Source organism: Chenopodium album, chromosome 8, assembly GCF_948465745.1.
Source record: "Chenopodium album chromosome 8, dcCheAlbu1.1, whole genome shotgun sequence".
NCBI lineage: Eukaryota > Viridiplantae > Streptophyta > Magnoliopsida > Caryophyllales > Amaranthaceae > Chenopodium > Chenopodium album.
In genome coordinates, this window is record NC_137841.1 from 25,410,396 (window position 1) to 25,482,484 (window position 72,089).

The 72,089-nt window shown below is 35.3% G+C and overlaps 3 protein-coding genes and 1 long non-coding RNA gene across 4 annotated transcripts; 2 read left to right on the top strand and 2 right to left on the bottom strand.

Annotated features, from left to right (window-relative positions):
- Positions 1-3,069: 3,069 nt before the first annotated feature.
- Positions 3,070-3,495, top strand: LOC145642853 (uncharacterized). Its single transcript, XM_081694016.1, has one exon. It carries the CDS (start codon positions 3,070-3,072, stop codon positions 3,493-3,495), a length of 426 nt encoding a protein of 141 aa, XP_081550142.1.
- Positions 3,496-14,528: 11,033 nt separating this feature from the next.
- On the bottom strand, positions 14,529-21,731 carry LOC145641786 (proteasome subunit alpha type-3). The gene is made up of 9 exons (XM_081692745.1): positions 21,388-21,731; positions 21,180-21,263; positions 19,264-19,337; positions 18,564-18,650; positions 18,382-18,466; positions 18,214-18,260; positions 17,820-17,885; positions 15,999-16,089; positions 14,529-14,848 (listed from the first exon to the last, which is right to left on the bottom strand). Exons 1-9 carry the CDS (start codon positions 21,529-21,531, stop codon positions 14,777-14,779), a joined length of 750 nt encoding a protein of 249 aa, XP_081548871.1. The 5' UTR covers positions 21,532-21,731; the 3' UTR covers positions 14,529-14,776.
- A 1,142-nt stretch (positions 21,732-22,873) lies between these two features.
- LOC145555954 (SPX domain-containing protein 4-like) lies at positions 22,874-32,570 on the bottom strand. The gene is made up of 3 exons (XM_081617663.1): positions 31,958-32,570; positions 23,875-24,037; positions 22,874-23,661 (listed from the first exon to the last, which is right to left on the bottom strand). The coding sequence occupies exons 1-3, from the start codon at positions 32,312-32,314 to the stop codon at positions 23,168-23,170; spliced, it is 1,014 nt and encodes a 337-aa protein (XP_081473789.1). The 5' UTR covers positions 32,315-32,570; the 3' UTR covers positions 22,874-23,167.
- Positions 32,571-41,508: 8,938 nt separating this feature from the next.
- LOC145555955 (uncharacterized) lies at positions 41,509-42,708 on the top strand. The gene is made up of 2 exons (XR_014091637.1): positions 41,509-41,756; positions 42,478-42,708. It is a non-coding gene; the product is annotated as an uncharacterized LOC145555955 (long non-coding RNA).
- The last annotated feature ends 29,381 nt before the right edge of the window (positions 42,709-72,089 follow it).

A 72,089-nucleotide genomic window follows, 5' to 3' on the forward strand; every position in this document is an offset into this window, starting at 1 on the left:
TCGGCTTTCCACTAATTTTTTATAGGTTGTATAACTTTATCTGTTTTTATAGGTTGACTAGATTAGAACCCGTGTGTTGCACGGTGATGATAAATATTTAACCTAATTTATATAATATGAGATTAATTATTATCATATATGATTATAAAAGTTTAATTGCTCTTTTCTTCTTCTAATGTATTTATTTCATAATCAAATGAATATGTTAAAGTAATCATAAAACAGACGTTTAGAAAAAAAAACAGAATTAATATAGTTTTAATTTGTATGTGACTAAAGAATTTATTATGAATATATTATTAATACATTTTCTTCAAGAAATACTATCTCAATGCTATTATAGTCATTTGGATTATCAAAGTTTAGTGGTTTCCATAAGCGTATTATTCGTATCTTAATTAATTATCACATTTTTCTTCATTGGAGTTATGTCTTCAATGAACTTATAATGTTGCACAGTCATTCTCATATATCCTGCATGATTAGAAAAGTGTCTATCGAATTGAATAATCATAATAATTGACATCAATATGAGTAAAACTAAATTAATAAAAAGTTGTATCCTACGTATCGAATATGATTCTTAAGCCAAAATATTAATTTATAATTATAAGAGTACATTACATGTTTATTTGATGAACTATGACTAACATATTTCTAAATCTCAACACGTATCTTTAATCTATATGAAATTTATCTATAACAATATCAAAATATTTATGGATTATATTTAGTAAGATGTTATCAGCTCATTTAGTTGTATGACTATTGTAGTATTGTGTAATAGTTCATACACAATGCTTAAGAAAAAATATACCTATAGGTGGTGGGTAGAATAAAAAAAAATGTTATTTTGGCTCGATAAATTGATGAGTGCGAGAATTTATATGATATTCGCTAGACCGCAACTACGAATAAATTAATCTATTTCTCTAATACAAAGTGTTAGATTTCGGGAAAACTCCTTTTGGTTGGAGTGTGTACCATTGAATAATATATATAAGGGTTTACAAGGGTCGTAATCCTATTATGATAAGGATACGAAGTATATCACAAATATATACAATATTATCCTAATCTGTGACAAATATTATCGTAAATATAATATCTATCACACCCCCGCAGTCGTAGCGGGAGGAGGTCGTACGCTAAGACAGGACCTGAATTCCAAAAATAATTCCCGAGGTAGGCCTTTGGTGAAAATGTCTGCAAACTGATACCGAGTAGGGACATGTAGGACCCGAACCTGCCCCAACGCAACCTTTTCGCGAACAAAATGAATATCCATCTCCACATGCTTGGTGCGTTGGTGTTGTACCGGGTTGCCAGAAAGGTAGATAGCGCTGACATTATCACAATAAACAATAGTAGCCTGCCGTAGAGGACAATGTAATTCAAGTAATAGATTCCGAAGCCAACATGCCTTAGAAACAACGTTTGCGACGCCTCGATATTCTGCTTCTGCATTCGACTTAGACAATGTATGCTGACGCTTAGATGACCAAGAAACGAGGTTGTCCCCAAGAAAACAACAGTAGCCCGAAGTGGAACGTCGGGTATCTGGACAACCTCCCCAGTCAGCGTCAGTGTAAGTAATCAAGCGATGAGAAACAGTAGGATATAAATGTAAACCGTGATCAATGGTACCCTGAACATAACGCAGAATGCGTTTCAGTGCCTCATAATGAGTTTCCCGAGGATCATGCATAAATAGACACACATGTTGTACCGCATAAGAAATATCTGGTCTGGTGAAAGTGAGATATTGTAGAGCACCTGCTAAACTGCGATACAAAGTAGGATCCCGAAAAGGTGGTCCTGCATCTGCACTAAGTTTCTTATTTTTAAAAACTATTATTACCATAAGTTTATTTGTATTCCGACGTTTTTTTTTTTTTTTTTTTTTTTTTTTTTTTTTTTTTTTTTTTTTTGGAAAACTCGCATAGATAGATCATTAGTCAATTTAAAAGAGTCTATTACCCTATGATACGCATTGAATTCTGTTCATACTCCATGTGTTATTATTCGACTAGATTAACATAATAATTTGTAATATGTGCATCACACGGGCACTATAATAGTAAATAAATATTTGAGAGTAAAGATACATGCATATCATATATTTTAAGAATTAAATATTTTTTTTTTAAATGAAATAAATATTATATCTATTGGCATCAACACACTAAACTATGGATTGGTTACACTCAACACCCTATACTTTTGCTTAGTGGCCAAAACGCCACAAACTAATGACTTGGGTGCAAATCCCACCTTTAGTGAGTTTTCCGGCCACCATTCTCACCGGAGCAGGTGAATTAAATTTTTATATTTAGATTTGCGTGCCGAAAAATGTCATGCATGAAAAGGTTTCGGGGGTCATTTTGATCTTTGAATGACCTAAATTGAGCTCAAAACAAGCAAAAAAAATAGCGTACATGATTCATTTAGCGTGTTATAAAATACCTCGATTTGCGTGCCTTTATCTTTTAAGCTGAATTAAGTCATTTACGTTATTTTTTTGCTTGTTTCAAGCTCAATTTAGATCCTTAAGAATAAAAATAACCCCCAAAACCTTTACGAGACATTTTTCGGAATGCAAATCGAAAAATAAAAATTTAATTCACCGGCTATGAAGTATTTCATTTAGTGCCAAATCTCGATTCCCAAATTGTTTTCTCTTTACATAACACATATGAACAAGTGAGTGCATTTTTTTTTTTTTTTTTTTTTTTTTTTGGTGGTAAGGAAAAGGGCTCTATTGGGCTAGGACCTCTTAAGCTCTCACAAGTCCTCCTGGCCCGAGTTAGTGGTTTAGGCATTTTGAGAGAGATGGGGAGGGGGGGAGGGGGTGTAAGGGAATCGCCACCCAAAATTGCTTCTAGTGGGGTTGGATCCCATAACTCATGATGAACAGGTGGCTACATACACACAAAAAAAAAACACATACCTGCAACAGCGTATATACTCGTATACCTTTGAACCTATAAATAGAGTAGCATGAAATGCATTCTCCAGCACCACAACATTGATCCAATACAGCATAAACATAGTCATCCAATAGTGAAAATGTCGCCAAAAACAGCCACTCTCTCCTTGGCCCTCCTCGCACTCACTCTTACTCAAACACTATCCTTCGTGCATGCCCTCTGCCCGGGCTTTGCTTCAATCCCTGAGATCTTGAACCAGTATGAATTACCACCCTCGCTTTTCCCAGATGATGTGCAGAGATACAACTGCCATAGTTTACCCAATGACTCCCTCAGTTCAACGATTAACTTGAAGGGTGCTTGTACCGTGACTAAGGCTTTAGGCCCTGTAAAAAATATACTCGAGTGCCAACCAACGATTTCGGCCACCATATCTACTGGAAAACTCAGCGACGTTAAGGGAGTCACTGTCCAACTCTATGTTGAAGTTCTCCCTGGGATTGTTGTCCCATTTGGTCCGCTCATGAGTCATGACCATAACCGGTGCCATACGTGTTTTCGATGAACAATACAACTTAACTTGTTTAAAGTTTACTTCAAACGAAGGGGATAGTCCATGCTTTCCTTACTCTTTGTTCCCTAAGGAGTAAGGATCCCACCAAATGTGATATCTCTGCTGCCAACACCAACCAAGATATTCCTCTTCTTCTCGCTTAATATGGTATTTATCGTTTCTATTTTATATCCTTTATCTATGGTTTGGTTTGAATAATTCTGCTTACATGTAAGCAGCCCATCCAACATTGTAACATACGTTGTACTTGTTGATGTATCATCTTGTGATTGTTGATCAACTACTTTAATGAGTGCTATCTATATATGTTTATCAAAAATGTTTTTACATCAAATTGTCTTAGCTTGCCAAACTAACTAACTTCATTCATTAACTCATAAACGATAATGAGTACATACTCTATTATGATGTCAATTACCAAATAAACATGATAAGGTAGTGCTACTAAATTTTTTTATGTTTTTGTTATGGTTTTTAAAGAAAAAAAAGTTTTAAATGGTAGTTGTTCTCAAAATTCATCATTTATAGGATAGCTCATTGCATGAAATTTTCTTTGTGGAGGCGGATACACAATGCTCGGTGCATCCGGTTTTCTTTAAAAAAAAAAAGGCGGAATGAACATTTAGTTGTTCAGTAAAGAACATATAGTTTTTTTTGTACAGAACATATAGCTATTTTATTTAGAGCATCCAGTTTTATATGTTTTTTTTGTAAATCTGAAAAATATTTGTAATATTAGTAAAGAACATGATAATATTAAAGAACATTATTCATATAGTAAATGTACATTTGGTATAAATGATCATTTATGTATATGAAAAAGTAAATTTTACTGTATTATAATGTACATTGTATTATATTCTAATGAATTTATATGTTATAATGTTGGTTACATGTTTAATGTACATTGTATTATTTGGATCATGTAAGTGTATGAAAAAAAAAAAACATTTTACTGTATTTTAGTGTACATTGTATTGTTTGGATCTACAACTTTTTCTAAATTTGTCTAGTTGCTTGCTTTCTTCTTCCAAAATGTATTAATCGGTCAATCTTCTTCAATAACTTCGTTTTATTTCTCATTGCAACAACAAAATTACTTCAAAATCGCAATTAATTCCCAATAAAATCAAATATAACAATTTTCAATCAAATTTATAGAAAACAAACACTCAAACTCAAAATAAACAAGTATAAATGTTAAATAAACAAGTATGAATGTCGAATTTGGTCTTACCTTTCATTTTTATTTGTCATCTTAAACAGTTTTGGACTCAAAATTTCGAATTTCTTGAAATTTTGCTTGAGGTTTGAGGAATTTAAATGGATTTGAAGTTTTAAAGTGAACTTTTGGTAAAAAATAAAAAAAAAAAAAATAATAATCACTAGTAGAAAAAACGCATTTGGCACCGGTTCAAACCCGGCCTAAGGCACCGGTTTGAACCCGTGCCTATGTGGGGGGTGCCAAATACCCCCCCTATTTGGCACCGGTTCAAAACCGGTGCCATAAACAGGTTTTGGCACCGGTTAACCGGTGCCAAAAATGTCCATTTTTTTTTTTTTTTTTTTTTTGGTTTTTTTTCACTTACCAATAAAATCAACTGAAAAAAAAAAATAACAATTCACAACAAAAATTGAATTGGTTTCAATATATATAATCCAAAATTTACAATACATAATGAAATCCAAAATTACAATATAGATCAATTACAACTAACATTATAAATAAATAAAAAAAAAATTACATTATAAATCATAAAAAAAATTACAACATGAACATATCAATATTCTTGCATAATCTGTACACACTAATTAAAACAGAAAAAAAAAATCAATTGGTAAAAATAAGCTTAAGAATATATAAAAATTATCAAAAAATTGAAAAATTATCAAAAATGAAAAAAAAACCAAAATTATCAAAATATAAAACATAAAACAGAAATTGAAATCGAAATATAAAAAATTATAAAAAACGAAAAAAAAAAAAAAAAAACCAAAATTATCAAAATATAAAATATAAAACAGAAATTGAAATTGAAATATAAAAAATTATCAAAAACGAAAAAAAAAAACCAAAATTAAAATCGAAAAAAGAAACCAAAAATTCGAAAAAAAAAAAAACAAAATCGGAAAAAAAAAAAAAAAAAACAAATACGAAAAAAAAATAGGAAAAAAACCAAAATCCAAAGTAAAAGGAAAATTAAAATCGAAACCCTAAAAACGAAATCCAAAATAAAAACCAAAATCGAAAACCAAAATCAAAATCAAAAACCAAAAAAAAACCAAAATTGAAATCGAAAAAAAGAAACCAAAAATTCGAAAAAAACAAAATCAAAATCGGAAAAAAAAAACAAATACGAAAAACAAATAGGAAAAAAAACCAAAATCCAAAATAAAAGGCAAATTAAAATCGAAACCCTAAAAACGAAATCCAAAATAAAAACCAAAATCGAAAATCAAAATCAAAAACCAAAACCAAAATCAAAAACCAAAATTTGTGAATCGAAAACAAAACCAAAATTGGTGAATCGAAAACAAAAACAATTAAAATCGAAAAAAAAAGCCAGAACTTGAAAAAAAATCCCAGAAATTGTTGTTGATGTTGATGCTGGTGGTGGTGCTCGAACATTGTGGTGGTGGCGGCGGCTGTTGTTGCGCTAATGAGAGGAGATCGGCTGTCCTCGAGCTTTGGTTGCTGCATATATATGAGAGGAGATCGAAGGGAGTTGAAAGACTAATTAAAGAAGAACGAATAGAGAGAGGAGATCGAAGGAGATGAAAGAAGAACGAAGAGAGAGAGAGGAGAGAGAAGGAGGAGAGAGAAGTAGAGGAGATGAAATGGGGGAATGGAGGCGGAGAGAAGGAGGAGAGTTAAGGAGATCGAAGCTTATAAGGGTTTTAGGGTTTAAATTTTCCGGTTTTTCCTAAAAACCTTGGACCGGTTCAGTGGCACCGGTTCAAACCGGTGCCCTTTGTATTTTTGGCACCGGTTTGGTCTGAACCGGTGCCTTTTCCCTTTGTTTAAAATCCCGCCCAATTTTGGGCCGGTTTTTGGCACCGGTTTGGGCTGAACCGGTGCCATATGGGGGGTGCCAAATGCAATTTTTCTACTAATAATAATTAAAAAAAATTGAAATGATTTGTAATTATGTATGGTAAAAAAATAATTTTAGTACTATTTATCTATTTCATTAAACAAAATTTCTTTCAAAAAAAATATATATAAAAAATTATTGCATAAAAATCTGATGTACATTATAAATGAACACTATGTGCTTTTATGTATATGTCCATGTAAATTATAAATGAGCACTATGTTCTTTTATATGCCCGTATACATTAGTATATACCTGCATCACTACTGCATGTTCATTCCGCCTTTTTGTATTTTGGAGCAAATGCGTGCATCTGCCTCCACGAACCAAGCTTTACTCTTTGCAAAGTTTCCTATAAAACTAAAAATTATCTTTAGATATTACTCCATAGGATTTAAATTTTTTTTAAAATAAAAATTATGTTTTAATATTAATAATTTTATCTATATATACACGATGAATGAGATGATAATTTCATACAAAATATTAAAACTTATAATGCAAGAAAAAACTTTACCCTTTATTTTTCATATATATATGTGAAATTATGTCAATAAATTTTTTTTAAAAAAAATTGTTAGAAATTAAGGAATCACAAGAAATATACAAAATAAAATATAAAATACATTATTTTGACAAATAATATTAATATTTACATTTTATTTTATTATTAACAAAATAAATCATAATATTACCAAAATTAATGAATGAAATTTGATGTTGTAATTTCAAGTGCGAAAAAAATATATATAGTGTATAATTTAAATTATTTAAAAAAACAAAAAAAAAAACTTTTAAAATAAATTATTCGCAGTGTTTTATGTATGGTTGTTCACACCATGTGGCTATAGCACTAACCAACGATTAATATCAAAGTTTAATATTATGAGCGGTAAAAAAATACGAAAAGTGATTTAGGATTATTTAAAAGGAAAAATTAATAGAAATTATCCCAACTTCACGATTCACCCAAAATTATCCTAACTTTGGATTATTTTTTTAATAATCCGAATTTTAATATGAATTTTGTTCTAAGGGTCCCAACCGGTTTTTTAACTTGTAATAATAAGTTAATTAACACGTGTTAGAGTGTGATTGGCCAAAAAATAAATTAATTAAATTACAAAAAAAAAAAATAATAACTAAAAAACCCACCACCATCACTAGCCCAACCACCGTCCTTGCCCCCACCCTCGGTTCCCCACAAACTCTCCCGCTCCAGTAGCCACTCTCTCATCGTTGCTTCCAAATCCACGATTCTCCTCGTTGGCGCTTCCTCTTCCTTTACCCCGAAATCACCATAGCACAAACCCCAACTTAAATAGCCATTGATTTTGGTGAAGTTCTAGAAGATATTTTTCAGGGTTTGGTTCTTATTTAGAGGAGGAAGATTGTGTTGACACCGAAATTTTGTTAATTATTATGTGTTAGATATATGTTAATAAGGAGATAAATATCAAAAAAATATAAGATGTTTATCTTCAGGATCTCGTAGAATATATGATTATTATCTTGTAAACTACTCTACGACTCTCTATATAAAGAGGATCGAATCTAGGGTTTAATTAGGTTCAGATGGAACAAGTCACAAAGACCCCATCTTCTCCCTACTACCAAATATTGTAGGTACATAGTATGGATTAAGCCGACAAGGCCCCGTACTATAAACAAATATCAAAACCCTAACCCTTTGGAGAGAGGAATCAAGAGATTTACGAGAGTTGTAACCCACAAATTATTAATGAAATAATTATTCCCGTATATTTTTCTACCTATTTAATTATTTATTACTGGTTTGAATTTTTATGGTTTACAAATTTGCCTTAATGGGCTTCTTAATGTTGATGGCTAATGGGCTTCTTAATGTTGATAATTATAGTGATGATATTGAGTATGATTTCGAGTTCGTTGATGATGATTTAGTGGATTTCGTGGGAGGAAAAGTGGATTTTGTGGTGGGGTTGTGGCGACGTAGGCGGTAAGGGAAGGGAAGCACCGATGAGGGGAATCGGTGGGTCTAGGCAGGATGGGGATGGAGGTGGGGGCGGAGAACTGGGTGGGGTGTGGACTGGGGCAGGGAGGTTTGCTGCTGCTGGTGGTTGTTTTTTTTTTAATTATTATTAAATAATTCGTTATATTTACTTAGTTTAATATTATTTAGTAACTAATATTTTTTTAAGTGTTAATTAGTATTTTTGACTAATCACGTGGTGACACGTATAAGTTAATTTTATTTTTTTTAAAAAAAAAAATACCTATTCAACCGGTTATAAGTCACCTGAGACCATTAGAAGAAATTTCACATTTAAATTCGGATTAGAAGAGCTATCCTTTACAATTAGCCCCCCGATAGTTTAGATGAACTGCTACGAGCTGAGGGGGAAGGTGAATTGTAGTAGGTTCCAGTTAGGTCAACTTTTTCGGAATATAAAACAAAACTTAAAAGGAACTTAAAGCACACAACAAGTGTTACGAGGAGAAACCTTCAAGGGCCCAATTAGAAGAAAAACCTCAACCCTACTCGAGATTTGCAAACCAAACTTTCACTAGGGCAACACTCCTAGTGGACCTTTATCACAATTCAAGTTCCTGCCCGGAAACATGCTACACTCACAAGCCACTACCCGTAAGCTTGCTACCTCACATGTTTCTACTCGAAATTCTGCTACACTCACAAGTTCCTACCTGGACACTTGCTACCTGATAGGACCCTATCCTACCCAACCTAAGTACCACACTTAGATTCACTCGACACTCCCAGAGTGCCTACACTCAGCTTCACACTAGAAGCTTACACACTGTGCTCTCACAACTACAATCTTTAATACAATCTAAGTTATGAATTTTATCTTTCAGTTGATATCTCGAGCTCTACATTGGTTCTTGATTGTTGAGGTCACGTTCCAATTGGAATCGCAGTCCGGGTTAGGGATGTCAGTGGGGCGGGTCAAGTAGGAGACCCGCTCCATCCCTGCCCCAGTGGGGCGGGGATGGGTCTCGGTTTGGCGGGTGGTGGAGCGGGGATGGGGATAAAAACCATACCCGCCATGGGTGATGGGGCGGGGATGGATTTTAAGTTGTACCCGCCCCATCCCCGCCCCGCCCCACTTCGTACCCGCCCCATCCCCACCTCATACCCATGTCTATACATTTTTAAAAGAAAAATTAAATACTTTTATACTATTTTATAAAATAATTACGTGAAATAAAATATTGATTATAATACTTTGTACTACACTTATATTGTAAACAAAAATGTGTATAATATTATGAATGTTTTATTATTATGATTCGTACGGAGTATTAATCATATAGGATTGTGTATTTGAGAGACGAAGATTAGGTGGGTCTTGGGTGGGGATTAGTCGGGTCTTTGATGGGGATTAGGTGGGGATGGATATCCTAGTGGGGGGTGGGGCGGGGATGGTTTTAGAGTTGTGCCCATCGGGGCAGGGATAGGATGAATATTATATTGGACCCGCTGCGGGGATGGGATGAAAATATTAGATGGGGATGGGGATGGGATGGCCAATATCCGCCCCCACCCGCCCCATTGACATCTCTAGTCCAGGTCATGACAACTTGCTATCATTCTTCTCCAGCATTACACCAGAACTTGCAGACCAAGTCTTGTCGGAACTTGTTGTCGTACTTCTGTTAGGAAGCTCTTGATATGCTTTTGTTAGGGAACACCTTGTAGTTCCATACAGCTTAGTCAGAGAACTTCTTTCTGAAACTCTTCTTCTGTCTTTACTTATGATCCTTAGTCTTCTTAAGTTCCACTGTCCCATACCTCACTTTAACTCCCAGAGTTTACTCATTCTGCAAACATCAAAACACTAGAAAACTCTTATTAGACAAAAGTTTTTTCAATCATTAACATCATCATCAAAACCTCTTAAGGGTCAATAATTTTCCCCTTTTTGATGATGATAAACTAAGAAAACTTCTGAGGATAACAAAGTAAAATAGAAGGTTCATATTTGTTTTTTTTTTTAATTTTTTTCAAAAGAAAACAAAACATAGCATATCTAAGAAACATACAAACACTCAAACTGAAATACGAAAAGAAAGTGAACAAAACAAAAAGCACATAAAGAATTTAGATAAGAGAAACTTTTGTTACTTACTTAATTGGAACTAGAACAATTTCACCTCCAAGTTTGCTCCTACTTTTCCCCCTTTTGGCATTATCAAAAAGCTGACTTTTCAAAGTTTTATTCATATAATCACAACCCCACAAGCAGTTCATTGAGTGTTGGAAACTGGAAGCAGCGCTGGCTAGTTCTCTTAAGCTAGCACTTTCACACAAATTAACCTGTATTTTCTTAACCATTTTTGCATTCATATATACACAGTTTCAGAAAATATAAACATAGCAAAAACCAACTATTTAGAGTTATTAAAATATCAAGTTCGAAAATGTTAAAAACAAAAATAAGTTCCAAAGTACCAAAACAAACATAACATTGTTCCATAAAAATAAGACAGGGGATTAATTTAGGCAAGAGGATAGGTTGTAGGGCTTGGAAGCTGATCATTATTCTTTAAGAATCTTGAGAATCTTCTTAAGATCCGCCATATATATCCAACCTATATATTCAAACACCAAAGCAAGAATAGCACCATATCCAACCTTTATCTCCTTTTCTACACAATGATCTAGGTGTTGCATCATCAAAGCAGGAAAATTGATTTTAATTATTTTTTATAGGCAGAAAATTAAGGCCATATCCAGAAAGCACTATTCATTCTTCTTTTGAGTTCTAGAACTGAAGATTTTTTCACAAGATTAAACAACAATTTGTGCAGTGGAGACAAGTCATTGTGATTCATAATGCTCTACACCCCTCTTTCCTCTGAAATAAGAGATTACTTCGCCCCTTCATGTAGGTATCAAACCCCTTACAAGGACTTGTAACAAAGTTCCAAGTCTCCCAGCATTAAATTCCAAATCCACTCCATTTACTTTACTAGTGCACACACTATAATCAAACACACACTCTTTACAGAATTCATCCATGACCAACTAATATAACTAATTTTTCATTTTAACATATATATATATATATTCCCACCCCTAAAACTTAATCAGATCTAGAAATTCTAAAAACTTAGCATTTCTACACCATGCAAAATCAATTCTATAACCTATGACATACCTTCTAGCATGTTTTTCCATAACCTTTTGATCTTCTTCCCCCCTCAGAATCTTCACTCTCTCCTTCGACTTCCCCCCTTAGGAAATACTCCGATCTCTGCATTCTCCTCTTCTAGTGACTTCGCCGCTTTTTTTGCCTTCCTTTTCCTCCATTCTGAGAGACAACTGAGGACATTTGGTAGATCTGTGGTTGAGGAAGTTGCAGTTTCTTCTAGAGCTTTTGGCTTGGTATTTTTGGCTTATGAGGTTATTGAGGTTGGAATTTAATGCGTAATATCGACTGGATGAATATTTAATTTAAAACACACAATGAAAGCTCATTTTCATTTGAATATGATACACACTTCGGTGGATTTCACCATCTCCAATCACCAAATTATAATGTTGTTGAAAATGATTTATATCATGTCCTGTTAACCTTATATGGTTTTGATGATGATAAGCAAACTTTATATAATATTTCGTTGAAACTCGTGTTTTCAGGGCAGTAAACTCTAGGATTGTTATATGTATTATATAATAAACTTGGAACAAAGAAAATAAAAAGCTATGGCAAGCAAGTAAAGTATAAGTGAGGCATTGCTCGATATACGCCTACGTAGATGTAGACACCAAAAAATGTCTTCACGATCGAAACTCGATGATGAGTTTAATCTTTCCCACCATTATTTGGTCTAAGTATTGAAAGAGATGAGCACTTAAATCTTGCTTAGATTTCTAAGCCATTTCCATTTTCTATAATTTCATAAAGCCATTTTACCCATTTCATTAGCCCAACACTTTTCCTATCCAGAAATTTATAAACCTTATCCTAATGTTCTCTTTTCATAACTGCATCTCGAAGCATACCAAATCTGACTTTTATGCTTCATAATTATAATGCGAATCTTACATGTATGAATAACCCTTGAAATAAGTGGCAGAGCCACATTAGAACAAGGTTTTTTTTTTTTTAAAAAAAAAAAGGATGTAGTAAAAAGGTGTAAATAAAAAACATTTACGGTAGATATTTCAAGGATGAATATGGTTGATACTTGGTCTTAGTTTTGAATCCTAAGTCTACTTTTTACAACTTTTTTCCCCATATTTCTTATTTCACTCTTCTTTTGTCATATAGAAATAGTTGGCATATATGACTTCAAATAAAAATTAAACAATTTGTGTAATCAATTTTTTTCTTGAGATTTTTGTCGAATATTAACCTCCCAAATTTGTCTCCCCGAAATAGAAATTCAGGCTCCACCACTGATTGAAATACTCTTTCCAACAAGAAAATATAGAAAAAGAAAAACCCCTTAAATCTATCTAAATTATTGCAGCAGCATTTATATTGGTAAACTAGAAATTTCCGCATCTTTCAATCTTTTTAGGTATTGTTTGGTTGCACTAGTTTTCCATAGGCAATCAAATCTTCAATGAATTTTGTTTTGACCATATTGTTTGGTGACATTATAGAGTAAAAATGGAGAAATTACAATTCTTGAGAGTTTTCATTTCCTACAAAATATAGGAATATATTCACCCACCCCATCCTTAATCATTCACAATTCCTATGATTTTTAAATTCTCACATGACATTCTAACACATTCATCTATTATCCTAGGAATTACATATGAGAAATATTCCCCATATAAGAAATTTCCAGGGAACTTATGTTCTACATAAGGGTGCTTATCGAGCAAGTCGATCACGAGCTGAGGGGTGCTCGACTCAACTCGTGCTCGCTAAAGTTTCGAGCAAATAAAACGTGCTCGTTAAAGTTTCGAGTCGAGTCGAGTAGCTCACAATCTGCTCGTTAAAATTTAGGTCCTTGTATTATTATATGCCTTTATTTATTTTTGTTCAATTTATATTGTTTTCCTTATTATATATAGATATTATTAAAAATTTACTTTTTCTTTTTTTAGGATATAAATTAAGGCTTAATAAGTGTCAAATTTGTTTAAAGATAGTAACTTTGTTTTCAAATTCTATATTAATAATATATTATCGAGTTGAGTTAGAGGTTGCTCAACTCAATTCGAGTCGAGCTAACTCGAGTCGAGTTTTGACCAAGCGTTGATAGAGTTGAGTACGAGTTGCTCGCGAGCTGCTCAACTCATTTAGCACCCCTAGTTCTACACCAATCAAACGAAGCCTTAATCAAACCAGCTCCATATCAAATATTATGATAAAATACGAGGACTTTGCCAAAGAGATCTCTTCGGCTCTTCGCATACTAGTAGAAAGAATTATTGCATGAAATAAATTCCCTCCGTTTTTAAATACTTGTTCTACCTTTCATTTCTGGCAGTTTTTAATTACATGCTTTATTTTCTTATTTGGAAAGACTTTACAATATGTAAATTATTTCTCTCAAGTCTCTAACTAGTGGACTCAACACAATAATATTTTATTAATTTCATATTTTCTCTTTTATAATTCTCTCAACTACTTTTGCTTTTAGTTGTTAATAAATCATGACTTCTTCCAAGTTCCAACTCACACATTTATGAAATTTCACTTTTATGGGCAACCCGAACAAGTAGTAGAGTTTGATTGATCCATAAACAAGACCAAAGAAATTCCACACTAAAACCAATTGACAATAGTAGGAGTAACTACTCATAAAGTGAAACTATAACTCCTCTTTCTCCAATGTGAGGCACTCATAAGTGGGCTGTAATGGGTTTCAACATTATGTCGTGCATTTAGTATGTCGCACTGCTTCGACCTACATCATTAACACTCAACATCAACATCTAATGCTATTTGTAAATAGATGAGAACAAAGCAATTGGGTTCAACCTCCTCTCATTAAGAAATTATCACCACTAAAAACTAAACTTATCCAAGGGGGTGAACAATTTGGCAGTTCAACTAAAAACACATTTCTAAAAGCTCAAAAGTTTGGAATAAAGGGCCAGCTACATCGGCAGCTGTCGCGAAGTGAATACAAATTACTGCCAATCCCAAACTCCAGAAATGTTCACTTGAATACATGACTGTAATAATAATAAACCCCACATAAGCAAATCAGTCAGCATCCATCTCTTCCAGTGCAGCAGTTGCGGCAGATTTGGCTTCTTGTAGAAGATTTTCAGGAACCTGACATCCAACAGGAAAAGAATGATAAATGAGCAAATATTACTCCATATACAGAAGACAATTAACAATGAACATCTTGGATATACAACAACAAAGTAATCTACTGCTGATCCACGAAACCATAAAACAGACGTGCTATGGGTTTACAACATCCTTGTTTGAGTTGTTTCCCTTCTGAATGATTTGAAATTTCTGCAAGCCCCTACCACCACTTTTGGCATGAACTAATGCCTCAAAACCTAATATCCTGATTTTATTGACCCCTCTCCCTCAAGTTTCCAGAATCCCTCAAATATCAATACACCCTGCACCACTACGACACTACCATAACAACCAATTCTAGCCCCACCGTCAGAGTTGAAACTATCAGCCATACAACTTCACCATCAGTGCTATTTTCTACCCTCACCACAGGAGCCACTAAACAACAATTACTGAGCTCACCTCCACCAGTGCAAAATTCTGAGTACTTGATACACCAACACCCAACTTGAAATTTTACACCCTCGCAAAATTCTGCGTAATTGACACACCATCCAACACCCAACCCAGTCCCATACCAGCCCTCACTGTAAGGACTCCACAAATCTCAGTACAAGAACCAGACTGCCAAACATCATAATAATTAATCAAGAGCAGCCAACCATGAATACCAGAACATCCATGATATTTGGCATTAATGGCAGCACATGTGGGAGGATTATAATGGTAAGGAATAAGTAGAGGATGAAACTATGAAAGTTGTGATGAAGGAAGACTGATGCCTGAGGGTGATGAAAATTAAGCTTATTTCCCCTTATCACATTTTCAAAAAGCAAATATTAATCATAGATAGTTATTCCCAGTTCCCATATCTCTGAAACAGCATAAACCCTTAATCTAATTCCTTTCCATTCTCTCCCTTTGATGATTACTTTTCGGTTCTTTCTTTCCTTTCAGTTGATAAAAGCTTTTTTCCATCTTGACGACCATAAAGAACTTTAGAACAGTAAATCAAAGCACAAAAACTGAACCATGTGCAGGGCTTATAAATTTATTTATATTGAGTTACACAATCTTAAGCTTCAAGAAAATAACCTATATTCAAGTCTAATTCCATGGCTCTACATGACAAGGTGCAATGCCATTTAAGGACAGTACAAGAGATTACCTTTTGATGCTCGCGTTTTGACTCGTCACAAATCCAACTCATCTCCAATTCAAAAGCTTTGTCTTTTGCTTCATCGTGAACCTTGTATATGCTGAATTTGCAAACAAATGTGAGAATGTAGTCATGATCCCAACAGGCAATCATAATACTTTAACAAACTTCATTTTAAACACGCGGATGAGATAGCAGAAAAATATATACAAATTATTCCAAGTGACCCTTTATGGTTCCCTGTCAACAATTCCCATCTTCTATGATGAGCTACTTATCAAAAGTAAAAAAGATACAAAGCTACCCAGCATCAAAGTGGGATTTATCAATCAAGAAAAAAAGTTGTGGTATAAATGATCAATCATGGTAGGCGGAAAACAATGCAAAAGTAGGGGCTAAGTGGTAAGACCAGTTGAAGGTAGGGACATTTTCGAATTAAAACTCATTTACTTTAACATCTTAATTTCTCAGACTTGAAATAATAAACCAATTTCTTATTTAAAAATGAACCAAAAATAAAATAAAATAAAACATTTATTTCTGTTTCCTACTCTTTGGAAAAGTGCTACATAATTTCCATATCCTAAACCTTTGATATGCTAACCAATTATGCATAATGCCATTTAGAACAGCCAAGATATAAAGCATCCAAATGGCCAGGTAAGGCTCATAGAAAAGATCAACTTGATCATGAGCTCTAGATTTCTCCAATGATTAAGTCAATATGAGTTATCTATTAAGGCTTTAGGTGTATCAGCAAAAAGAGGGCATCACACAGCTTCCATAAACCAACTTTAATGTGCAAAAGCCATTTACTTTCGCTAATTTACTAATTAATTAACAAGCCATAATTGTCAATTGAGTAGAATGAATTAAATTGTTAAAATGATATATGATTTAACATAAATGTTATAAGAGATATCATTTTATGATTACTTTTAAATGATCATGCTAGGAATTAGCATGGTTTCTGACCAGATTACAGCTCTAAATATGGCAGAAATTAGGGAAGAACAATGACTATATTGATAATAGGCGAATTACACTAATAGAAGGATAATTCCACTTTTGAGAGGTGGATTCTCTCCTAATATGAGCTTTGGAGAGGCTCACTCTCTCCCAATGACATAACCTCAACAATATTCAACATGATGATTATTCCTCCTAATGAGGTCTATATATAGAAAGACTCTCCTAACAAACTCTAGCTTATTCCCCAAGTCACTAATAATAGACTATGACTAATATGCCCTTCTCCCAAATATTGATTCCTTGCAGATCATCTTTTTAAATCAGTGGTTGTAAATCATGAGAAAAATTCTCCATCAATGTTTGCCTACAAAGGCACATGAGAACAATTACATTTGGAAAGAGGAGAGCAATCAAATCAATACTATACTCCCTCGTATGAGAACAATTACATTTGTAAAGTGCCCTTATTTGACTCACACACATGCCAATGCAAAACTTTGACCAATATCTTAAATTATCAATAAATTATAAAAAATTGTTATAGGGAAACTGTACATTGAGACAAACATTGGTCAAAGTCAGTGGCGAATGTAAATAGTACAAAAGTCAAACTGACCACTTAATATGGAGCATAGGCGAAGAAAGGACAGCATCAAGACCCCAAAAGACTAAAAGATGCATGAGACACCAACTCCATCAGGAATAGTGCATATGCACGGAAAAATAGCTCTCTAACTGCCAAAAACTGACTAGTGTAGTATTTTTCAAAACAATATCTTCATTATAAAAGAAAGCAAAAAATTAATAAGGAAAATATAAAACCAAAAGGAATTTGTTCCAAAAGAAAAAAGCACATACATCTTGGCTACTTCAATGATCCCTTCTCTACAGGTCATTTCAGAGAGCTTCAACTTCTCGATTTCCCTGAGATGTAATAAATCAAAAGATCTCAATTTTAATATAATAACAAAGTAAGACTACTGAAGATGCATGACAGAATAACAGATTATTATATAATTACATAGGATGAATAATTAGTTACTTATTGCATAAGAAATTTATTCAGAAAAAAGGCATTAATCATTATCTCCACTCAAACGCAACCCAAATCAAACAACCACATTATCTGCAATTTGACAATCAGTAATGCATTTAGGGTGGGGTGGAGGGAAGGGGTAGAGAAAAAAACTAGTCACAGTATTCAATGGGAGGCCTTTATTAGGAAAATCTAGAGCATGAAGGTCCAGCTTACGTTTTAGCAGCTTGTTTTCCCTTTCCAATTGCAGCGCCAAAATATCTCTGTGTCAAAATATAGTAAGATCAGTTTAAGCATAAAGATAGCAGAGCAATTACAAAATAAAAGTGTAAAATTTAACTCTAAAGATGCAAATAAAGTGGAAGCATAAACCTGTTAACTTACATATGAAATGCCAGAAGGCTCAACCATATATAATTGTGGTCCATCTCTGTCATAACCTCCAAGAATGACTCCACATCCAAAAGGTCTGCACCACAAATCATCAAAGATAGTGAGACTTAAACATATGTAGGGCAAAAAATTCATACTAGTAGTAATTTAATATAGGGCATATTCTATAGCACCTGAGCCACCAATAGAGTGTGCATAAATGCACATAGCTAGCAACGCGGTCAGCAAGTTCCTTCACTGGGACAGCTTCACCATAGGTACTACAGAAGAGTATTTTCCAGAGTTAGCTTTCATGAAGTAGCAAGCAAATGATAAATATGTGACGCAAGTGGGGGTTATTGTGGAATGGTGGTGGTGCTAGGGAGAGGGGAGCAGTGGTGACTAGGGAGAGGTCAGGGAAGGGGGCGCTAGTGGTGTAATTAGGGAAAGGTGACTACAAAAGGAAAAAGAGAATAGAATTGGAGGGGAATAATAATAAAGTAAAATAAATTTACATTATAATTTGAGGAGCAAAATATCATGTGCCACATAGTGGTGGTGACCAACTTTTGAGGTTAATACAATTTTGCTAGCATAAACTACATAGTCATAGTTACCTCAAATTAATTTAAACAAACAATTAATCCATCATTAATGCTTCACACTGTATAACAAACCGTAATACAAGGCCACTAATTAAAATTAATCAGTTAATTTTTTCAGGTAACCAAATATCAACGGCTAAGATATGAGGCTGCCTTTTTTTAATTTCACACGATAAATTACTAAAGCCAAACTACAGCTTACAAACTACCAAAAGACAGTGAAAAATTACTAGGCCGAATGAGTATATGATCTCAAAAGACACAGGCATAAGCACATATCATTACCAACCTCTCATAATTTGTAGCTTCTGACTTAGCACGAGCAACTATTTGTCTTCCATCTGCTGCTAATCCAGCAACTGCCTGTTATACAAACAAAGAAATGGCAAGTATGAAGGGTAAGAAAGTGCAAATACACACAACTGGAAGAGAAAACAATAACAAATAGACACATTTACATAATGAAAATGGATAAAGGTGCTAAGGATTAGATTAGTTCACATAGTTTGTTAAGTGTTAACCCACACAGTCATATAGCAAAAAAAAAAAAAAAAAAGAAACATTGCTAAAGAACCAAAGAAGTGAAAATAATCCTTGAAAGAGATATCAGGCCATGAACAAAGTCAACAAATGAAAGCAAATTATAGAACTAAAAAAAACCTCAAATGCTAGGAATTGTGTGCCCACAATACTGGTTTAATCTACCTTTTATTCAACACACTTAAATCTCAGCCATCAATTTGGGGAAAACAAAAAAAACAAAACCAACATTAAAAAATATTAATATTTTCAAAATCCTTTCCCCGTCATTAAAAGCTCGTCAGATTCTAAACTTCATTTCATCTGCAAGATCTTCATACCCTTTGTGCCTGCTGCTATACTCCTCCCTAACTCCCTCTATCCCCCCTTTTACCCACCCACGCTGAATAAATCACAACAATAACAAAAAATGGCCAATTTAAAAGTATGGAACCAACAGTGAATTTTGATGTTGTAAAGTTACTTAAACTACACATAGATAATCTCTAATAACTCTAAAAATTAAAACCCAAAATACTATCAGTAAACTAGTTAGCTATGGACCAAGCGCTAGGCCAAAATCACAAAGAGTACAAAGACATCAATTGAGAACAAGTGAGATGTACAGTCTAGTAAGAGGAGAGAGGAATCTTTATTCTCATCACTATAAATCACAACTATTGCTAGATATTTTGGATAAACCCCACAAGTACAAATCCACTATATCAAACCTTTAAATTGAATTTCATTTTATGCAGAATATAAATTGGTTAGTTTAGCATATAAGTAAAAAGAAAGACGTTTTGGGTCGGGCTAACATATAAATCTTATTTTCCCAAGGTCTGATCATCAGCAAGTTCACCAACTCTTTCCTAAAGATTCAGACTATCATATCAAACAACCAAAGATATTGCCTTTTAGAAACCCATATAAATTTGCCTCTTCTAAGCCATCAACTAGCATTGTTACCTAGTCTCTTTCCCCAAATTGCATAAAGCATACAGCTTCTACTCCAGCCACCCAGCTCATTTCTCTTTGTTCTTTATAATAATAACACTAAAAGATTTTTTGATGCCCCTAAACTAAAGCAATTGATAAATGAAGTAAAGAAACTTGAACAGCCATCGAACTAAACGATTAGGGAATCATTTGGCTTCACGATTATTGTGTCTGCAGTCTGCAGAAAAAGTATGGAAACCCACTTCCTCCTTAGGTACATACTTCACTATTTTCCTTCTCATTCCAAACTACCATAAATCTCGGTCCTCCTTACTAAAACTCTACCCCTCCCATGGGTATCATATACACTCCACTCCATAGCTCATTTCCTCGACTTCGTAACTCATTATCACCACCCTGGCCACCTTAACTGTACTATTGTACCAAAACTATCAATATCGCCACATCACCATACTACCAAAATGACCCTTCCCATTGCCACGTAACGAAACGAACACGAGATACAAAACTAAACCAGCAAATGAAACTCAACACGATATAAATCGTACTCCTCAACTAAGTAATCAAAGACAAACTTAATGGTTTCAAACTCTCAAACTTAATACACTAGCTGGAAATAACAAGGCAAAAAAAGTTGAATTGCAATTAATCTACCACATTAACAGATTCCATTTCAATTCCTAATTTTAGTTCAAACCCAGTAAATTAAAAAGGATAGAAAATAACCATTCCAGAATGACGATGAACAGAGTGAATTCGTCGATTCGAACCCGGCAACATCATCTTCGATTGTATAAGCTTCTCCACACCCTAAATTCAACATCATTCACAAATCCAAATCAAAATCAAAACCAAATTCAAATTCAAAATCAAAATATCAACCAATTAAAAACCCTAAAAACAATAATTAATCTCGACTAAAACATTAAATTACCAAAACAATTCCATCCTTGCATTTGATGCCAACAACAGTACCACTGTTATCGACAGCCTTAGCAGCGTACTCGATCTGGAAAACTCGACCATCGGGTGAGAAAGTAGTGACCGAGAGGTCGTAGCCTGTTCCGATGCTGCTCATTTTCGCTTTTTCTCTCTCCTCTAAATTGCTTTGCTTTGGTTTGGTTGTGTTTGTGTGAGTGTGTTTTTGCTGCTTTGGTGCTACAAAGTTATAAAAGGCGGACTTAGAAAATGTAGAAAAGCAGGTGATTTCGTAGAGAGCAAGATAGAGATCTGTGTTTCGTTTTCAATGTAAAGAGCAAAAGGGGAGAGACGCAAATTGGTGCGCTACACGGACTCTCCTAGTGAGTTGTTATTCTTATTTTGGACTACGTTACAATATTAAGATGTGACAATCGGGTTGTTTAGATTGAGTTTTTAGTTAGTCTAATTAAGATTGATTATGGGTTTGATCGAGTTTATTCATTTCCAATTTCACAATCCACATGTTTAATGCGAGTTGATTTAGGCTTTGATGCAATTCTTTTTGGTCGAGTAACTGAAAATGGGTCAATTTTATTAGGTTTTGACAAGTTTTACCAGACCAAAGTTTATTCGATTTGTAGTTAAATAGTAAATGATTTGAGATTAACTCAAATGAAAATACCCCTCCCTCCCAAAAAAGCATCCATTATTTGAAGATTTGAAATTAATTCAAGTAAATTTATCCAACACAATTAACCAACTTAATTTTATAACAAAAATAAAAGTCCTTACTCACCTGAATCTACACATGATCATCCCCTCTTATCTTATTTTGATATACCCTCTTTCTAAAGCTGACTAGAGTAAATCGTCGATGGACGCAACATATTGCCATACTCCCTCCATTCTCCTTATTCCCGTGAAAAATGAGAAATAACCATATAATAAAACGATGAAGCATATAATGTCTTCATTGTGATCTATGATACTATATTATACAAAGTAGCAAGTGATATGTGCATATTCTTATCGAAGTTTTAAAGAAAGAAAGTATATTTAGTGTATTTGATGATAACTTGTGATTAAGCAAGATAAAAAGAGGGAAGTTTGATGTTACAACGATTTCTATATGATGTCTTATATGGTTTCCAAAGTCTTGGTTTCAAATGTGCTCTCGTATGTGTCTTGTTCATTATGTATAGTTAAAGTGAATACGCAATGCACACCGAATTCCTTACAAGTCACTATTGGGAGGAATCACATATCTTGTCCTGGACAATGTGTTTACAAGGAAAAAAAAAACTGAACTCGAACCCATATTACAAACTTGCAGCAGTACTAGTATCCTGGACAATGTGTTTACAAGGAAAAAAAAAAAAAAAACTCAACTCTGCAACAAACTCAAACTTGCACAACTGTTAGTATACTAGTATCGTAATGTTATCAAGAAGGGCTTCTGTGACAGTAAACTAAACTAGCAAAGGAAAAAAAACAAAATCTCAGCAGAACATAAATTAATACTACATTGATATCCGACTGAGAACAAAGTTATAACATAGCAACCACTAATATTTGGAAGCAGTTTCATTGTTTTTTTTTTTTCATCACTATAGTTTGCTAACTTGTAATTATGAGCGTGGCCATATTAAGAAATACACAAAACAAAAGCTATTTCTGTTCGACATTTAGGGTTTTGCTCGAATGTTAAGTCTGTTGTGTTCAATGGTACAGAGGCTCCATCTGCTGGGGATTTACACTAAGTTGTTAGCAAAAAGCTGCAGGCTTTCCAACATTCATGGAGTCAAACCAGCATCATCTTGTTCAACAGTTTCCTCATTCTCTGATGGTGGTCCATGGCTACTGTTGGAAGGAGAGTTCTCAGCAGTAACAGCTCCACTACCTTCATCATTTTGGTCCCTAAATATCACTGCAAAGGACAACGGATTATAGGTTGAACTTGTCCGGAGGCCTTGTATGGTTTTGATTGCTGAAAGAGTACTCCGGTATATATCTTGGCTAGCTTCCCCTAATGATGACGCATCAGAAGGCATATTGGTTGCATCAGAGACAGCAGGATCTGCTTGGTTTTGGTCCCGAGGAGCAGAAGTAGATTCAGTGACTTCCTCTTCTAAAGGGAAAAGAAGCTCAAGATTAGCCTCACATTCTCGAACTAATCTAGTAAGAGGTTCGGTAGTGAAGAAGGGTTGATGTGCTGCAAGTTGTGTAAAAGGAAGGCGCAGCAATCCTCCTGTTCTTTTGTCATACTTTTTCAATATCTTCACTAGTCCTGTCAATATGTAATTCACAGGTTGCACTTTGGAGTTAGTTATAAATTTTTTGCATGATAATTTTTCAGCATGACTGGAACACAAACTGACTATACCTGTAAAATTTAGGGAGGTATACTTTCGGGAAGCAGCATCTCCCTATCATGAGTGACACCGCCTTATGAATCAAAATAAGTAACCCATAGGTAAAGCAAAAGATATAACCACTATACCTGCAAAGTTGAGGGAGCTATAGTTTTTCAAAAGCACCATTTCTCCATGTATAGTAACAAACTCCTTGCGAATATCCATCATTTCTTCACTGAATTCACTTTCTGATGCGGGAATTTCATCCCTTCTGTTTTCCCTTACCCTTAAAATTCTTTCTTTTAATTCCTGTAGCAATATTAAGCACATGTTACATACAATAGATATCTGAAAATTATGCAAGTAAAAACTTGAAAGCAGAAGGTATAATCATCACTGTGCATCTTCTCGATTTTGTATCGCCTTTGACAATCACTTCTACAATTCTTTTTGGCAAAAGCAAACTACACGGTCATGGCTTTAAAAAATACTTGTAACAAAATTCAATGGACACAGGTTTTAAGTAATGGCAAGGCTGTGTATCTAAAATCTCCCATACTACATATAAATAGGACCCCTGTGAGGAACACTTTGGTAACAGACAAAGTGATTATATTATAAATACTCCAACAAAAAGCAGTGAAAGAATTCTGAAAATTATGCAAGTAAAAACTTGAAAGCAAAAGGTATTATAATCACTGTGCATTTTCTCGATTTTATATAGCCTTTGACAATCTCTTCTACAATTCGTTTTGGCTTAAGCATCATCATGGGCATGTCTTTAAAAATAAAATAAATAAATAAATAAATTAATTAAAAAAAAAATCAATGGACACAGCTATTAAAGCAATGGGAAGGCAGTGGATCTTAGATCCCGCAATACCTGTATATCTAGGAGTCTTGTGAAAGGCACTTTGGTAACAGATATGGTATAGGCATGAAACAACAAGATAAAGCGATTTTTTACAAAAATAGCAAAAAGAAGTGAATTAATTCTGAGACTCAAAATCATACAAGATAACCTTAGCACTCAAGTAACTTGAAGTAGACTTCTACCAGCTCCTAACAACTAAAGCAAAAAAAACCACATAATGCCTCGTATACAAAAACAACCAAATATTTGTTATCATGACGATCAAAGATAATAATCAATCAGACAGCAGATTAACTGGTTCTATATAATTATTATTTTATCAGACTAGAATAACTATATGTCATGTTTACAATTCAGAGTATCATCTAGTTTACCTGAAGCACTTGCAAAATCTTCTAGCCTGTGAAGTGCAAATGCATTCAGGTAACCATCTTTAAACCAAAGCTGCTAAACTCACCACATTCTGCACTTATTAGGGATCCTCAACACCACATATCTGCAGTTTCAACCAAGGCTATTAAGATTTCTAACAAAGAAGCAATTTTTAAGATTTGTCTGGCTGCTTTGTCGATAACTAGTAAGACAAAAAGATACAATTTGTATGATGAAGGCAAATTGGTGAAATAAAATGTTTTAAGACAGTGATGGGAAAACTTCTAACTTGGTGCATGATCCCTTTGCTTATGAGAAATGCGGGTTAGTATCCAAGTTTTCAGTATTAGGAATTTTGATAATTAGGTAACAATGCAACTCCCTCCTCCATCACAAAATCCAGGTCCCTTCAAAAGAAAGTGCAAAAAGATCAAATGCTTTCTTGATATACTTCTTCCGTTTCTTGATATTAGCTACATTTTCACATTTACACTTTCACATGCTCTACTATGACTATTACTAATGCCAAAATGCAAACAAACATGTGGCAACCTAGCCTTTAGGCCTAAGGGTCTTGAGTGTTGGGCTGAGGTTGCTAGTCTTTTATGGCTTAAGACCTTGCTCATGAACAATTTCTATGAATTAAATACTACAAAATCAATTAAGTAAGAGCACATCAATTAAGTAAGAGCACATGCAACCTAAGTAGCACCGAGACGGACACGGGGACAAAAAAACGGCAAAATTAAAATTCCAAAAACGGGTACAGCATGGATATGGCAAAAAAAAAAAAATCAGAAAATTAATTTTTTATGGCTATTTTTTAGTAAAAATTTATTTTGACATTTAATTTTTTTTCTAAGGTATTTTATTAATAGAAAATTAATAGATAAAACAGAGATTAAAATAAATGAGAAAATTACTTTTAAAAAAATTCAATGAAAAAAGTCAAAGCCTACATCTCAGAGTTAAATAAATGTAAAAAAGAAGGATAAAAACCAATAGGTTTCAGTCAACGGTGTAGGAGGTATTCCCTCACCTACCCCCAACCCACCTAAAAGTATTTACCCCCACATACTTCTGAAGCACGAAGCAACAAGAGGAAAAAAGGGGAAAAAAACCCACAGGTTTCAGTCAACGGTGTAGGAGAAGACCGCTTGGAAGGTTTCACACGCCGGTGAAGGAGAAGACCGCTTGGACGGATGACCTCACTGGTGGTGGTGGGCGTTGAGTCGGCAACTGGTGGTCGGCGTTGAGGCTTCAAAGAGAGAAGAGGGATCGAGAAAGTGAGAAGATGGAAAAGAGAAAAAAAAAAAAAGAACTTGGGGACGCCAAATATGTTTGGACCCGTTGAGCGCACCATACCCAAATTCCACCGCCATACCCAATTTTTTGGAAATGTCTCGGGGACGTATTTTAGCCATACCCGTCCCCGGTACAGGAAACGCCAGTAACCTGCTGTACCCGTGCTTCCTAGCATGCAACAACTGGATGCAAAAAAGAGCACATTGATAATCATTCTAGACAATTGCAAACAAATAAAGGAGTTACCTCCAAAACAAACTTATTGAAAATGCTTCGGACTTCTGAAAGAGTTTCCAAAACATTTTGAAAAACTACTACTCGTACTAATTTTATATAATCTAGGCCACTAAACCTAGAGGCTACGTGAGCGCTAAAGAAAGACTAAAAGCTATTGAATGCAAGTCTGCGTTTGTTGATGCCCTATTTCTAAAGAGCCTCTTTCCTTTTATAGCTTTCATTGGTTTTAAGGGGGGCGTTGGATAAACTCAGAGGCTAAAATCTGCTGCTGGGGTAACTGTTCTTTTCTTGTCCATGATATCCTTTGTGAGTTTTATAGCTCCCCTGTTGATTTTGAAATCTTTCTATGGGAAATTTTAATTTCATGCTTTTTTTCCTGTTACTTCTAAACTGCTTGTGGTTGGTGGGCCTTTTATATTAGGTTTTAAGGACTTAGGACTTTGGAAATGAGTCTAACAAATGCCCCTTCCACCCCTAAAAAAGCATCACGAACCTTCTAACAAATCGAATATGAAACTGTTTAATACGTATACATAGGATATGAAGCATAAATCACAGCTATTTCAACTGACTACATGCAGGCAACAAGTAGTTAAGACATCAGCCTACTCAGAATAAAGGAATGACAGGGATAATGGTAAAGATGCACTTATTCGTAAAATTAAACTTAAGGGCGATAAGGCACTCGGGAAAACATAACAACTATATGGGTAGGCAACATGTAAGTCAACAAGCAAGCGCCAACTCACGCTAAAAGTAGGAAGAGGAGGATGACAAAGATGCATTTAATCCTGGTACACTCAGTATGTGTTACGTACTTACATGTATCATGCAAAGTCCATTAATCAATACAAAGGACTACATATTTGAAAAAGCATATCCTCAGTCATAATTCGGACCATCCTGCACACCCAATGACCCAAGTGTCATGCACTGGAAATCTACAATGTATTGCTGAATACCCTATGAATACTACCAAAGTAATTTACTCAACGTTATTATAAAGCATGTCTTACTACAAGAATCCTCTATTAATACAAAGTTTAAGAGTTTCTGGTACTAATTGATTCTAGGCACTTCTACAGTTCTACATAGTAACATGTAACTCTGCGTTGTAAAACTCTTTAGGTTACCAGAAATGGTGCCATTTCTTTTCTTTTTTAATTTGAAAGCTTGTATCTTAGTTGCCAATGTGTGCACCTTACAAGTAAAAGAGGCATCAAATACAACAGACATTACAAGTCCGCCCGTGTGTGTCTATGTGTGTAAGTGTATTTCAAGGGAATTCCAGATGTATAAAAGTCCAACACAAACAAAATCAACAACCTACCATGACCTCTAGAGAGACAGGGTCTAAGGAGGTCATATGTTCAAAGCTTTCACTTGATAAAACGTTTCTCTCGTGAAATTGTGATGATAAACTACATATCCAGGGATAAATAAAATGCAATTCTCACTTAAAGTTGTGACTATATTACAAACCCAAATAATCCCTCTCACCAACAAAGATAAAAGCAAAGGTTACATGGTCATACACAGTCACTAATCGTTGCTTTAGAGGTTCCAATAGAAGATTATTTCAAAAATTGCTTGCATTACAAGAGCCATCCATTAAAAAGAAAAAAAAAACTGATTTTGCTCAATTTACGACTACATCATATTATTGGAGCTTCCAACTTACTAAGGAGGAGGCAGGTAAGAAAATAAAGTTATCCACATCTGTGTATACAGAGGTGCATGGGGTGCCTACACCTACTGACTTACTGAGTACCCCAATATGGATCATGAAATTTTATTAGTTGAGGTCAGCCTATTTCAATAAGGCTCACAACTGAAATCAGTAACCAACATCTTTACATATTAGTTAGTGTTTGTACTTGCAAGACATCCATTTTCATGTGTTTTCAATGCATAATTTCAACCATAGATAACTTTAATCTTTTTTATAAGTAGAAATTACTAAGAGTAGATAGTTTGAAAATACAAACAGAATATAAATAATTAAAAAAAAAAATCCCACATGACTATGTCTTTCTTTGAGTATAAATCACCATATATAGTCAATCAAAGTAGAATGTGTGAATAGTATAAAAGTCAAAGTGATTCAAAGGTTAAGAAACGGAGGACATATTGTGCACACCAATCCATATCATCTTATAGAACCTTTAAACAAATGTAGGAAGACAATAATTTGGGTTTTGATAACTAGAATGGGAAAAACTTAAGTCCTAGCCATCTTAGGCCTCATTAACATGGAAATGTGTAATAAATTAACCTAAGGAGGGGCATTATGGGTAGTCTAGTATATTGAGGTTAATAGTCTTTAATTTTATTATAAATAGAACGAGAGGAGAAAGGAAGAGGCAGGCAGAATTTTGGGAGTGAACCCTTGGGAGAGTTGTGACCTCGAGACATTATTTTGAGAGCGTGACCTAAAGTCACTAATAGAAATTGGTATCCTAAAGTTGCTAGCTTGTACAAATCCCTGTTTTCAATATTTTCAATCAAAGATTCGATCTTTTCTCTCTGTTTTCTGTGTTAATTGTGTGTGTGAGAGTCCAGCAAGCTCGAGTCCATTACAAAACGGTGGGCTTTCAGCAGTAGTTTCCGTGCTTCCTAGGTGCCTTGAACCTTTTACATTGCTAGATATGTGAATTTTATTTCACAATATATCATCTGTAATATATACATATATTATGCATGAAAGTTGTGAATAATCTGCCAATGAGTACACACTTGTTTCCACAAAAAAGCTTTTGTTTCTTGTTCAGCCTACAAATATGTAGCTATCACTTCCCTCCCTTCTGAAACCTCAAAATCTTCAATCCTTGCTCATGTTTCAACTTGTTTAATTTTTTGGTTTGGCCCTTAAAGGCTTAAATGGTCCCATATTATTCACATTTCCTAACCTCGTATAATTAATTTCCCTTTCCTCAAAGATGTTCACCGAGTTTGCAAAATCATTTAGTCATTCTATCCAAGTGAATGATGATTGAGCTACTGAAGTACAAAGGCCTTGTATAAGTTAAGTGTTGACTACACCACAGTAAAGTATGAAAAAAGATAAATAAATAAGTAATACAAAGGCAGTCTCAACACTTTCAACCTTCATATTCATAATAATATGCAAATTTAAAAGACAACAAATGGGTCCATATCTCTATAGACAGGCTTGTCTATAAAAGAGTTTCCTTGCTTCGCATGAAAACATAAGATGCTTTCATCATTATCATTTTGGTTTCTCCAGTTTTTATATATTCTAGAGACATACACTAAATCAAGATTATGAGCTTTAAAGACCACTAAGCCATTCAGAGTATTAAAAAATTTATAAAAATTAAGAAAAAAAAAATTTGGCACGCCAACTCAAAGCTAAAAGTGAGAAAGAAGGGTATTAGTGAGCTGTGAGCTAAAGTGAAATGGTGAGATTTATAAGGATTTCCACCATGGGTGACACAAGTGAGCGGGTGGGTCAGTATTGGAATTTTAGCTTCTTAATTTCTTAAAGATAAAAAATTAAGATAATACCACTTAAACCACTTGGTACATTCTATCAAACAAAAAAAAAAAAAAAAAAAAAAAAAAAAAAAAACACTTGGTACATGACAAATAATACTTGCCAAAAGGGTCAAAAACTATGAGTAAAACTAAGAAAAATAAAAGACCTCAACCATTTCAGAGGAAGTTGCAACGAAAAAAAATAATTAAAAAAAAAAATTGGACAGCATGAATTATAAAGGGGTATGATCTTTACAGCAAGCAATACACGCAATAAGAAGAAAGATATGCAACAAGTAAAAATGACAGCAAATGAAGACAAAATGTGGGAGAGGTTCCTCAAAACACGTTAGTAAATTAAAAGGGAGTGTAAGGAGATGGATGAGATAAGCAGGTGTTTGCCTATGATCAAACCCCCTTCAATACATTTCAACTCCACCCGTCAAACACTAGGATGGTAAAAAATGCAATTATTGAACCTCGAGGGGAAACAATAGCTTGGCAATCAACAAACAGTCAGCTCATGAAACTTACAAAAAAAAAAAAAAAAGCACAAATCCCTCTAATAGAATCGAGAAGCATACCAAAAGGCATGGCATTTACGATGCCGTGAAACCAACAATTGTGGAATAAGGCTTTATAAGTAATAGTTCATGTGAAGTCTCACTTGAAAAAGAAATAAAATATAGAATGAGATGTCTACACATAAAATCCAAACTAAGAAAATCAGAGGTAATAGAACATGACACAATATGTGCAGCTGAAATGACTTGTATACTACAAGTCTACAACCGATTTAATTATACTCACTCTGAAATTCTGATTGGCTGTGCCATTTTTACCTTCTTACTTGATTTCCTATTTTGTTTCACCTAACTTACATGTCAAACTCTCAACATTATAAATTACAGTTCTGTTGTATTTTCCATTTGCTAAATTTTATTTGAATTTCTTATTAAAGGTAATATAGTGCCACTTTAATTAGCTTAACAATTTGAGTACTTGGATTTGCAGAAGTTACCATTTAAAGAGTAAATGTGATTTAACTCATGTTGATCACTTACAATTCTACGGTTCTACCAAGGACAATCCTTACAAATTTGTAATCTATAATGGTTTATATGCTTAATGACTTAATGTCACTCTTTATGCGTTCATCTCCTACGCATAAAACTTTATCTTTGAACTTGTGTGTGTGTTTTTAAGATTAAGGTTTAACAGCTACAATTTTAAACCTTTCATGCAACTCAATTGATTCTATGAGCTAATGGTTAATGCTAGTAATGGGTGATCTATGTTACTTAGACTCTCAGATATGGGTTGATACTATGGGCACTTGATTCTCTATTAAGCTGTTCTTTTCATTCTCCATCAATTGGACAGATTCAAGATAAGGTCCACTAAATTACCCACATTCAGAATCCTCAATGACAATGTATGTCATACACACCAATCCACAAGGAATCACCTAGTTAGGCTGATCAATTCTAATTAATACCAAAATTCTTGAGCACTTTCCATTAATAATGCTATTAAATCATCAAATTCCCAAAATACTGTCACTTTCTGATAAATTCTCTCTTTATTATACTAAACTACAATGGAAAGTTCTCATCCACCATATACAATCTTCACCAATTCAGTAATTTACAAACCAATCTCGCCTTCGACAACGAATCGTTCAAAAGATTCAGTACCCACTTCCATACTCCACTAATGCATCCATCAACTTAATTATCTAACACCTAATCTAAGCATGCCCCCACTAACAATCAATAAATCAAACTTCAATAACCTCAACAAAACACTAAACTTCTTACTAACAACATTCTAATCAATCAAAATTCAACAACCCCACAAAAAAATCTAATCAATAAAATATTCATAAACAACAATCAATCAAAATTAACCAAAAAAAACCCAAAATAAATAAAATTACAAACCTGAAAACGGATGACAAAATCTTCTTCTTTCTCAACATAAAAATCATTCAACTTATCAAGTTCATCATTAAGAAGTCTAACAAACCAATCTTGAAACTCCTCCAATGTCATGGATCTCTCAGTTGTACTGCGACTGCCACTGGACCCACCACCTTCAGAATTTCCAACACCCAGTTGACGATTTTGAGTATTAATACTATTATTATTGCTATTATTATTAGTATTATTATTAACAGAAGAAATTGTATATGGGAATCGTTTAAGCAGCTTTTTCAAGGGTTTGTAGCACAAGAACTTGTCTCTCCATTCTGGTAGAGTTTCTTCTAAATGGGTTCGAAATTCTTTCCCAAATTTCATGTTCAAAAACCAATTTTCAAGAAGAAAAAAAAAAATGAACAGTATATAAGAATTTTTTACAAGAATTTTTTTTATTATTTTTTTGAGAATTTGAGAGGAAATAAAGAGGGGATAGAAAGTGCAAAGTGAGGGAGTGAGAGAGAATCTGGAATCTGAAATTTGGATTATTAATTAAATTTAAGATATGCATGAGATGTAAAAAGTGAGGTAAGGGAATATTTGGGTTGAAGTCTTGTATTGTAGTGTAAGTCAATGTTTTTTTTTTTTTCCTTATTTTTAACTTGGGGTTCATCCGACTTGAAAGTTTTACCTGAAATTAAACTGTTTTTGAAATGGTTGAACTCGAATTTTTCATCCAAATCCGATTTGGAATCAACTCAAACTTAACTCGAAATCGATTTTACCCGATAATTTACGATATAAACCTAACTTGGTATCGACTCATTGTTTAGCCAAACAAATAAAACCCGATAATTTAAAACCTGGATTCAATTTAACCCAAAACGAAATCTACCCGAAACCATTTATACCGGAGAAATACCTCATTTTCTCCTTATTCAACCCAATCTAAAACTACCCACGACCCATTAATGTCAACTCAAAACTTATTAGTTAATTAGTTATCGACTTATTGATTATAGTTGAGACCAAAGTTGGATTTTAAATATAAATTGTAGTTAATGGGGGTTATATATAATTGTTAGTAGAAGAGAGAAATTCGAAAAGAATTGTTACATAGGGTTGATAAAAGAGAAAGATAATTTATATACTTGTATAGAAAATAGCTCAGTAATGAGTTTAAAATTACATATGATTGATTCAAACTGAGATCTAATCAAAACTGAATTGATTTGAACTGAGATCTAACTGAATTTGAAATGATCTGATCCAAAGTTTATAAAATCCATTTTGACCCAAATAAACCCAATTAAATCCGACTCCTAGCTCACCTGAACTCGATATGGCTCGACCCGAATTTGACTTGACCCGAATTCGATTTGTACCTGACAAAACCTAGACCCACCTTTGACTCGAATATAATTAAGCTTGACCCGACTAGTTTTGGTATGTTAGGATAAAATGACTCATCATTACTCGATCCAAACAACCTGACCCATTGTGGGCCAACCTAAACACCATCTGGGTACCTGGTTTGACACTTGTATTTTTTACTATTTCAAAATAATGGTTACACTTTAAATACTACATCCATTAAATATTACTCCCTCTATGTTTTAATAAGTGATACACTTTCAAAATTCGGCCGTGTTTTAATAAGTGTTACACTTTTTTTGTCAAAAAGCTACATTTAAATATTATATCTCTTTCCTCTCATAGTCCCCACCTAAACCCACTATTACTTTTTTTTTGTTATATCTTTCTTCACCCATTCATTATTTTTTAATATACTATTAACATCACTATTTTTCTTTTATATTTTTTTTACTACTCCAACCACCCCACTTACCTCTTATTTTATTTAAGTCAATTAAATTACCTAAAACTATGTGTTGGCCAAACTGTAACACTTATTAAAACACTGAGGGAGTATGTGCAACTTTGGAATATTTTATATCTCAAAATAATACCGCCCAAAGTTCCACATAATAATAAACGGATGTAGTTTTAAGATTGCTCAAGAAGGGCATGTTCCGATTTACTGAAAACAACTTAACTGAACTGATTAAAGCCTAAATGAATGGTTTATGAGAAAAGAAAATTAGGAACTAAATTAAATTGAACTGAACTGATTTGAGCTGAACTGAAATTAAACTGAACAAAACAGACTCTAACTATAATCGATCAATTGATTAGATTGGTAAATAAAATTAAAAAAAAAAAAAAAAAGCCTCTAAAAATAATTTGGTAGAAAAAATTTAACTCTGACGGCAATTTGGTAAAACAAAATATTAACCCTAAGCGACAATTACAATTCCTATCAACTACTCACCAGGGTCGTCTCACTGATTTTGGGGGCCATGTTCTAAAATAAAAAATGGGCCCTTAATAATTTGAAAAACAAATTCTTTTCACCAAATGCCCTTGAATTATTTTTTTATTCACCAAATACCATTAAAATTTTCAAATTCACCGTATACCCCTGATTTTAACAAAAAAATGTCACTAAATGCCTAAATTACTAACGGACGTTAAACTCTGTTAGTCATTAAGCCTAAAATTGCCACGTGACAGCATTTTATTGGCTTTTTTTTTTATTTATTTTTTAAATTTAAAAATAATTATACATTTAACTAGCAAAAAATTATATAAAAAAAAAAAAAAAAACCACCCACCACAGCCAGCCCTAGCTAGCCACCACCATATATATCCTTGCCACTCCCGCTAGCGCAGGGGTTAGGGAGACATCCGTATGGGCACCACCCCAAATTGACACCCCACCTGGTCGTCCCCCTGCCATCTCTACCTTACTAGCTGGCACCCCTCCCCCTACCATCTCTGTTGAAAACCTCTCCCCTCCCCACTACCCGTGTCCAAACTCTCATCCTCGCACCGGCGAACCCAAATCGCCCTTCCCCCTTCCATCTCCACCCCATGAATCACCACACCATAACCCCAAAATTAAAAACCCCCAAAATCGAAACCCTAGTGATATGTTCATTTTATATAGTGATTTACCTCTGTCCCTTGGTCATAATTAGAAGTATTTTTGGCTCTTCGGAGTCACTTTGATTAATAATATGCGTTTTCTAGTGTTTACGTATATTTGGTATTGTTTTATAGGGAATTACATATTTGGAGCATTTTCCCATACTTATTAGAGCCATTACGCTCATTGGAGTAGGAGCGCATTCATATGATCACAATTCGAAGCTCAAGACTGAGTTAGAGTAATCAAACCGGTGATTAAAGGGCTCGGTGAAGAAGAAGAGACCGAGGCAATGGACCAAGTACTAAAGAACCAAGGAGGAAATTTCATTTGGGCCAAGAAGGAGCCCAAATCACATAGCCCAACCGGGGAGTGCCCTCACTCTGAGGCGCGCCCGGCCGAGCGAGGCATATAAAGGAGAAGCGTCCTTTTCCCAGAGGCGCGCCTGACCGGGCGTGAGAGAATGACACTCCTAGCAACAAGGCGGGCCCAGTTGGGCGAACATCCGCCCGACCGGGCGCGTGTTTTAGAGGATGATTAGCGTCTTTCTACTTTGATTTGTTTTAGGATTTTTAGCTTAAGTATAAATACGCTTTTGTTAAGCTGGATTCACTTACGTCTTTTCATTAGTTAATTGCCCATATTTATTTTTAAGCTTTGGATCATTACTCTTGTTCTCTCTACACTTTTGGTTTATTCAATTCATCATTTACGTTTACTTTGGTAACGATTTCTCCCTTTTTATTTTCAGTAATTTATTTTCTTTGGTTAATCATGTCTTGTTTATTTGCTTTGATTAGTTTAGATTTTAATATGTGTGAGTAGATTTATTTCTAGGGTTGTGGGGATCCATAAATGATATGGAGTGGTAATTTATTGTTGTTGATTGGCAATGCTTTGGTTGATTTCCTATTGATTGTTTTAATCTATGCAATTAGATAGGTCTGATGTAATTGTATAAATTATGCAATATTGATTTGAGATTCGAGCGATGAGAATTGATGTTTAGGCTTAGTTTCAATAGGCAGGTTAATTTATAAATGTTTAAGTCAAGATTCGAGAGATGCGATTTAATGTCGGTAGATTAATTATGTGATTTAATACGTAGCGAATGCCCTTTATGATCTTATCAATTGATGAATTGATGATTGATTATTGTTTTACCCTGGAATTTTATTTACTGGTGAGCCTATACCTGGAATTTTAGTTTGATTTTGCTCCTTAGTTTATTTCCCTTAACGAAAATATGGTTACTTAATAATTTAGATTATTTTAATTAATTAGGAATAGATTGACTTGTTTTCATGTGGATACGATCCTACTTCCCTATCTGATTTAACTAGAGGATTTATGTAATTATTTTGATTAGGAGATACGACTTTATCCTGCTGTCACCTAGATTTTGATTTTAGGGTTTTGGTTTTGGGGTTTAAGGGTTTCGGGGTGGTGGTTTAGACTAAGGTGGGTGGCCCCTACGTGGAGGAGGGTACTTGGGCTGTCGGCGAAGGGTTTCGGCTGGAGTAGTTCACTGATGTTCGGCTAAGGTGGAAAGACGGTGAAGGGTGTTAAATGTTCGGCTAAGGTTGAAAGATGGTGAGGGCTAAGGGGTGAGCACCATGGTCGACGTCAGTGGGGGATAGAGTAGGGGGCTAGCCAGTGTCGGGAAGGCCTAGCACCGGCGGTAGGGGCCTGGCCGGTGCCGGCGAGGCTAGCAGTATGAGGGGAAGGTGGCTGATTGGTGGGGTTAGTTGCGGTGGTTTTTTTTTTTGGAAAAATTTATCTTAATTATTTTAATTAATGAAATAATTAAAAAAAAATAACCAATCATGTGATGCCACATTGCATAATTAACCCCAATGACTAACGGAGTCAACCACCGTTAGTCATTAGGGGAATTTGATGACATTTGTAAAACTCGTGGGTAAATGTTGAATTTGAAAATTTTCATGGGTATTTGGTGAATAAAAAAATAACTCAGGGGCATTTGATGAAAAATCCACTTAAAAATATACAAATTGTTTATTTTTTTAGTGTTTAGATAGCCACTCTAGGATCACCAACCTGACACTAAGAGGAACTTTTACCAGTTAAGTTATCTCTCACCCTCACAAATTTTTAACTTATAATGTAGTACTTACATTAAAGCAATATGCTTTTTTTTTCTTGCTAACGAATGATGCCGGGGCGTTGGATTAGCATTTAAAACATTTCCTAAAGTGGTATTAATTTGGTAATGCATGCCAAAATCACGCGTCGATCGGTGTAATTAATGTTCATTTTTATTTGATATTTCCACTTTTAATTATCTTATCCAACGCTCCTAGGGCATTCGTTAGCATTTACTTTTTTTTTTTTTTACTAGTTGAAGCGACAAATAAAACACATTATTTGTAATAGGCACATCACCAACAACACTTGTGTCCAAACAAAAAAAATCCAACATTAACAGTATTAGTATCATCAACATTATATTATTATTTAGACTAGGCACGTCACTAACTGGTTCAACCTTTAAACACACAAACAAAATAATTACACATTTACTTACTTATTTCATGAAATTTAAAAACTAATACATACTCTTAGAGTCATAGTATATTTAGAAGAAAAAAATAGAAAACTAATTGCTAAAACAAGAAAAATGCCTTACCGTAAATCAAAAGAAAGGATGAACTAAGCAAGAACTTGCATAAATTTATCGAAATAACTCAAAGTCTTAAATCAACAATTCACAAAGCAATTTAAGTACATGACTATATGACGATTTGTAATTGATTCATATTGTTTATATGTCTGTCTTTAATAGACAAAATTTTGGTATGGAAAATTGATGAAATTAATATATAGAAGCTTGAATAAAGGAGATGAAAATGTGCATAGGAATTTGAGAATTTCTAGGCATGACTTGTGAGAATAATGCATTAATGATGGCTTAATTAATTTCTAAAAATTAATATCAAACTATAGAAAAATATGAGTATCAGCTTTTGCTATTTAGAAAAATAAAAGCAAACAAAAAGTTTTTACAAAATTAAAATTGGGCCCTCAGAAAATTGGGGCCATGTGCAAGACACCTTTTTCCATTCCCTCTTCTACGACCTTGCTACTCACGCATGCTTAATTTAGTTCGTATTTCTGGTTCTTTTTTTTTAAAAAAAATTCCCACCTAATTTTCCGATCCTTTGTACGGAAATAACAATTTGAAGAAAAAAAATTATTAAAAAACAATTTTCAAAACAATTTTCACTTAAGTTTTATCCTTCGTCAATTTCCTCTGCCATTGTAACCCTTCTCTAATTGGAAATTATGGTGATGTTAGCAATTGCCAAATGCTACCCATTATAGTTAGCAATTTGAAGAAAAAAAATATTAAAAATAATTTTCACTTATGTTTCATACTCTTTATTAACGAAACTTTTATAAAAAAAAGAGTTGTAAATAAAATTTAGTATCGATATTTAGCAAATTAAAAATCTAATGACATTAATTCAAAATTTGAAATGGGAAAAATAAGTTAAAAAACACAAAAATCGATTAATATAAGATTTTTGAAGTGCTGGTAAGAAAAAATTAATCCCTCCGTTTTTTTATTTTTTTATCACTTTTCTTTTATGGATGTTTTTTTAAATGCATCACTTCTATATTTGGTAAATTTATACTATATTTTATTATTTCTCTCTCTTACTTTAAACCCCACTCAAATTATTTTATCATTTTTCTCTCTTTTATGGTCTCTACTTAAATAATAAAAATATATATTTTCTCTCACATCTTTCTCTTTTAAGGTCCCCATCTTATGAGGCATTTTAAAGGGCAGAAAGTTATGCATTTATAAATGCATAACTAGGGGCAACGAGGTCTTTTCGCGCTGTTTAGTGGAATTCCAGCTGGGCATCCATTTTGCTTTTGTCTGACACCGTTCTGTTTTTTGACGTATTTCTTTTGTATTTCTTTTCGTATGTGAAATGTATCTCGTACTTTATACGTATATGATGTTAAGTTTTTATCTTTCCCCTCATTTCAAATTTCGTTCTTCCCTCTCTCTTTCTCTCTGGTCAAATTTTTTTCTTCTTTCTATGTTTGCTCACCTTCCTCCTTCTCCCCTCCTTTTGTTCTTCTTACAATATAAATTGTTGCCCATATTCCGTGGTGGTTGTGATGGTTGTTGAGGAGCTGAAGAACACTACCTGTAGGCCAACTCAACCCTTCGAACTAGTAAGTTTTATAATGAAAACGTAATTGGTATAACCTAAAATGACGTTGTTAGGATTTAGATTATGGTCGAATTCAAATTTGTAGTTTCTGAAATCGATTTTGGGTTTGTCAGTGATAACATTTGATATTGGGCTATTTTAATTTTAGGGTTTTTCAATTGTTTGTAGTTTGTGTTGTTTCTCAATGTACTCCTTTTTAATTGATTGTAGTTTGTTTTGTTCCTCAAGTTACTCCCTTTACAACGATTATAGGGTTTTTCAATTTTTTTTAAGTTATCATTTTTTCTCAATTGTAAGAATGTAAATGTAGGGTTTTACAGTTTTATGTAGTGTCGTTCTTTCTCCAATTGTCTATATTTACTCCCTCGCATGGATTTTAGGGTTTACAATGTGAGCGTGAAATTATCATTCCCAAATCGATTATAGGGGTTTAGAATTTCCCCCCCACTGGAGCTAGTTATTAACAGTTTGCCTATGTATGTATTGAATGCAACGGATGTAGTTCCTAACCAAATTTTTAGGCTATGCCAATTTGTTTTTAAAGGGTAGATGATTTGTTTGGAAATGTGTTATGTGGTTTTGGCTTTTGATGGTGCCAGAATATTTATTGTCATTTAGTTGAAAATGCAAGTAGAAGAAAATTATGAAGAAAAAGTTTGTGGTCACTATAAGAAAGAAGCTTATTTTTGATGGTTTATTTCCATCGAAAATCCCTCGAAAACTTAATTCCGACGGTTTTCCATTGGAAAATTTCAGTCGGAAAATCCTTTTGTCGAAAAATCCAACTTTTCCGATGGAAAACCGTAAAAAATAAGGCTTCGGATGGATTTTAGGCCCATGAAGTTTGCTTATTTCCGATGGCCAAAGGGAATTTCCTATGGCTTAAAAACCATACAAAATATAGGATTTTTCGATGGTTTAGATGGCCATAGGAAATTTCCTATGGCTGAAACCGTTGGAAAGGTTATTTTTCCGATGGCTTTTGAGCCATACAAAATTTCCTATTGTTACATAACTGTAGAAAATATTTCAAGCAATCCCACAGTTAAGCCCCACTTTGATCATACACTTAAGCATGGTGGCGTAAAAAGGGAAGGAAGCTAGAGCAAAAGAGTCGCCAACAAGTTTTAGGAACTTGTAAACCGTTCACAAGGTGAAGGTTACACCCCTTTAACGATCCAGGAGATCGTTAACTCCAATAGGTCCGGAACCATGACTGGAAGTTCGGGGATGAAGGTACAAATCCAACCTAAAAGAGATTAAACTTTCCCTAAAAATAGGCCTCTACTTTATTCTTCTCGTATTCATGTGCGCTTTCTGACTAACATGCAATCATTAAATTAACCCTAAACCTGTTTAATCTATGTTGGTTAAATTTAATGCACAAACAAATCTATTATTGGTGATCATTTGAATTATAATCATATTAGCCCTAAAAAAGATTATTAATTATCTTATTAAGCGTGATTACAAGTACAAATTCCCTTTAAACATGCATAAAAGGCGTGATAAAAAATAACAATAAATATCAAGCAACATAATAATAATCATCATCATAATAATAATCATAATCAAAATAATAATCATGTTAAAGCATAATAATAATATATAGCAAGATCCTAGGCATGATACTAACAAGATTATTAATAACAAACCCTAGCATGTCACTAAACATTAAAGATCAAAGTTTTAGCCCTAACATGATACTAACATGATTTAAGGAAAGAATAGGAAGCATCACAATAAACATACTTGATATTAGAAATTTTAGTTAACCCTTAGACATGATAATAGGAAGCAATAAAGACATCCTAACATGATACTAGGAATCAAAATAAAAATCTAAGCATGATTTCTATATCAAAAGATCAATAAAGCAATTAAAGTACTTACTTCGATGTCTCGTACCTTTTTCTAATAGCAAAATAAACACGTTAGTAACTTCAAGGAAAATATTAAAACAAAGAATTAAATTAAATAATTGAAATAGAGATTTGGGACCAAACCCTCAGAAATTATCAACTTTTCACGTCTAGGGCGAAGGCAACTTCGAACTTGGCTAGGTGTTTCTAGAACTAATGAGTGAGAAATTTTGTAAAAGGGAAGGCACTACTACAAAAATGGTCAAAGGAACCTATAATAAAAGGCCCGTTAGTTAATTCAACGGCTCTTTAATATAACAAATCTGATATTAGAGATAACGGGTCTCTTATATATCAAAGGGCCCACCAAAACATGGAGGGAAAAAAAATAAGAGACCCGTTATTAACTTAACATGTCTCTTATATGTGTAGGGCCCCACCATTTAAAGGGTTGACAGCAAAACCCTATTTCTTTCTCTTCATATTCCCAATTTCCCATCACCTATTCACGCCGCTAACTCACCTTTTCTCATTCATTCTGATCTCCTCTCATTTTATTTTTCTCTTGGAGCAAAAAATGCTCCATTCCCTTTCCTCCAATCAACGATGTCGACGAAGACGAAGAACCTTCTTCCGACACTGAAGACAGAGAAAGAGAAGGTCCTAGTTGGAGTTGGATCGCTTCTCGTGTTCTCAAGACTTGCATTTCGTATTCTAGTGGTGTTACCGCCGCTATTCTTCTCTCTGAACTTTCTCAGGTCAACAAATTTTTTTTTTACCTCATTTTCTTCTAATTTGTTGAATTTCAACTTATTATAGTTTAGGTTTGATGAATTTGTTAAGGTTTTGCCTCTTCGTGCTTAACGCCGGTAGTATCACTTTCTTTCTCTTCCTTCTCCTTTAATTTCATCATCATCAACAAATTAAAGCTCAAGTTTGAGGCTTTAAAGTTCAATTTTAACCATGAAAACTATAGATCTAAAGTTTTCATGGTTAAATTTGACCAAAAATTTATCATTAATTTGTAGAAAAAAGTAACTTTTAATATTTTGCAGATTTTTTAGTGGGTAAAAACAAGTTTTTTCATGGTGGTAGTTTTGATTTTGGATTTTTTCATGGGTGAGTATGGTTTTATAGGGGTTGTTGGGGTGGAGCTTTAGACTGTTTTTGGGGGTGAGGTAGCTGTGGCAGCTAGGGTATTTAGGAGGGTTGGGCCGTTAAGGGTGGTTTATATGGGTGTGGAGGTAGTCTAGCGGTGTTGAGTTGTTAGTTGGTGTTCTGATCTTCTTTTTTATTTTTTATTTTTTTTAATGTTAAATTAGAATTATTGCTCTTCATTTTATTGAATCTTGACTTGTTTATTGGCTCTTCATTTAGTAAGATATATAACTACATAACATTTTGCTTAATTGTTCCAATCCTGACATTGTTATATTATTGGGCATAAGTATTCCTAATATTGTTTACATCATTGGACAGGTTATGCTATTGATAATCATGGAAGGAATACGAAGTACAAGATACACTATTAACGTATGGTCGTATGGAGTATATACTTATAAATTATTCAATAAGCTACCACTTGTAAATTCTAGAAATTATTTGTAAATTTCAATAATTAATATATGTCGGTTTGTTTAATTATATATTCAAAGTTTCCATTTTCAGTATTCCACCAATTCAATAAAGCAATGAAATTCAAATTTCAAAGTACTACGTATAATAAAAAAAATGACGAGAAATTTTTTTTTAAACAAAAAGAAGAAGAAAGAGACCCGTTATGTAGCATATGGGGTCTGTTTGATACCCTACCGAAAAGACCTGTTATGTTAAATAACGGGTCTCTTATCCTTCTAAATAAATTTTCAAAGTACTAGTCTGACAAACCTGACTTCTTAATTAATCGGTCTGTTATGTTTTTCAAACAGACCCCTCTAAAGAGGCGGTTTGTTTATCTGACAGACCCCTTAGCTAGAGACCCGTTGTTTGGCGGTTTGTAAAGCATTTTTCAACGACTCTATTTGCTACTTTTTGTAGTAGTGAGGTTTAGAAAAAAAATAGAGAGAGAGAAAGCTTCTAGATTTTAGAGAGAGAATAGAGAGAGATGATGATTGTGAATGATTAAAAACGGGGAGATACGACCCCTATTTATAGAAAAAATAGCACGGAAATGATAGAAAAGAGTTCGAGTCCTATTTGGAATAAAAGACCTCCTGTCGCTAATGACAAGAGTAGCGCCAGACGACAAGCTCGTCGCTAGGCAACAGGCTTTGTCGCCAGGCGACAGACCTGTCGTTTGGTGCTGGGACAGCTTTTTTGCGGATTTTGTTTTTTTCATATCTTTTGATCTAGAAGTCCAAATAAGTCATATAATATGTCGTTAGAATGTTCTTAAAGTCTAATTTCCCAAAAAAAATTAGAATTAGATTAAAATCATTTATAGATAAAAAGATATGGCTGAAATAGTGGAAGGGTGTCAGTTTTAGATAGAGTTTCGTATTCCTTTCATATCTTTTTCGTTATAGCTCGGAATTAATATTATATTATATCATTGGAAAGATAATTTCAACATCTATCCAACATATAATATTTAGATAAAGATTATTTGACACAAAAATAATATCTGACTGTCTTTGAACATCTTTAAATTCGAATAGAATTAGGATTTTAAAAAAGGAAAGTTTTATTCAATTTCAAACTCTTTGATTTTATCTTTTCAAAAATGATAATTAAGATCTTTTAGAAACTTATAGAAGCTTCTAATAAATCCTAATTAGTTTAGGAATAGGATTAAACCTTTGGACCCTCCACATGATCAGTGGGCTGTAAGTAAAATTCGATTTGAGCCCAGTTTAGTATTTTGGCCATAACTTCCTCATCATTCATCAGAACTGGGCTTATAATATATCTTTGGAAAGTTTTTTTTTCAAGCCCCATCCAACTACATTATTATTGGACCCATATAATGGACCAAACTACATTGGAATGCACGTTTTTCATAAATAGGGTAAGAAAAGAAATATTTTCAAAAACAGAAAGAAGAGATATTTTAATAAAAACATCCTCATCACTAGACTTTTCACACTTTTTCTTTGTTCGATAATCAAATGACATGAAAGGTATTCATCAATGGGTTTGGTTTTGGGGAGACACATTTGGGTGTCTACAGAAGACCTCACTTTGACTGAGTTTGGAGAAACTTATGTTTCGAAAATAAAAGTCAAAGTAGCGATAGGGACGGAGAATGATTTAGAACGTTCTGCGATCCTAAATCATTCTTGTAACGCCGATACCTGCAAACTAGCGTTAGTTAAAATAGATAAGAGAGTTAAGAAACGCGTATCTTGCACCATCGAGCACACGTCTCTGCTGTAACCGATTTTTGTTTGACGATCTTCCTCAAGCTAGGGGATGCCACCTGAAAACTACTACGCTTGCAGCTGCCTTCAATTTCTGCTGTGATAATCTTCCGCAAGCTAGGGAACACTATTGAAGATTTCTTCGCTTGAAACGACCTTCTATCGTTTTGTAACCATCTTCCGCAAGCTAGGGAACATGATCGAAGATAAATCCGCTTGAAGCCACCTCTTGCTTTTGACAACCTTCCACATCCTAGGGAACGCCGTCGAAGATCACTTCGCTTGAAGCCATCCTTAGTTGTTTGTGACAACTCTCCACAAGCTAGGGAACACCGTCGATAAATGCTGCTACATCTCGAGATTTTTTCTTAAATCATGGTGACAACTTTCCTAATCATAGCGAATGTCGTCGAAGACCGCCTCATCACGAATCGTTCTTCTCAAATCTAGATGACAACCTCCACAATCTTAGCGAACGTCATCGAAGACTGCCCATCTCGTGCTATCTTCTCAAATCTAAGTGACAACCTCCTCAATCTTAGCGAACGTCGACGAAGACTGCCCATCTCGTGCTATCTTCTCAAATCTAGGTGACAACCTCCTCATTCTTAGCGAACGTTGTCGACGATAACTTCGCTTGAAGCCATCCTCAGTTTACCGTGACAACCCTCCGCAAGCTAGGGAATGCCGTCGAAGATAACCTCGCTATAAGTCATCCTTAGCTTCCTGACAACTTTCCTCATCCTAGGGAACGCTGCCGAAGATAACTTCACTTGAAGTCATCCTCAGTCATTACGATAATATTCCAAAGAAAATTACCGAAGACCAACGCTTGTCAATCCTTAAGCTCGCTTGAACTTTGCTGCCGTGATATTTGCTGAAATTTTCGTGCTACCAGTACGTCGGCGCATTTTTGCTGCTTGTGAACTATTACATCGGTGCCTCTTCTACTTATGAACCATTATGTCGGTGCCTTGTGCTGCTTATGAACCATTATGTCGGTGCATTTGCGATGAGCCAATGTTTAAGCTAAGTGAGATGATATATTATCAATTTGATCACCTATTGTGATTGTAATCGAGCCGATTACTTAATCATGTCAAATTGCTTATAGGGGCTAACTAGCGTACAAAATAACGCGAAATTGCTGCATAAGGTCCACATAGTTATTTATGAGAGCCACGCTTTTTGTCGCCACAACGGCGCACGCTGTAAATTACTGTCACCGCAATTCTGCTCTGTAGCCGGTCGACAGATGTTGTCGCCAGGCGATAGCCTTGTCGTCTGGCAATGGAGTCGGGTCTTCCCTATTTTGCCCTTGCTGCTGCTGTTCGTGTTTGCGCTCAATTTTGCTCTGAATCTTCAACTTGGTCGTTTCCTTTCAACCAAATCTTGCTCAAATCTTTTGCAAATTAAAGCTCTTCATCTCTAATTTATTGATCCATGTAAGTTTTGCTCAAACTCCTGTTATCTTGGAAGAATTTTATATTCGCGGTTTTTCAAAAAATCCGGGAACATTCTTGCTCGCTTGCTCTTTGGAAGTGGTAGCTTCCTATGCCTTGAAACTCTGTCAAAAACCCTATCCTTCAGGATTTTACCGAATCTGAGGTGCTTGATCAAAATCTGGAAGTGCTCCATCAATCAGGCTTATCGTCAATCTAACTGCGATCAGGCCGACTCTATTTGATTTGCTAAGCCATTTGCGTCCTTTTTCTTCAAATCTTTTGTACTTGCATTTATATTTTGGACTATAGGACTTTTCTCATCTTTAATTTAGGGGTTGACCTAAGGCTTAGTGTTGCTTGACTCATTGCATAATACTTAATGTGTTTTTACCACATATGACTTGTCATGACTTGACTCAAAGCGTTTTGACACACATGTATGGCTTGACATGACTCAAGGTGTAAACTTGACTTAATACGATTAACCGACTTGAGGTCGACTCAACTCGATTGTGACTTGTGTGTGCAAAGTGCTGACTCATGATTCAATGTGTAAACTTGATTTATGTGTGCACTCGACTAAAAAATGCAGAAAAACAGAAAAAATTCCTTCATTTTTATGGAGGGTACCGACTTTCTCTCGAAAAATAAAGACGCGAAAAGACAGGAGTAAAGTGTTACAATGCTTGTCGAATGAGCTTAAACAGCTGTACGCATCGATGTTGTATCTTGGGGTGCAATATCCTAGGCTATCTTGAAAATATTTTGGTAACTTAGGCACTGAGGCTAAGAATTCCATAATTTGTGATGTAATGATTATTACACCGATGAGTGATTTGGATATGACAAGGCATGAATGCTTCAATGTTGTGTTAAGATTTCATGACAAAGGGTTCCTAAAGGTAGGATTATTTGGTCATGTATCTATGATGTGTGTGAAAGTGACACTAAAGCTAGGCTGCAAAGGCTAAGGTATGGGAATATATATTTTTTCTTTGAAAAGAATCAAATAATGGTGACTCTTAGGTTTGGTAAGCTAATAATGTAGGGATCAAGCCCCCAAGTCTAGCTCAAAATGGATAGGGATGAGCATTGGTGATCCCTTGATATGATCATGTATGAATGTAAATATGAATGTGAATGAATGCATTTTTATTACGGTCGCACCTCGATGTGAGGTTGCCTACGTATCCGTTAGGAATCAGGCCGAACATAGCTCTAGTCGAACCTCGCACAAGTATGTGTATACCTCAAAGAGGTCTTTTAAGGGTTGTAACGTGGTTAGGCTAAAGGTTGAAGAAGAAAATATTAAAGGCTCGAGACCCTAGATAAGCCCCTGGCCCAAGGTGTGCAACCTTGCTTTTGAATCTTTGTATTATTATGCTTGAGGTTTCTCACTTTTGAGCTCTTTCTTTCTTTAATTTTTTTTTTGCTCTCTTTTATTTTGCTTTTGCATTTTTTTATTTTGAATCTTTTTTTTGATAAGTGTGGGCAATCCCGATCATGCGGTTTATCATGAAGGAGTTGTGTCTTTGATAAGTGCAATTATTAGATATATCAAGGATCACTATTATGGAGATAATAAGTTCGTTCTCTTGGGGCGTCATCATCTGTTGCTAGACTATGAGAGATGATCTTTGGACTAGTCAAATAGTCCAAAGCCCGCTAGAATGGATCCTATGAGGTCACACACAAGGGTATTGGGTTAAGCAAGTAAGAGGCCCATTAATGGGCCTCATGAGCAACTAACTAATCATGAAATAGATTGGACTAGCATAGTTAGATGAGAATTAAGTTTTGGGCTTTTGACATGGGCTCTTATTTAGAGATGAGATCTATAAATAAGATCCATGCCCATGGTTGCTTGCAAGCAGTCATAATACACACAGTGAATTTTAACATCAAGACAACCAACCCCAAAACCCTAATTCCCTCTCTAATTCACGGCTCCCTCTCCTTCCCCTTTGGACTCACGGCCGGCCACCCTTGGTGGTGCGTGTGGTGGTTCGTGGTGGTTCGTTGCTCGTTCTTCTCCGTAGAAGGTCAATTGAAGAGTTCAATTGCAACTAACTAGCATTAGTGGAGGTCTTAATCTGTGCCCGTGGACCAAGTAGAGGAATCACGCTTGGGGTTCTTTATCTCCCAATGTTCTTGCTCGATCGCACGTGGAATTACGCTTCAAAGGTATGATTATATGTTCTTTATGTGTTATGCATTAGATCTTGGGATTAGGTACTGTATGAATATGATTCTTGTTTATTTCCGCTGCGTAGTACCTATAAACTCCTACATATCACTCACTTGACATTCATGTTTCTCAGGCACGGTGCCGAGCACTCGATAAGAGACGTAATATGAGACGTGTTCATATCAAAGACATGTTCATATCAATGACATTGGAACACTTTCCCTTTTGCACACTTTTTATTGCTATTTTATTCTATTGAATTTTTCATAAAATTACTCAAGCTTTTATTCTTTGAAAATTGCGTAAATTGCACACTATCCCATCCCAAGGTTAGGTAGATGTGGGTTGAAAAAAAGAAAAGCCTATCGTTAGGTGAGGCTCAAAGTGGTTTATCAAAAAAAGATTGTATATTTGAAAGGGTGGAGATGATATGATAGGCTACAAAGGGTGCCTCAAATCATTGGTATACCTTGTACTTAGTTCGACATGGATTTTTTTTTAATGCAATGTAATGAAATAATCATATGCAAGAAAAAAAATGCTCATTTTATTAAAAAGTAAAAAGGAAAAAACCTACAAAATAATATCTAAGGAAAATAAAAGGTGCCTATGCTAGACTTATTGAGGAAAGGCTGAATAAAAGAAATAGAAAAAAAGGTCACGAAATCTTGTCGTTGAAGCTCGCCTCTTGTCTTATGCCTTATTATCACTGGGTCTTCTTGCTAGCTGGAGGTATGGGAAGCTTGTTATTATCGATCAAGTATTGGATGTCCTCTTTTAGCTTCCAACAGCTCTCAGCAGTATGACCCCTACCTTGATGGTACTTGCAATGTGCATCTGGGTTCTAACTAGGCAATCTCTTCTCAGGTGCAGGATCTTGAATAGGTCCAATGGGAGTAATGAGTCCCTTGGCATGGAGTCGATCGAAGGCAGTATCATAGTTCATCTCAATAGGAGTGAAATCTTTCCTTAGTTGCTTTTTAGACCCTTGATTATCCATGGCTAAGACTTCATTGAGATCAAAGGTACTAACATTATTACTAGAGTGGGCATTTTTGGAAGAAGAAGGATTGTCGTTCTTCTTTCCTTTCCAGCCACTGTTGTTGCTATTGTTAGTAGCTTTTTGATTTGCAAGGTCATCTTCTATTTCAATTCCTATGTCATAGACGGTTTTTGAAAGTATTCAAGCTGTGTTGATATTTCAAATGCTTCGAATACTTATCTTGAAGGTTCTTGATGAACATCCTTACAGATTCTTTTTCGGTGGGCACCTCAATCATCTTAGCGGAAGTTTCCATCCACTTGTTAAAGAAAGAAGTAAAGCATTCATTCTTTTTTTGTCTTAGCATCTCAAGTTGTCTATAGTCGGTTTCGACTTGAATATTACATTTATATCTATCAATGAAAGCGTTTACAATAGCATCCTAAGTAGAGGTTTTCTCTTTATTAAGAGAAAAGAACCATTGTTTACAAACAGTTTCAAGTGATAAAGAAAACAATGGATGAAAAATTTTCTTATCTATCCCCTTAATATTCATTATTATCTCGAATGCCCTTAAGTGGAAGTAAGGATTATCTATTTCCTTGAACTAGGGATGTCAGTGGCATTGAACTTCTGCGGAAGAAGTTCCTTGTCCACTAAGACCCCTTGTGAGCTAATGCCCTGGAACATGTAGTCGTTGGATATTTTGCTCAAGATTTCTTGCATGAGCTCCATTTGTTGTTGCCTTACAGGGTCAGATCATTGACTTGAAGAGCTATATTCTTCATCAATTCAGTTAGGTTGGCTACATCCTTCTTGAGTTCATTAACTTCTTCCTGAGACACCATTATCTTTTTAGCATTTATTTTCCGACTAATTGGTTTTTCAAAAAGTAGCACTTGAACAAAGGTGTTGTCCTTGATTAATTGCCCTTCCCTCCTTGACCAAGTGTCGTGGAAAGGAAATTAGGGATATTTACTGTTAATTATTTGACTCCAACTCTATTCAACATGCAATAGATGGAAGGAGGTCATGGAAGATAGGGGAAAATTATAGGTATGGAAAAAGTATGTAGAGAGTGAAAAAATGATAATAGATGAGAATATATAGAAGAATTTTGGAATAAAGTGGACCCCAACTCAAATGACGGAAAGAGCGACTCATGCATGAACCTAAGACATGGTCATGGTATGAAAAGAGTAGGTACAAAATGTATGAATATTTATGAGTGTCAGTGATATGTTCAAGACTCGTGTCATGACCATGCGACTAGACTATGTGACTAGATTCGAACAAAGACTAAGTTAAGACCTCATGTATGTGCACTAAACTGGACAGGTTGTAGTATTTTAGTCATAACTTTTTATTTGTGACTCTGATTGGGACGAAACCAACGCCAAATTAAAGATAAAACTTGGGGCTACAGATCCGTAAGTTATAAGACTCGAAACTCTTTCTATTAGTCCGGCTATGACCAAAACAAGTCGACGTTTGTGCAGTATACGGGAATAAAAATCCGGGTTGACTCAAAGGAACTATGACTCAATTTTAGACATATTTATTAGTTTAAATTAATTAATTAATTGTAGGGAATAATTTCAAGCTTTAATCCCACTAGCTCGAACCCCACTGTGATCATACACTAAAGTACGGTGGCGTCCAAAAGGGAAGAAGATAGAGTAAAAGAGTCGCCAACAAGTTTTTTAGGAACTTGTAAACCGTTCACGAGGTGAAGGTTACACCCCTTAACGATCCAAGAGATCGTCAACTCCATAAGGTCTAGAACCAAATAAGGGTTCGGGGATGAAGGTACAAATTCAACCTAAAAGAGATTGAACCTGCCCTAATAATAGGCCTCTACTTTATTCTGATCGTATTCATGTGCGCTTTTTAATTAACATGCAATCAATAGGATTACCCTAAACCTGTTTATCTATGTTGGTTGAATTTAATGCACAAATAAACTATTATTGGCGATCACTTGAATTATAATCAAATTAACCCTAAACAAGATTATTAATATCTTATTAAGCGTGATTACAAGTACCAATTCCCTTTAAACATGCAATAAAAGGTGTGATCAAGCAATAAATAAAAATAATCAAGCAACATAATAATCAATATCATGAATAATAATTAATAATCATAATAATAATAATCATAATCATCATAAATTATAATATTCATAATCATCATAAATTATAACAATTATAATCATAATCATGTTCATGTTAATATTAAAGCATAATAGAAATAGCAAGATCCTAGGCATGATACTATGTAATACCCCGTCTTTTTGAGCTAGTATCCTTCACGAGTGATATCCCTACTAACTTATTTTCTAATGAATTATTATCTTTAATTACAATGAATATGTGTATGTATATTTTATATATTGTCATATCCCGTTAGTTTATAAGAGTGTTAGTTAAGAATAATTTGTATAGTACGTACGTGAGTAATTGGTGCATGACTGGTATGATATTTGACATACATTGTTGTCTTACCATTTTTATTTTTATTTGGACCAACTCTATTTCTTGAAACCCAAGTGGTGCGTGAACTTGATGTATGAACTTTTGTTAAGGTGAAGAGTTTAGTAGTTAATTGCTAACCTTTGGATTTCTTCTCCTCCATTTTATGTCACTAATAACCGCATTAATTTTGCGTTTACTTCCTATTCTTGTAAGCCATTCAAATCCCCTCCATTCAACTTCTCACTCCATCTATATTAAGAGTTGTGTGCCGTGAGTCTGGGCTGCCAAACTCTCTTATATTTCCTCACAAAATTCCACTCAAAATTAATCTATACTAATACACTCAAGGGGAGGAGATTGAAGGGGGAAGCATCGTTCTTTGGTCTTTCTTGTGTAACTTCTACTCTACAATAAGGTAACTAGCACAATCTCTTAAACTTAGAATTTCATAGTTATGGATGTCAGATTACGAATTAGAGTGGGCTATATTGTATTTTGCTAATCATAATCATGCACTTACTAGTCCTATCATATATGATTTACATGCTAGTTATATATGTGGTGGTGTAGGGGTTTCGTATGGTGGGTTATGGTTTACATGCGATTACTGATTGGAATTATACAATAAATCTGGCAATTGTAATTATTCATAGGAATTGGTGATTAATTTGTGAAATTGTTAATTAATCAATACATATGTCTTCACCTTATAGTGGAAAGTTTATTTGTGTTACTGTTCATGAAATAATATTATTCATTATCCATGTAAAATTGTTTGTTTGTCCTACTGTTATGTTTATGACCATGCATCCTTGCTTAGTTTATATTCTAGGTTTGCCTAACTTACTAGCTATAATCATGAAGGTGGAACACTTGCCAAGTTATAAGCTTAATCATTCTTACCTTGCTAAGCCACATATACTAGCTACTCATTTTGATACTACTAATTATAAAAATAAAAATTCATTATCCTAGCTTAATAATTTGGTTACACTTCTATGATTATATTGGTATTTGGTTGCTTGATAACACCTAGGATGAATCTGTATCAACAGCTTTAGTTGTATAAAGTAATATATATATATATATATATATATATATATATATATATATATATATATATATATATATATATATATATATATATGCTTGTTTTATTGAACAAAACATTTTACTGACATGATTTTTGCTCCATCGGTCGTATGTTAAAATGTGTGTATTGGTTAACTTGATTGGGGGTCTATTTTAATTAGACGAGTATCGTTAAAGTATAAGTTTTTTTGTTAATGGATTGGTTGATGAGCACGAGTGTAAGGCCGTCTTGGCTTCTTTACTATTTTTGGGTGATGTTTGAGTAAAGTATTTTATTATAATTGCTTTTAAATAAGTGAGGGTAAGAAGCCATTGGGCTGCGGGATCCAATGGTTAGAACATGCCAACTACTTAGGCTGCGGGATTCAAGTAGTACCACCTGGGTTAATTGTTGTTGTCCGGAACTACTCGGGTTGCGGAATCCGAGTAGGAAAACCGGGAGTTTGGCCATTCTTAGACACGGACGGCTGTGGGATCGTCTGGAGGTTCGCCCTGACAAACCTTAGGAAGTGGGCTGCGGGATCCACTAGCGTTCATTTCTACCTCAATTCATTTTTTTTTGTTTGTTTGAATAATCAATTTAATTATCAATTCTATGATTTGGGCTATTTTACACTATGAGTCTTAATTATTAATTCATGTTGTTTCTCTTAGAAAGCTAAATTGTTATGTTAAGAATCGTTATGTTTCTTGGCTTCATTCTAATGGCGTAGTCTTTCATGTATGCTTTGTGATTCTTTGTTTTAGGGAGAACTGCTAGTTACTCCCCACTGATTGTGGAATTTTTTTTTTTGTTGTTGTTACAGATGCTGAATGATTGTAGGATTATCACCATCTGGGCTGGGTCAGTGAGGATTGGCTTAAGGACCTACCCCCTTCTGTTGGATATCATAGACTTTTATGAGGACGGCGTTAGAGAGTCCTTTTATGTTATAGTATTTCTCTAGATCCTTTTTGGTTTGTTTGATGGAGGTAGATACTCAAAAGACTTTTGATGTAACCCGTATGATGTTTTGAGTGTAATAAGGCTTATAGGCCGTGTTTTGAACCTAGTTTCATCTATCTTGTTATGAAACTCTAAACGTAGGTCTTTCTTTTGTAAAAACCCTTTCGTCTCTTTAGTGGCATTTCCGTCCTGATGTTATTTCCGCTGACATCTTTCTGTTGTTAAGGACGGGGTGTTACATACTAACAAGATTAATAACAAACCCTAGCATGTCACTAAGCAATAAAAATCAAGTCTTTAACCCTAACATGATACTAAGAACCATAAATATTAGGAAGAACATAGGAAGCATCATAACAATCATATTTAGTATTAAAATTACCCTAGACATGATACTAGGAATATCATAATAACAATTTAAACATGATTTCTACATCATAATATCAATTAAAACCATTAAAGCACTTACTTTGATGCCTCGTACCTCTTTCCAATAACAAAATACACACGTTAGTAGCTTCAAGGAAAATAATGATCAAACAATCAAATTAAATAATTGAAGTAGAGATTTGGGACCAAACCCTCAGAAATTAAAACCTTTCATGTCTAGGGCGAAGGCAACTTCGAATATGGCTAGGTGTTTCTAGATCTCGTGAATGCGGAATTTTGTATGAAAAGCAAAGTAAGAATTAAGAAAGAAAGAATTGAATGTTTAAGAGAGATGAATGATTTAGAGAATGCTAAAGAATTAATGATTGTTGATGAAAACTTGCGAATGAGGAGAATTCGTGAATGAAAACGGAGTTTTTAATACGATATTTATAAAGAAAATCAGCCAAAAAGATAAATTAAACAAAATAGAGTCTGACGCTCAGAAAACAAGGCTGGCGCCAACCCTGGCTAGCTGGCGCCAGGCACCAGCACTAGCGCCAGGCGCCAATGGCTAGCGCCAGGCGCCAAGGCTTGGGGTTAGGCGCCAAGCCTAATTTTAACGCGTTTTTGAAAATCCGATAAGTTTGCCATACTGGAGGATAAAATAATATAATTTCCTCAAAAATGCTATTTGATTTTAAATAAAACTCTGAAAAGTCAATTTATCAATGCTAATTGAATTAGGAATGAAAAGAACCTTCTAGAAGAATCTAGAAGACCAAAACCATTCCTAATTGCATTAGGAATGATAAATCATATTAGGCCCTCCCCTAGATCATTGTGCCGTACATAAAGCTCAAACCGGGCCCAGTTTAGTAAATTAGCCATAACTTCCTCAATATTCATCGGAATTGGGCTTATAATATATCGTTGGAAAGGTCTTTGCAAGCCCCATCCAACTACACTACTGTTGGACCCATATCATGGACCAACCAAACTGGATTGGCTGTTTTTTTAAAATAAGTTTTCAAAAACAAAGAGAAGAGATAAGAAAATAAAACTTTCCGCAACACTAGACTTTCCACACTTTCGTTTCCTTCGATCATGATTCGACGCGAAAGGTACTCATCACTGGGTTTGGTTTTGGGGAGACACAAATGGGTGTCTACAGAAGCCCCCACTTTGACTGAGTTTGGAGAAACGCAAGTTTCGAAAACAAAAATCAAAGTAGCGATAGGGACGGAGAATGATTTAGAACGTTCTGCGATCCTAAATCAATCTTGCAACGCCGATACCTGCAAAACTAGCGTTAGTTAAACAGATAAAAGAGTTATGAAATGCGTATCTTGCAGCGTCGAGCACATGTCTCTGAAAGTAACCGATTGTCTTGATGACCTCCTGCAAGCTAGAGAATGCCATCCCGCTTGAAAACCGCTACGCTTGTAACTGCTTCCAATATAGAAGATTGCTTCGCCTGAAACGATCCCCTTCCGCATTGATAATATTCCACATCCTAGGGAATACCATCGAAGATTATTCCTCTTGAAACAATCTGCAGTTGTTTGTGACAACTCTTCGCAAGCTAGGGAATGCTTTCTTGCTGCTTCGATGTTCACTCGTATCTGAACAAAGAGCTTCTTTTCCCGTTGTGATAGTCTTCGAAAAGATCACTTCTTTTTAATGTTTTCTATGCCAGTACGTCGGCGCTTTGCTGCTTGTGAACCAGTACGTCGGTGCTTTTGCTGTGATGACAATCCTCTTTTCTTTGGGAATAGTTGCCAACACAACTCTTGTATGATGTATGACAATGCGATTTAGGGAAAGTTGTCAATGCTTCGTAACAATCCATCCTTGGAAATGTTGCCACGATGAAGCGACAATCCGTATCTCGGAAAATTTGCCAAAATCCAATCTTTGGAAAAGTTGCCAATGCCTCGTAACAATCTTTCATAAGAACTTTGCTACGATCGACAATCAACATCTTGGAATATAACTCTTGAAAGCAATCCACCTTGGAAATTTGCCAACGCTTATGCGACAATCCTTTTGGGGAAATATTGCCATAATTGACAATCCGCGTCTTGGAACATTTGCAAAAAAGAATCGTCCGACAATCCACTTCGGGAAAATTTGCCACTTATTGAAATGAATGACAATCCACGTTGAGGAACTTTTGCCGATATTTATGATGAGTAGAGACCTACGACAATCCTTTGGGAAATTTTGCCATAGGGAACTGGGTGTATGACAATCCAATCTCGGAAAACTTGCCAGCGATCTATGAATGTATGACAATCCGAATATGGAAAAACTTGCCAAACAAAGAAGGAGCACGACAATCCACGCTTGGAAACTTTGCCAGAGATGACAATCCAATCTTGGAAAAATTGTCGTTGAAGAAGATGCACGACAATCCATTTTTGGAAATATTGTCAGTTGGGGATGACAATCCAATTTTTGGAAAACTTTGTCGTTTAATAAGAATGCGCGACAATCCATATTTGGAAATATTGTCGTTTAAGTGCTTGCTTTTGAACCGATTGTAATGAGCCAGTGTTTTAGGCGCTTAAGCTAAGTGAGACGATCTTTCATCATGTCAATCACTTATTGCGATTGTAATCAAACTGAATACTTAATCATGTCAAATTGCTTATAGGGGCTAACTGGCGTACCAAGGAACCCGAAATTGCTGTATGAGGTCGAAATCACCTTTCTGAGAGGCTTCGAGCTCTGTCGCTGCTGAAATATCTCTACAGTAGGGTCTTCCCTATTCTGCTGCACTTGTATTTATTTTGACTATATAACTTTGCCAATCTTTTTAGCCATCTTAGGGTTGACCTAAGGTTTAGCATTGCTTGACTCATCGACTTGACACGACTCAAGGTATAAACTTGACTCTCTGTGATTGACTAGAGGTCGACTCGACTCAAACTGTTTGACACATGTGTTAGACTCAAATCAAAGTGATATGACACGACATGACTCAATGTGAACATGACTCGTGCGACTCGAAAATGCAAAAAAAGCAAAAATTTTCCGTCATTTTTGTGGAGGGTACCGACTTTCTCCTGAAAAAGAAAGACGCGAAAAAAAGAATCGAAGTTTGAAGGTGCATGTTGAATGAGCTTAGTCAGATGTTGTTTGATACTGTCTCTCAAGGTGCAAGGATTAATCCATCCTAGGCTATCTCAATGGTTGACTCACTGATGAAAGTGTTTGGGTAACTTAGGCACGGAGGCTAAGCACTTCGTACTTCGATGTAATGACAATTATGAGTGATGAGTGATGTTGATATGACAAGGCATGCTTCATCGTTAAGATTCCATGACAAAGGGTTCCTAAGGGGAGTAAACTTGGTCATGTATCTGTGCAATGTGTGAAAGTGACACTAAAGCTAAGCCGCAAGAGCTAAGTGTGTGGAAAGATGTTATTTGTTAAAAGAGTCAAATGGTGGTGACTCTTAGGCTAGGTAAGCTAATGATGTAGGGATCAAGCCCCCAAGTCTAGCTCTAAATGAATAGGGATGGGCATAGGAAATCCCTTGATATGATCATGGTGTAAGTGTGTGAATGTGAATATGAATGCATTTTTATTACGGCCGCACCTCGATGTGAGGTTGCCTACGTATCCGTTAGGAATCAGGCCGAACGTAGCTCTAGCCAAACCTCGCACAAGTGTGTATACCTCAAAAAGGTCTTTTAAGGTTTGTAACGTGGTTAGGCTAAAGGTTATAGAAGAAGGGGATAAAGGCTCAAGACCCTAGATAAGCCCCCAAGGTGTGCAACCTTGCTTTTGAATCTTTATATTTTTATGCTTGAGTTTCTACTCTTTTTTTTTTAGCTCTCTTTTATCTTTTGCTTTAGTATTTATTTTATTTTTGCAAGTGTGGGCAATCCCGATCATGCGGTCTATCACTCACTTGGCATTCATGTTTCTCAGGAACGGTACCGAGCACTCGATAAGAGACGCAATCTGAGACGTGTTCTTATCAAAGATATTTTCATATCAAAGACATTGGAACACTTGCCCTTTTGTACACTTTTATTTATTTATTTTTGCTTTTGCTTATTTTTGCTATTTTAATTTTTTGAATCACTCAAGCCTTTTTAGAATTGCATAAATTACACACCATCCCATCCTAAGGTTAGGTAGATGTAGGTTGAAAAAAGAAAGGTCTATCGTTAGACGAGGCTCAAAGTGGTTTATGAAGAAAGGATGTATAATTGAAGGGTGAAAGGTAATATGATGTGGCTACAAGGGGTGCCTTAAATCATTGTTATACCTTGTGCTTAATTCGACATGTTTTTTTTTTTTTTTTTTTTTTTTTTTTTTTTTTTTTTTATTAATGCAATGCAATGTGATAATCATATGCAAGGAAATAAATGCTCATTTTATTAAAAGAAAAAATATAGAATCTACAAAATTAATCTAAGGAAAGGAAAAGGTGCCTATGCTAGACTTATTGAGGAAAGAAAAGATGAAAAAGAAATAGAAAAAAGGGGCCAAGAAATCTTGTCGTTGCAGCTCGCCTCTTGTCTTGTGTCATTCGCTTCATCATCACCCAGTCTTCTCGCTAGCTAGAGGCAATGGGACCTTGTTTGCTTCTATGAGGTCTTGAATGAGATTTTGAAACCTGTAGCATTCATCAGTGGTATGACCGTTTCCTCGATGGTACTTGCAATAGGAATTTGGATTCCATCTCGAAGATCAATTTTCTGGTGTTAAATCCTCGGTAGGGCCAATAGGTTTGATTAATCCTCGATCATAGAGACGATCGAAAGCAGCATCGTAGGTCATTCCAATGGGTGTGAACTCTCGCCTGGGTTTCCTTTTAGATCCTTGATTGTTTATGGCTAAGACACCATTATGGTCAAAGGTACTAACATTATTGCTAGAGTGGGCGTTTTCGGAAGAAGAAGGATTGTCGTTCTTCTTTCCTTTCCAGCCACCGTGGTTACTATTGTTAGTAGCTTTTTGCTTTGCGAGGTCGTCTTCAATTTCAGTTCCGATGTCATAAACGGCCTGGAAAGTATTCAAGTTGTGTTGATATTTTAAATGCTTCGAATACTTCTCTTGAAGATTTTTGATAAACATCCTCACAGACTCCTTTTCGGTGGGGACCTCAATCATCTTGGCGGAATTTTCCCTCCATTTATTAAAGAAAGAAGTAAAACCTTCATTCTCTTTTTGTCTTAGTATCTCAAGTTGTCTATGGTCGGTTTCAACTTGAATATTGCACTTGTACCTATCAACGAAAGCGTTTACTATCGATTCCTAGGTAGAGGTTTTCTCTTTGTCAAGGGAGAAGTACCATTGTTGACAAACGGTTTCGAGAGATAGTGAGAACAGAGAAGGGAAGACCTTCTTATCGATACCCTTAATACTCATTATGGTTTCAAAAGCTCTTAAATGAAAGTAAGGGTTGTCAATTGCTTTGAATTTTGGGATGTCGTTGGCATTGAACTTCTGCGGAAGAAGATCTTTGTCCACCGAGACCCCTTGTGATGTAAACTCTTGAAACTTGTAGTCGCTAGACAACTTGCTTAAACTCTCTTGCATGAGGTTCATCTGTTGTTGTTTCACAGGGTCATCGATCTTGAAAGCGAGAAGCTTCAGTGTCTCAGTCACGGTAGCCAGTTGGCTCTTAAGATCATTGACTTCTTCTTGAGTTGCCATTATCTTCTTAGCCTTCCTCTTTTGACGAATTGGTTTATCAAAAAGTGAGACTTGAATAAAGAGGTTGCCCTTGATTAATCGCCCTTCTCTCCTTGACCAAGTACTGTGGAAAAGGACTTTGGGGATATTTATTGTTAATTATTTGACTCAAACTTTATTCAACATGCAATGGAAGGAGGGGGTGAAGAAAGATTGGAATAGAATGTGAAGAAGATTTAGAGGGAGAGAAATGAAGGATTAGGAATAGAATGTACCCCCAACTCAAATGACGGAAAGACCGACTCATGCATGGACCTAAGACATGGTCATGGTGACATATACTCAAAGTGTGTGCTAAGACTAGTGAGTGTAGATGGTGCGTTAAGACTCGTGTCATGACCATGTGGCTAGACTATGTGACTAAGACTCGATTAATGACTCAACAAGGTGTTATTGACAGCAAAAATTAACCGAATTAATTAGCAAACTGGTTAATTAGACACTAGGTGATGACTCGACCAATAATCCGAACAGTCGGCCAAGCGACAGGACTTGCGTCACACCATGGAGCTTGGCGCCAGACAACATAGCTGTCATCAGGCGCTACACTTCATAGTGTGGCGCTACAGCTCAGACCTTGGCGCCAGTATTGGAGCTTCGGTCTGGGATTGTTTTCGGTGTTATTAGTCAACTGGGGTATGCCTAAAGTCGTACTAGGTCAATTCCGATTAAAATATTAGACTTTATTGACTCAAATTAATTAATTAATTAATTAGGCAAAGTTCTTTAAGTCATTAATTGATTTAATCTCAACACAAGTCAACAAACGGTTAGGAAAAATCACATAGAGTATGCACAACAAATAATGCACAATTAGTCAAGTAGGCACATTATGATGCAATGCGTTTGCAACCTAACCATGGCTCTAGTTCTCTAAAGTTCGGGATATGTTTTAGTAAAAAAGGGTCCATGGTTAATTGTCCAGATGCACCGCGCGGAAGCCTAACCGTGAAGGGTTGGCGCGAGTGGATGGGACACCGCGAGTTTTAGAAAAAACTCGCTTCCATGGTTTGGTGAATTCAACATCTCGGATGTACCCTTTGTTGCACGGAGCGTTCAATCGGGTAGATGGAGCATGAATTCCCAGAGGGTTATGTCCATACGTAGAACACATATGGGTTTCAGAAAAGTGAGAAAAAAATTCAATCATGAAGTAGGATCGAGCAAACAATACAAAAAACCGGTCAAAATTAGAACGCATATTTCTGGCTCGGTATTGGGGGAAATTGGCGCCAGCAAACAGAGACTGGCGCCAGTTTTTAACTGTAGCGCCTGGCGCCAATACTGGCGTCTGGCGCTACGGCTAAAAGTCTGGCGCCAAGCTCTGGCCCCTGACGCTACTTCCCACATGCCTCAGCAGCTTTCTGTGCTCGATAAAATTTTCCAGTTTCGCGCGGTGTTGTTTCAGTCCTAGTTGTGAAAGACGTTTTTCAAATTTCCTACGTGTAAAATCCTATGTTTTTAACTCATTACGGATGGTATTTCCAATGAGATCTTTTTTATGCATATGACAATAATGTTAATCAAAATTACGCACATGAAATACTTAGAATGTTTCGAGTCTCATCCACTCATCCTAAATCATTGCCGAAACAAATTCAGGAATTAAAATAGAAATCCTCCCCAGTGGAGTCGCCAAAAACTGTAGGGAATAATTTCAAGCTTTAATCCCACTAGCTCGAACCCCACTGTGATCATACACTAAAGTACGGTGGCGTCCAAAAGGGAAGAAGATAGAGAAAAAGAGTCGCCAACAAGTTTTTTAGGAACTTGTAAACCGTTCACGAGGTGAAGGTTACACCCCTTAACGATCCAAGAGATCGTCAACTCCATAAGGTTATGAACCAAATAAGGGTTCGGGGATGAAGGTACAAATTCAACCTAAAAGAGATTGAACCTGCCCTAATAATAGGCCTCTACTTTATTCTGATCGTATTCATGTGCGCTTTTTAATTAACATGCAATCAATAGGATTACCCTAAACCTGTTTATTTATGTTGGTTGAATTTAATGCACAAATAAACTATTATTGGCGATCACTTGAATTATAATCAAATTAACCCTAAACAAGATTATTAATATCTTATTAAGCGTGATTACAAGTACCAATTCCCTTTAAACATGCAATAAAAGGTGTGATCAAGCAATAAATAAAAATAATCAAGCAACATTATAATCAATATCATGAATAATAATTAATAATCATAATAATAATAATCATAATCATCATAAATTATAATATTCATAATCATCATAAATTATAACAATTATAATCATAATCATGTTCATGTTAATATTAAAGCATAATAGAAATAGCAAGATCCTAGGCATGATACTAACAAGATTAATAACAAACCCTAGCATGTCACTAAGCAATAAAAATCAAGTCTTTAACCCTAACATGATACTAACAACCATAAATATTAGGAAGAACATAGGAAGCATCATAACAATCATATTTAGTATTAAAATTACCCTAGACATGATACTAGGAATATCATAATAACAATTTAAACATGATTTCTACATCATAATATCAATTAAAACCATTAAAGCACTTACTTTGATGCCTCGTACCTCTTTCTAATAACAAAATACACACGTTATTAACTTCAAGGAAAATAATGATCAAACAATCAAATTAAATAATTGAAGTAGAGATTTGGGACCAAACCCTCAGAAATTAAAACCTTTCACGTCTAGGGCAAAGGCAACTTCGAATATGGCTAGGTGTTTCTAGATCTCGTGAATGCGGAATTTTGTATGAAAACAGAGTTTTTAATACGATATTTATAAAGATGAAAACTTGCGAATGAGGAGAATTCATGAATTCCCAAAACCAAACCCAGTGATGAGTACCTTTCACGTCAAATCATAACCGAATGAAGCGAAAGTGTGGAAAGTCTAGTGTTGCGGAAAGTTTTAATTTCTTTTCTCTTCTCTCTGTTTTTGAAAACTTATTTGTAATAAAACAGCCAATCTAGTTTGGTTGGTCCATGATATGGGTCCAATAGTAGTGTAGTTGGATGGGGCTTGCAAAGACCTTTCCAACGATATATTATAAGCTCAATTCCGATGAATATTGAGGAAGTTATGGCCAATTTACTAAACTGGGCCCGGTTTGAGCTTTATATATGTCCCAATGATCTAGGGGAGGGCCTAATATGATTTATCATTCCTAATGCAATTAGGAATTGGTTTGGTCTTCTAGAATCTTCTAGAAGGTTCTTTTCATTCCTAATTCAATTAGTATTGATAAATTGACCTTTTGACTTTTCAGAGTTTTAATCAAAATCAAATAGCATTTTCGAGGAAATTATACGATTTTATCCTCCAGTACGGCAAACTTATCGGATTTTCGAAAACGCGTTAAAACCAGGCTTGACGCCTAACCCCAGGCCTTGGCGCCTGGAACCAGGCCTGGCGCCTGGCGCTAGTGTTGGTGCTTGGCGCCAGTTAGCCAAGGGTGGCGCCAGCTCTGTTTTCTGTGCGTCAGACTCTGTTTTGTTTAATTTATATTTTTGGCTGATTTTCTCTATAAATATTGTATTAAAATCTCCGTTTTCATTCATCACCTATTCTCACTAATCATTCTCCAATTGATCATCTACATCCATCATTCACCTACAATCAGTTTTAATTAGCATTCTCTTAATTCTTAATTCATCGTTCTTCTTACTTTTCTTTTTTCATACAAAATTCTGCATTCACAAGATCTAGAAACACCTAGCCATATTTGAAGTTGCCTTCGCCCTAGACGTGAAAGGTTTAATTTCTGAGGGTTTGGTCCCAAATCTCTATTTCAATTATTTAATTTAATTGTTTGATCATTATTTTCCTTGAAGTTACTAACGTGTGTATTTTGTTATTAGAAAGAGGTACGAGGCATCAAAATAAGTGCTTTAATGGTTTTAATTGATATTATGATGTAGAAATCATGTTTACATTGTTATTATGATATTCCTAGTGTCATGTCTAGGGTATTTTTAATATATTAAATATGATTGTTACGATGCTTCCTATGTTCTTCCTAATATTTATGATTGTTAGTATCATGTTAGGGTTAAAGATTTGATTTTATTGCTTAGTGACATGCTAGGGTTTGTTATTAATCTTGTTAGTATCATGCCTAGGATCTTGCTATTATTATGCTTTAATATTAGCATGAACATGATTATGATTATAATTGTTATAATGATTATGAATTTTATTATTATTATTTTGATGATGATTTTATTTATGATGATTATGATTATGAATATTATTATTATTATTATGATGATTGTTATTATAATTTATTATTATTCATGATATTGATTATTTATTATGTTGCTTGATGATATTTGTTGTTATTGCTTGATCACCTTTTATGCATGTTTAAAGGGAATTGGTACTTGTAACTACGCTTAATAAGATAATTAATAATCTTGTTAGGGTTAATGTGATTATAATTCAAGTGATCGCCAATAATAGATTTATTTGTGCATTAAAATTCAACCAACATAGATTAAACAGGTTTAGGGTTAATCCTATTGATTGCATGTTAGTCAGAAAGCGCACATGAATACGATCAGAATAAAGTAGAGGCCTATTATTAGGGCAGGTTCAATCTCTTTTAGGTTGGATTTGTACCTTCATCCCCGAACCCTTATTTGGTTCATGACCTTATGGAGTTGACGATCTCTTGGATCGTTAAGGGGTGTAACCTTCACCTCGTGAACGGTTTACAAGTTCCTAAAAAACTTGTTGGCGACTCTTTTGCTCTATCTTCTTTCCCTTTGGACGCCACCGTACTTTAGTGTATGATCACAGTGGGGTTCAAGCTAGTGGGATTTAAAAGCTTGAAAATATTCCCTACAGTGTTTGGCGACTCCACTGGGGAGGATTTCTATTTTAAATCCTGAATTTGTTTCGGCAATCATTTAGAATGAGTGGATGAGACTCGAAAAGTTCTAAGTATTTCATGTGCGTAATTTTGATTAACATTATTGTCATATACATAAAAAAAGATCTCATTGAAAAGACCATCCGTAATGAATTAAAAACATAGGATTTTACACGTAGGAAATTTGAGGAATGTCTTTCACAACTAGGACTGAAATAACACCGCGCGAAACTGGAAAATTTTATCAAGCACAGAAAGCTGCTGAGGCATGTGGGAAGTAGCGTCAGGGGCCAGAGCTTGGCGCCAGTGTTTTAGTTGTAGCGCCAGACGCCAGCATTGGCGCCAGGCGCTACAGTTAAAAGCTGGCGCCAGTCTCTGATTGCTGGCGCCAATTTCCCCCAATACCGAGCCAGAAATATGCGTTCTAATTTCGACCGGTTTTTCGTATTGTTTGCTCGATCCTACTTCCTGATTGAATTTTTTTCTCACTTTTCTAAAACCCATATGTGTTCTACATATGGGCATAACCCTATGGGAATTCATGCTCCATCTACCCGATTGAACGCTCCGTGCAACAAAGGGTTCATCCAAGATGTCGAATTCACCAAACCATGGAAGCGATTTTTTTTCTAAAACTCGCGGTGTCCCATCCACTCGCGCCAACCCTTCACGGTTAGGCTTACGCACGGTGCATCCGGACAATTAACCATGGACCCTTTTTGACTAAACCATATCCCGAACTTTAGAGAACTAGAGCCATGGTTAGGTTGCGAACGCATTGCACCATATTGTGCCTACTTGACTAATTGTGCATTATTTGTTGTGCATATATATTCTATGTTTCTCTTAACCGTTTGTTGACTTGTGTTGAGACTAAATAAATTAATGACTTAAAGAAATTTGCCTAATTAATTAATTAATTTGAGTCAATAAAGTCTAATATTTTAATCGGAATTGACCTAGTACGACTTTAGGCATACCTAGTTGATTAATAACACCGAAAACAGTCCCAGACTGAAGCTCCAATATTGGCGCCAAGGTCTGAGCTGTAGCGCCACACTATGGAGTGTAGCGCCTGACGACATCTATGTTGTCTGGCGCCAAGCTCCACAGTGTGACGCCAGTCCTTTCGCTTGGCCGACAGTTCGGATTATTTGTCGAGTCATCACCTAGGGTCTAATTAATCAGTCTTCTGTTTAATTCGGTTAATTTTTTGCTGTCAATAATATTTAATTGAATCAATGATCGAGTTTAGGCACTAAGTCCCATGGTCTTACACAAGTTTCCAAGCATGTCACTTACACTCAACGCACACACCAATACACATACTTTGACCATGATTAAGAGAGTCTTGTGTGCGCGTTTTTCCGTCATATTTTTAGGGGGGTAAGTCAGATATTAATCCTCCAATAAAAATAATAATACTTAGTTCCCTAATAATAAAATGATTGAGGTGCCAAGTGAAAAAGAATCTGTGAGACTGTTCATTAAAAATCTCCAAGAAAAATATTCCAAGCATCTCAAATATCAAAATAATCTCCATACTTTCAAGGCCGTTTATGACATTGGGATCAATATTGAAGATGACTTGGCTAAGTCAAAAGCTGCCAACAATAACTCCAACAGTGGCTGGAAAGGAAAGAAGAACGACAATCCTTCTTCTTCCAAAACCGCCCACTCAAATAATGTTAGCACCTTTAATTTAGGAGAAGTTCTTGCCATGAACAACCAAGGACAGAAGAAACCATTTAGGAGGAACTTCACTCCTATTGGCATGAGTTATGACACCGCATTTGATCGATTAAATGCAAAAGGTCTTATAACTCCCATTGGACCATTTGGGGACCCACCAGTTGAGAAGAGGTCGGTTAACTGGAACCTCAATGCACACTGCAAGTATCACCAAGGTAGGGGCCATTCCACTGAAAGCTGTTGGAAGCTTAAGGAAGCTATCCAAGACCTAATCGACAACAACAAACTGCCGTTGCCCCCTGCCAGTAAGAAGCCAAGCATCGACAATGCACCTCTAGCTCATACCCTTGCTATCTCCGATGAGGAAAACGAGGTTGACCCCTCCTCTCTCATTAAACCTGTCAAAGAAATCAGTGCCATAGAAAAAGAAGAGGAGATCTTTTTCGATGTCAAGGATAGCCTTCTAGAACTGGCAAATAAAGATGATATACAATTGCTCACACTGTCTATGAGGGAGGTATCACAATTACTACGCGAAGCTCTCAAAGTTATGAACAAACTCCATAAGAAATATGATGAGCTTCCACTTCCGAAAGAAGAATCTAAAGAAGAATTCACACCAGTGAGAACGACTTATGAGGCAAAGCGCTTTCCCTTACAAGTCACTGAAAAATCCAAGAAGAGCAATAGAATCTACACTCCAATTGGGATCCCATATGCGCAAATGTTCGAAATACTCTCCGAGAGTGGTGAGGTCAAACCTCTCGAACCGAGACCATTCGAGTCATTAAAAAGGACAGATAGATATTACTGTCAGTATCATCAATCAGGGGGTCACACTATAGAAAACTGTTTCAAATTCAAGGATTTGGTACAGAAAATGATTGATGAAAAGAAACTGGTCCAAGTTCAACAAGAAGAGGATACAACCATTAATGGAGTTTGGGACTGTAGACACCCATTTGTGTCTCCCCAAAACCAAACCCAGTGATGAGTACCTTTTGCGTCGAATCATAATCGAATGAAGTGAAAGTGTGGAAAGTCTAGCGTTGCAGATAGTTTTAATTTCTTTTCTTTTCTCTCTGTTTTTGAAAACTTTATTTTTAGAAAACAGCCAATCCAGTTTGGTTGGTCCATGATATGGGTCCAATAGTAGTGTAGTTGGATGGGGCTTGCAAAAACCTTTCCAACGATATATTATAAGCCCAATTTCGATGAATATTGAGGAAATTATGGCCAATTTACTAAACTGGGCCCGGTTTGAGCTTTATGTACGGCCCAATGATCTAGGGGAGGGCCTAATATGATTTATCATTCCTAATGCAATTAGGAATGGTTTTGGTCTTCTAGAATCTTCTAGAAGGTTCTTTTCATTCCTAATTCAATTAGCATTGATAAGTTGACTTTGTTGACTTTTCAGAGTTTTAATCAAAATCAAATAGCATTTTCGAAGAAATTATATTATTTTATCTTCCAGTACAGTAAATCTATCGGATTTTCGAAAACGCGTTGAAATCCAGTTTTGGCGTCCAACCCCAGGCCTTGGCGCCTGGAACCAAGCTTGGCGCCAGGCGCTAGCCATTGGCGCCTGGCGCTAGCCATTAGTGGCTGGCGCCAGCTAGCCAGGGTTGGCGCCAACCTTGTTTTGCGTGTGTCAGACTCTGTTTTGTTAAATTATCTTTTTTGGCTGATTTTCTCTATAAATATCGTATCAAAAACTCAGTTTTGATTCACCACTTCTCCTCATTCGCAAGCTTTTCTCAACAAACATTAATTCTCTAGCATTCTTTCTTTCTTATTTTTTCATACAAAATTCCGCATTCACAAGATCTAGAAACACCTAGCCATATTCGAAGTTGCCTTCGCCCTAGACGTGAAAGGTTTAATTTCTGAGGGTTTGGTCCCAAATATCTATTTAAATTATTTAATTTAATTGTTTGATTATTATTTTCCTTGAAGTTACTAACGTGTGTATTTTGTTATTAGAAAGAGGTACGAGGCATCAAAGTAAGTACTTTAATTATTGATATTGCGATGTAGATATCATGTTTATATTGTTATTATGATATTCCTAGTATCATGTCTAGGTTAATTTTAAATATGATTGTTGCGATGCTTCCTATGTTCTTTCTAATATTAATTCATGTTAGTATCATGTTAGGGCTAAAGATTTGATTTTTATTGCTTAGTGACATGCTAGGGTTTGTTATTAATCTTGTTAGTATCATGCCTAGGATCTTGCTATTATTATGCTTTAACATGATTCATGATTATTTTTATAATTGTTTTGATTATTACGATTATAATTATTATTCATGATATTGATTATTTATTATGTTGCTTGATACATATTTTATTTATTCTTTATTGCTTGATCACGCCTTTTATGCATGTTTAAAGGGAATTGGTACTTGTAATCACGCTTAATAAGATATTTAATAATCTTGTTAGGGTTAATATGATTATAATTCAAGTGATCGCCAATAATAGTTTATTTGTGCATTAAATTCAACCAACATAGATTAAACAGGTTTAGGGTTAATCCTATTGATTGCATGTTAATCAGAAAGCGTACATGAATACGATCAGAATAAAGTAGAGGCCTATTATTAGGGCAGGTTCAATCTCTTTTAGGTTGGATTTGTACCTTCATCCCCAGACCCTTATTTGGTTCATGACCTTATGGAGTTGACGATCTCTTGGATCGTTAAGGGGTGTAACCTTCACCTCGTGAATGGTTTACAAGTTCCTTAAAAACTTGTTGGCGACTCTTTTGCTCTATCTTCTTCTTCCCTTTTGGACGCTACCGTACTTTAGTGTATGATCACAGTGGGGTTCAAGTTTTGGGATTTTAAAGGCTTGAAATTATTCCCTACAGTTTTTTGGCGACTCCACTGGGGAGGATTTCTATTTTAATTCCTGAATTTGTTTCGGCAATAATTTAGAATGAGTGGATGAGACTCGAAAAGTTGTAAGTATTTCATGTGCGTAATTTTGATTAACATTATTGTCATATGCATAAAAAATATCTTATTGGAAAGACCATCCGTAATGAGTTAAAAACATAGGATTTTACACGTAGGAAATTTGAGGAATGTCTTTCACAACTAGGACCGAAATAACACCGCGCGAAACTGGAAAATTTTATCGAGCACAGAAAGCTGCTGAGGCATGTGGGAAGTAGCATCAGGGGCCAGAGCTTGGCGCCAGACTTTTAGCCGTAGCGCCAGACGCCAGCATTGGCACCAGGCGCTACAGTTAAAAACTGGCGCCAGTCTCTGATTGCTGGCGCCAATTTCCTCCAATACCGAGCCAGAAATATGCGTTCTAATTTCGACCGGTTTTTTGTATTGTTTGCTCGATCCTACTTCCTGATTGAATTTTTTATCACTTTTCTGAAACCCATATGTGTTCTACATATGGACATAACCCTCTGGGAATTCATGCTCCATCTACCCGATTGAACGCTTCGTGCAACAAAGGGTACATCCGAGATGTTGAATTCACCAAACCATGGAAGCGAGTTTTTCTAAACTCGCGGTGTCCCATCCACTCGCGCCAACCCTTCACGGTTAGGCTTCCGTGCGGTGCATCCGGAAAATTAACCATGGACCCTCTATTGACTAAACCATATCCCGAACTTTAGAGAACTAGAGCCATGGTTAGGTTGCAAACTCATTGCATCATATTGTGCCTGCTTGACTAATTGTGCATTATTTGTTGTGCATACTCTATGTGATTTTTCCTAACCGTTTGTTTGACTTGTGTTAAGACTAAATAAACTGATTAATGACTAAAGGACTTTGTTTAATTAATTAATTAATTTGAGCTAATAAATAAACATAAAATCGAGTCATAGTTCCTTTAAGTCAACCCGGATTTTTATTCCCGTATACTGCACAAACGTCAACTTGTTTTGGTCATAGCTGGAGTTCTAGAAAGAACTACGAGTCGTAAAAACTATGGATCTATAGCCCCGAGTTTTATCTTTAATTTGGCGTTGGTTTCATCCCAATCAAAGTCGCAGATAAAAAGTTATGACTAAAATACCACAGTCTATCATGTTTAATGCATATACGTGAAGTCTTAACTTAGTCTTTGTTTGAGTCTAGTCACATAGTCTAGCCACATGGTCATGACACGAGTCTTAACGTACCATCTACACTCACTAGTCTTAGCACACACTTTGAGTATATGTCACCATGACCATGTCTTAGGTCCATGCATGGGTCGGTCTTTTCCGTCATTTAAGTTGGGGGTATATTCTATTTCTAATTCTTCATATCCCTCCACCTCCATCATCTTCTTTCACATCCTTTTCCAATATTTCTTCACTTCCTCCATCCATTGCATGTCGAATAAAGCTTGAATCAAATAATTAACAATAAATATCCCCAATTTCCTTTTCCACAGTACTTGGTCGAGGAGAGAAGGGTGATTAATCAAGGACAACCTCTTTGTTCAAGTTTCACTTTTTGATAATCCGATTCGTCAAAAGAGGAAGGCTAAGAATATAATGGCAACTCAAGAAGAAGTCAATGATCTTAAGAACCAATTTGCTACCGTGACTGAGACACTGAAACTTCTCGCACTTAGGGTCGATGACCCCATGAAGCAACAACAGATGAACCTCATGCAAGAGAGTCTAAGCAAGCTATCTAGTGACTATAAATTTCAGGGCATGAGTTCGCAAGGGGTCTCGCTGGACAAGGAACTTCTTCCGCATAAGTTCAACTCCACTGACATCCCTAAATTCAAGGCAACAGATAACCCTTACTTCCATCTAAGAGCTTTTGAAACTATAATGAGCATTAAGGGTATCGATAAGAAGGTTTTCCCCTCTCTGTTCCCACTATCTCTTGAAACCGTTTGCCAACAATGGTTCTTCTCCCTTGACAAGGAGAAAACCTCTACCTGGGAATCGATAGTGAACACTTTCGTTGATAGGTACAAGTGCAATATCCAAGTTGAAACCGACCATAGACAACTTGAGATGCTAAGACAAAAAGAGAATGAAGGTTTTACTTCTTTCTTTAATAAATGGAGGGAAACTTCCGCCAAGATGATTGAGGTCCCCACCGAAAAGGAGTCTGTGAGGATGTTTGTCAAGAATCTCCAAGAAAAGTATTCAAAGCACTTAAAATATCAACACAACTTGAATACTTTCAAGGCCGTTTATGACATCGGAATTGAAATCGAAGACGACCTCACAAAGCAAAAATCTACTAACAATAGTAACCACGGTGGCTGGATAGGAAAGAAGAGCGACAATCCTTCTTCTTCCGAAAACGCCCACTCTAGTAATAATGTTAGTACCTTTGACCATAATGATGTCTTAGCCATGGACAATCAAGGATCTAAAAGGAAACCCAGGCGAGAGTTTACACCCATTGGAATGACCTACGATGCTGCTTTCGACCGTCTTTACGATCGAGGATTATTGAAACCTATTGGCCCTACCGAGGATCCGACACCAGAAAATCGATCTTCGAGATGGAATCCAAACTCCTATTGCAAGTACCATCGAGGACGCGGTCATACTACTGATGAATGCTACAGATTTCAAAACCTCATTCAAGATCTCATAGAGGCAAGTAAGATCTCATTGCCTCTAGCTAGCGAGTAGACTGGATGATGTCGGAGCAAACAACCTAAGACAGAGGCGAGCTTCAACGACAAGATTTCATGACCTCCTTTTCTATTTCTTTTTCATTTTTTCCTTCCCCAATAAGTCTATCATAGGCACCTTTCTTTTCCCTTAGATTATTTTTGTAGATTCTTTATTTCTTTTCCTTTAATAAAGTGAGCATTTATTTCCTTATATATGATCATTTCATTACATTGCATTTAAAAAATTAAAAAAAAAATCCATGTCGAATTAAGCACAAGGTATACCAATGATTTAAGGCACCCCTTGTAGCCACATCATATTACCTTT

Bases quoted from the DNA above. Each gene is read 5' to 3' on its own strand.
- LOC145555954 (XM_081617663.1), bottom strand. From the start codon at position 32,314: ATGAAATTTGGGAAAGAATTTCGAACCCATTTAGAAGAAACTCTACCA. The intron at 24,038-31,957 runs GTTTGTAATTTT...ATATTGCTACAG, and splicing joins ATTTTGTCATCCGTTTTCAG to GAATTAAAAGAAAGAATTTT. The intron at 23,662-23,874 runs GTATAGTGGTTA...ACATATTGACAG, and splicing joins TAGCTCCCTCAACTTTGCAG to GACTAGTGAAGATATTGAAA.
- LOC145642853 (XM_081694016.1), top strand. From the start codon at position 3,070: ATGTCGCCAAAAACAGCCACTCTCTCCTTGGCCCTCCTCGCACTCACT.
- LOC145641786 (XM_081692745.1), bottom strand. From the start codon at position 21,531: ATGAGCAGCATCGGAACAGGCTACGACCTCTCGGTCACTACTTTCTCA. The intron at 18,261-18,381 runs GTAAGTTAACAG...ATTTTGACACAG, and splicing joins AGCCTTCTGGCATTTCATAT to AGATATTTTGGCGCTGCAAT. The intron at 14,849-15,998 runs GTAATCTCTTGT...GTTGGATGTCAG, and splicing joins CAAAACGCGAGCATCAAAAG to GTTCCTGAAAATCTTCTACA.